A 69,905-nucleotide genomic window follows, 5' to 3' on the forward strand; every position below is an offset into this window, starting at 1 on the left:
GGAGAAGTGAGATGATTTTTTTTCAGATTTTCAGTGGGAAGGTAAGAACAGATCTTGGTAGCTTGTTTTCCTATGGAATGCAGGTTTTCTGAGATGTGTGAGATTCATTTAAAATACACCAAAAAAAAAATCTCACCTTTGGTTCAACTTTATCCCCTGAGTGGCCACTTCAGGCGTTGAGATTGCATTGATCCCATTACAGAATTCCTGGATTTCAGAGCTCTTGTTCTGAGTTTCAGATGGGTTGCTTTGCTGTCCTTTGCTTTCAGACAAGGTGCAGCAGCTCTGGCAGTAGCAGTGTTTTAATCTGGGTTAGTCTTGTTCCAGGACTGCCAGGAGCTGTGACTGAGCACGCTGGGGTCGTGATGGCAACGCTTGAAAGTAATCCCAGCCGTGGAGGTGAGTTAGTCAGCAGGTAATTAATGCAAACCTTAATTTCAGGGGGATCCAGAGCCTGGCTGTGCCTGGTGAGCAGGGGGGATGAGCTCTCCAGGCTGGTGCTGGATTCTTTCCAGAGCTGGGAAAAGGGAGCTCATGATTGTTTGACTCAAGAGAAGAACTGCTGTGTTCTTACCACTGGACAGGGAGATGAAAACAGTTGCTAAACAAAGATCAAACATGTGAACTTTATAAATAAACAAACAAAATTGATGCTAAGGGACGTCTCAGCTCCTTTGCCTACGGCAAAGGGCTTGGCAGGACCTAGGGAATGACTTTGTCAGTTTGCACACAGAATTGTTATTTTAAAGAGGCTGATTAAAGTGATACTGCTCCTCTTAATGAGTCTGAAAACATCCCTGTCCACACAGGGGGAATGTGGGGGAGAGGAGAAATCATTTCTGGGGCTGAGCTCTGGGCGCAGAGCACAGCAATGTTCTAAATCTAAATGATCCTCAGTGATTAAAAATGCTGACTGGGGCAGCCAGACAGCGAGGGCAGCGGGGCTGAGAGGCTGCCAGGGAGGAGCTGGGGCTGCTTTGATGGGCTGGGCCCTGCCAGGCTGCCCAGGGCCAGGGGACTGCACCATGCAGGGCACTGGGCACTGCTCAGGGCCCTGCAGAAAGCTGTGCTGGGGGAGGGAGCAGACAGACAGACAGACAGATGTTATTTATGGTTTTATTCCGTCTGTGCAGGGTGCAGACAGCCATGACCTGCTGTGGGTCAGTCCTGGCCCCCATTCCAGCATCAAGGCCCCTCCATCCTCTGCAGCTCCTCCTGTTTTTCTCCCTGACTTTGCTGCTGCCTCCATCAGGATGTCTCCAGTGCAGAGCACTGTCGTGAAAATGTAGGGTAATTAAAATGTAGGGTGAACTGCTCCCATTTCCTTGATTGGGTGTTTTTTCCATTTCAGTTAATTTAATTTCAGAAATTCAAGGTAATCATTTCCTTTGGAAGATTTTGGTGCTATTTCCCACCTGTAGCCACAATCATCTTCCTCTGAGAGCTGAGTGGGGACCCTGTGGAAGGCAGAGCTTGGTTGCTGAGCCTGCCCTGGCCCAAACCTCACGTGTGGCTCCAGGTGAGTCCCAGCACTGCTGCTCCTCCTGTCAGGAGGCTCCTGGGGTGAAGAGGGGACGTGAGGTCGCTGCCCTGGAGGCTGCTTGAGGACAGGGACACGTGCTCTGGGGAAAGTGGCTTTTCTTAGCAGTGCTGCTCACAGGGACTCCAGTTTATCAGCTCCTCTGGCTGCTGAGAGTGAAGCTCCAGCAGGGTCCCAGAGCTGTGTGGGCACCCAGCCCTGCTCTGTGCCTTGGAGCTCAGCTTTGCCATCCAGCCTGGTCTGGATCTGTGGGTGAGTTTGGAGCTGGAGAATGGAGCCTGTGCTGTTCTTTCTGTCACTCAGGGCACCTGGGCAACCTCAGCTGCTGTTTGGCATCACCTGTGGCACAGGAGTCGGGATGCCCAGGCAAGGACAGAGGGCAGGAAAGTGCTGGGAGCTCTTGGGGATTTAAAGTGTGGGCAGGCATGTGCTGCTTCAGCTACTTCTGAGTTTTAATTTCCTCAGGCAATAGCTCTATAGGGACTGGGAGTTCCTGCAGTCTGTGTTTGGGTGTTTTCAGGGCAGTGGTTGGCTCTTCATCTTGCTGCACCCACTCACTCAGGAATCAGATCCACAACAGCACAGGAGCATTTACTGCAGGCTCCATGCATGGGCTTGGTGGGTTTGAAGTGTTCAGGGTGAGATTTCTTCATGGGGCTTTAATTTCCCAGCTTTTTGTGGCCTTGGAGCTGGAGTCAGCAGCCAAGGAGGAGTGTGAAATAATGCTGCCCTGACCTTTGGGTGAATTCTTCTCTGTGAGGTTTCTTGAGGAGAGATTCTGCACTTTCAGGCAGCTCAGGATGGAGATTGTCCCTGGCCCCCTCCAGAGTGTGGCAGCCCAGCTCAGGCACTCTGAGATCCTTTTGGCAGTGAAAGATGCAGGTGAGCAAAGCTGCTCACAGCGCGACTTGCCCGGAGGCATCAGTGGCCAAAATCCCTTCTCAGGCTCCTTCTGGCCTTCCCCTCCAGCCCAGACTTCCCTTAGGAGCAAAACCTGCTCCTCTTTCCTGTGAAAGCCCTGGGTTTGCCGTGGCTGCTGCCCTGCCTGAGCCAGGTGCCATTTCAGTGTCTGGGGGTGCAGAGAAACCTGAGGGCAGCTCCTGCTCCAGAGCTCAGCTGCAGGTGCCTGACTCTGGCTCCAGATGCTTTTAGGGCTGTGCTTGAGGAGGGAGAGGCTGCTGGAAGTTCTGGAGGGCTGCAAGAGGAGGATCCCGAGTATCCTAACGCGACTCTGGGAGCCTTTGAAGTGCTCTCCTGCCATCCCTCCCCGAGCTGCACCTTTCATCCCTCGCCAGCGCTTCCCCAGCTGGAGCCATGAAAGGGAAACTACAGAAGCCATAAATCCTGGCTGCCAACATCTCCACTGGGGAGATTTCACAACGAGCCCGAGCTGCTGCAGAAGATAAGAGAGGGCCTTGAATCCCAGGCAAGTCAGGGCTGGTTCCTGGGAAGAGCTGAGCTCCACGGCATCGTTGGGGGTCCCTCTGGCTTCCCTGGGCACAGGAGCTGCCTCTGGGTGCCCTGGGGTGAGCCCCAGCCTGGGGCAGAGCTCCCCAAGCCCAGGGCAAAGCTGTGGTTTGGATGGAACAGCCCCTCTGCAGAGTCCTGCTGTGGTTTCACTGCTCCCAAGGGTTGATTTTATCACACCTGCAGGAGCTGGGCTGACAAACCCCTGCTGCAGCAGAACCCCTGTGCAGAGAGGCCAGGAGGGGCTCCAGCAGTGCTGACCCCCAGGATCCCTGCTCTGGCCACGCTGGCTGCTGGAACAGGGCATGAAGGGTGAGGGATCTTTGGCTCTTCACACTCAGAGAGCAGCCAGAAGGCTCCTGGCTCCATCAGGAGTGTTGGTTCAACAGAGGGGAAACAGCCTGAGGTGCCAGACAGCTCTGAAGCCCCCAGCAGCAGCTCCAGCTGCCCCTCCTTGGGGACCTTGCCAGGCTTCCCTTCCCGTCACAGGTGAGGGCAGAGAGGATCTGCTCTGGAATTTGGTGCTGACACCCAGACAGAGCCCGGGCTCTGAGGAGGCAGAGGCTGTGTCTAGGAATTCACAGCAGCAGCTGCTGCTGCAAACCTCAGCCAGGCAGGAGCTGCCCTTGCCCTCCAGGGATGCCTTGGCAGGGCTGTGCTCGCTCAGACTTTCTTGGAACAGGAGCCTCAGTATCAGCTCCACCCATGGGAGCTTTTCCTCTTCTTCAGCTGAAAATCCAATCCTCACATTGCTGCCTTATTGATTATTGGGATATAGGAAAAGCCTTCCCAGGAATGCAAAGGTGTAAACAGTCCTTGCCTGCTGTCACCTGTTGGAGCCAGTGATGTGGATTTGGGGCAATTGGGATTCCTGGATCTGCTCCTGGGGGCTCCATCTCCTGCAGATCCTGTCAGACCCACAGCTCCGTGCACTGCAGACCTTCCCTGCCTGCAGCATCCTCATCTTCTGCTCCCTCTTAATTTCCAGAGCAGTGGAAATGGTGGGGGAGATGCCCAGGGCGAGTCCTGGATGCAGCAGAGATGGAGAGCACGAACCAGCCCAGGGTCTCCTGTGTCTCCCTGCAGAGCCCTCCTGGGACACGGGGCAGGAATTCCCGGCCCCAGAGGTGTCCCCAGCTTTGGTGGCACTGGGACAGCCTGGTGGGGAAAGGCCTGGGCTGTGGGCAGGGTTTGGGAAGAACATTTCCAGGTGGGGCTGGTGCCAGGAGCAGCTGGGGCTGTGAGGATGGTCCCGGGTTTGTGAGGATGGTCCCGGGCTGTGATGATGGTCCCGGGCTGTGATGATGATTCCAGGCCTGTGATGATGATTCCAGGCCTGTGATGATGGTCCCGGGCTGTGATGATGATTCCAGGCCTGTGATGATGGTCCCGGGTTTGTGATGATGGTCCCGGGTTTGTGATGATGATTCCAGGGCTGTGATGATGATTCCAGGGCTGTGATGATGATTCCAGGGCTGTGATGATGGTCCCGGGTTTGTGATGATGGTCCCGGGCTGTGATGATGGTCCCGGGTTTGTGAGGATGGTCCCGGGCTGTGATGATGATTCCAGGGCTGTGATGATGATTCCAGGCCTGTGATGATCCCGCCGGCCTGTGGAGGTCAGCCTTGGCTCGGGAACCTCCCGGGGCTCCTCTGAGGCTGCGCCTCCCACCCTGCCGGGGTTCGCTGCCCTCCTGCAGCCTCCTCCGCGATTTTCTTACGATTCCTGAGGGGAGAGCACAGCGGCGTCTGGGCTCGGCTTGGAGAAATGTTTGTGTCCCCATCCCAGGGTCTGCCGATGTGCTGAGCTGTGCCTTGCACTCTGAGGATGCAGAAGTGACCACAGATGGACCCTGGGACTCCTTTTGGTGCTTTGCTGTGCTTTGGGGTGGTTTTTTGGGGGAGTTCTCTGGATCTGAGCCCTTTGGGTGTTATCAGAGCAATAATTCTTTCAATTTCCAGCCAGGAGAGCTGAAACCCCGTGGAGGCTTTGGTGGCTCAGCAGCTGCTGCCAGGCTCTGCTGCTCCCTGGTCCCTGTCCCCACTGGAGCTCCCTGGGTCCCTGTCCCCACTGGAGCTCCTCCCTGTGCTCCAGCACATGTGGAGAAGGTGGATCCCTGTTTCAGAGGAGTTTTAGAGGAGCTCGTGTTCTTTGCCATTCCCAGGTTTCTCTGGATGCCACAGAGAGTGTTATTAAGCAGATGAAAGGCCAAGGAATGAGTTTGCTGTGCTTGTGCTTGCCCAGGGCTGAGCTTTCTGCCCCTCCCCAGGTTTTTAGTGCATCCATCCTGCACAAAGTCACTCCAGGAAGGGTCTGGGATGGTGCTGAAGGAGCTAAACCAGAAGGTGTTTTGCTGCCTGAATGGTGGCTGGGCTGTAGGGCTGGGCAGCCTTGGTGGCACCGTGCTCAGGGCTCTCTGGTCTCTGCTGTGCCCAGGGCTGGTTCTCCCTGCTGGCTTCCACAGGCTCTGGAGCTCTGGAATCACTGCCAGAGCTCCTGGACCCCTCAGATCCTGGAGAGCTCTGGGTCCTGCACCTTCCCTCCAGACCCAAGGCAGCCTCAGAGCCCCCAGGGCTGCTCCTCCAGCTCCATCCCTCAGGAGGCCCAGCCCAGAGGCAGGAATGTGGCTCCTGCTCACCAGGAAGGACATCCTGAGCCCGGGAAGGCGCTGGAGAGGCTGGCCCAGAGCTGCTGGAGCTTCCCCGAGGCTTTTCCTGCCCTGCTGGGGCTGGAGGCTGCCAGGTCAAACCTGAGAGGTTAAAGTGGCTTTTCCTGGAATTCCATGGAGGAGAGGAGGGACTGGGAGGGACAAATGGAGGGAGAGGGAGCAAGAGCTGCAGAAACAAGGGCTGGGAAGAGGCACCAATGCCCATGGAGGGCACTGCTGTCCGAGGGAGAGGAACCAAAGGCACAGATTGAGGTTGGATGCCTGGAAAACTCTGGAGCTGCTGGGGCAGTGCCCCGTGGGGTGAAGGCTGTGCTGGGTGAGCTCTGCCTCGGGGCAGGGAACAGGTTTGGTGACTCCAGCCCTGCCTCTCTGGGCTTTGTGGGCTCCTCCTGGCCTGGGCCTCCCCTGTCCCACCATAAACACGAGCGCTGGGCCTGGGACAGGAGCTCACATCCATATTCCTCAGGCTGGGCTCTGCCCTCTCCTGCTGAGAGCTGCAAACAGCCCCCGGCCCTGAGAGGGATTATACAAATGAAGCTGTTGTAGGGCTGTAATTTCAGAGATTTTTTTTCTTTCTTTTCTTTTCTTTCTCCTTTACTAAAAAAACCTTTTGTGCACTTTGGAGCAAGCCTGTCATATTTCTTGGAGTCTCCAGTGACTCCTTCATCCTACAGACTTTCTGGAGTCCTCCTTGTTAGGCCGAGGACTGCATGATTCATTGTGTGCTGGAGATTTAATACTGCACGGAAAACAGGCCCAGTTCAAATTTGTTTTCTTTCTTTCCCCCTCCCCTCTTTTCTTTTTTTTTTTTTTTTTCCCTTTCTTGGCTTCTCACTTACATCCTGGAATTCCTTTTTTTCACAAGGTATAACATAAATACATTCTCAAATATGTCCAGAAGGAAACAATCCCATTGGATTTTTCAGCTGCTGTTTTAGGGCCGTTAAAACCAATTTGGAGCAGTTCAGCTTCCTCAGGGACTGGCTGTGTGTTGGGAAGAGCCTCTCCCATCTCTCCTGGGTCTCCATGAACAGCTCAGCCTCTGCTGCATCTGGACACGTGTATCCTCAGCCAAAGGCTTTTGGGGTTGCTTTTCCAAGGGTGAGATGTAGATTTTTAATGCCAAAAGGGGCCGTTTTGGTTGTTGTCCCATCCTGGTTGATCAGCAGGTGATTCTCTAGGTCTGATGTCAGCCACGTGCTCCCAGCCGTGGCTGGGATTGGGATTTTCCCAGGACAAAGTGCTCTGAGGGGCAGTGAAGTGATGACCTGACCCTGGGAAGAATTAATTGAACTCTTTAATTAGAGGTTGCCTGCAGTGAGGTGCCTCTGTCCTGCCCAGGCTCCTCTGCATCTGCATTTTCCAAATGTAATGAATTCCCGTCCCTCTCGGCCATGAGCTGAGGATCAATGCTCCAGAGGAGCCCAGGGCTGGCTTTCCTGGGATTTGGTTCTGGGAATGAGCTCCTAGAGCAGCTCCTGCACTCCAGGAGCCGGATTTCCACAAGGGCCTCAGCACTCCCACAGCAGGGAGAGCCTGGAGCCCATTCCTGGGACTCAGGGTCAGCCTGGAGCCCATTCCTGGGACTCAGGGTCAGCCTGGAGCCCATTCCCAGGGTTCAGGATCCCTGCAGGAGGGTGGATGAGCTGCCTGAGCCCGCTGGGTGCTGAGGATGCTCTGCTGTCTCTGCCCCTTCCCAGGGCTGGGGGGCACAGCTGCACCTCGGGATGCCAATCCCAGCCCTCTGCTCATTCCCGTGCTGTCCCCGCACCCCCAGGCAAAACCTTTGCAGCTCCTCAGCCTCAGAGAAACGGCTCCCACCCCTCTCTGAAGGATTTTTGGGCCCTCCGGGAGCCGCTGGTCCCACACAAGGACACCCAGGGCAGGGGTGCTGCCCCCAGTGCCCCCTGAAGCTGCAAACCCCAGGTAGGGAAGGGAGCAGGGGGGCCGTGCCTTGTCCCAGTTCTGTGCTGGGGCAGAACCTGCAGTTCCAGCTCGGGTTTTGTCCCTTTTTGCGGGGTTTGGGGTTCCCGGCCGAGCAAGGAGCGTTCCCCACCCGCACGGAGCGGGGGTCTCGGCCCCGCAGGTGCCCCCCATCCCCTCCATGCCCCCCATCCCCTCCATGTCCCCATCCCCTCCATGCCCTCCATGTCCCCATCCCCTCCATGTCCCCATCCCCTCCATCCCCTCCATGTCCCCATCCCCTCCATCCCCTCCATCCCCTCCATGCCCCCATCCCCGCCGCTGCTCCGGGGCCGCCGCCGCCTCCTCCTCGCAATCTGCCGCCATCGCGGCGGGGCTGCCGCGGCCCCGGAGCGCCCCGGGCTCCCCCAGCTCCGCGCCCAGCCCCGAACCGCGGCGGGCCGGGGCCGCTTCCATGTGGTTCCGCCACCGGGGGCTGCAGCTTCCCAGCCGGGGTGGGGCCGGAGCCGGGGGCCGGGATTGCTTCAGCCACCAGCCTTTAATCCCGTCTGAGGTGACTCAGCGCCCCCGGGGGCCCGAGTTAAGCTGGCTCTCGCCGCACCGTACATTATCTTTATATATTTATTTATTTATTCGTGGGCAGTGCGGCTGCGGGAGCAGCGCACGGGGAGATAGCCCGAGATGGGGAGTTAAGCGAACCTGTTGGACCTAAACCCGGCCCAGACACGGAGCCCAGCTGCGGTCTCGGTGCAGCTCAGCCGCGGCTGAGGCAACTCCTCGAGCCCGGGCTTTGCTCCTCAGGGCTCTGCCCCCGCTCCCGGGTCACACCTGCCCCGATCCGGGGCTGAGGAGGGGTCCTGCTGTCCCTGTCACCCCTTGCACTCTCCTGTCACCCCACAGCATCTCCCCAGCTGCTTTTCGTCTGGTTTTCCCCGTTTGCAGAGGGTGAATATTTGGGCTGCTGTGGTGGCCATGCCCCTGCGGAGCCACCGGCCACAGGTACCTCTCAGGGCCGCAGATCCTGAGCACGGAGCGAGAGGTCCCAAAGCTCCCTGGCTTTAAATCTGGGCTCCCTCTGTGCCTGCTGAGCACACTTGGCTGCTGGCAGGGATGTAGCAACTCCCCAGCACACATGTTGGTGGTTTTGAGGGCTAAATTGGACCTTGGGAATTAGCAGCCTTGTAAGTCAATAACAACATGTCCTAATGAATGCAAGATGTCCCCAGGAAATGAAAGCTCCTCTGCTGGACTGGGATCCTGTGACTGGGGGAGAGGACCGGTAAACAAGCAGGAATGCTTCAGCTGGAGATGAGCAGGAGATACAAACTCAACATCATTTCGGCATTGCAAACACGCCCCGGTGTGGGTGGTGGTGGCGGGGGGAGCCCGAGCCATCGGCAGTTGTGAAACGCGGCCGGGTCTGACTCCTGAGTGTCCCCCCGGGGCTGGGGTGTCCCTGCTGCCCCTCAGCAGCACCCTCAGGCTGGGGTGACTCCAGAGCCTGCCCTCGGGGAGCCCTGTGCCAGTCCCTGTCCCCACGGGGCAGCCTGGACGTGGCTGGGCCATCGGGGAGGGCTGGGAGCAGCTCCAGAGAGGAGGTTTGGGCTTGGGATTGGCTTTGGGGCTCTGGCTGTGCTGGGAGGAGGGAGAGGGGCTGCATAACACGGGCTGTGGTGTTCCCTGGGCTGTGGGTGAGCCCAGGGGGGATCTGGGGCTGCTCCTGGGGCAGAGCAATCCCCGGCCTGGCTCCAGGGCATCACCGGTGCCACGTCCTCAGGGACAGGGGACTTTGTCCTCAGGGGACAGGAGAGCAAACGGCCTCATGGATCCCTCTGGGAGATGGGGCCTTGTGGGTCTTTTCCCTCCAACCAAAACCTTTTCCCCAAACCTGCAGGAGCCCAGCACCTGTGAGACCTCACCGAGCTCCAGCGGGCCTGGGAATGGGCTGAAACTGTCCCAGGGCTGGGATTCCCACCGAGCTGGGCACGGGGGAGGAACCGGGAGCCCCGAGAGTGGTGCTGGGTCAGGATGTGCTCGGCGGGAGCAGGGAAGGGGCCGGGGATGGCGGCGTTGCCCAATCCACGCGCATGGAAATGAAGCTTTGTGCGCAGAAAAAGCCTCGCTCTGCAGAGGCGCTGGGTGTGTGCGCGTGTGGGAGTTCAGACTCCGCAGGAGCAACCTTGGATGCCTGGAAAAATCTCCTTTGTGCATTTAATTAGCGGTGAAGCCCATTTGCATGCGAGATGCCTCTCGGTCTGAAGCTGCTCGTTGATCAGCGACTGCAGCCCGTTTGTATCGGGAGCTTTGTTGGCCCCAGACCGCAGCGGCGCTGCCGGAGCGGAGCCGAGCGCTTTGCATTTCAAAGCCGGGCAGGTACCGGGGCTGATTTCACAACCGGGACTCGGGCCCGGCCTCCTCTGCGTCTCCTCCTCCTCTCCGCTCCTTTCCCTGCGAGCCGGGGACGCCGCAGCCCCGGTGAGGGATCCGCTCCCTGCTCTGACAGGGCCCGGCCGAGGGAATCGGGGTCTGGGATCTCCCACACACCCGGGCTCGCTGTCGAACGGCGGCGCTGGGAGTGGGAAGGGCTTGTCCAAGAGGGAAAAGCCCTGCTGGACCTTGGAGGGTGCAGAGAGGATGGAAGGGACGCTCCCGCAGCCCCGCACGGCGCAGCCGGGCCGGGTTCCTGTCCGCTCTCCCTCTCTCCGTGTCTTGTCCATGCCCCCCGGCCCGGGCCGGCCTCTCCCGGCTCCGTGAAGCTCCTTTGGCTTTTCCGCCCCCGCCAAATCAGCGTCAGGGCATTAAAGCGGGCGGCCGAGCTCCCTTGGCTGAGCTGGGCACGGACGGGGCTCTCTCCGGTGCTTCAGCGAGGTCCCAGCTGGCCCCAGAGAGGACAAAATCCGTCCCTGGCGCGAGGGGAGGATGGGGAACATCCCTTCCTCCCCCGGGAGCCACAGTCCCCGTGGGGATGAGTAATCCCCTCCCTCCCAGCTGTCCCGGCTCCCTGCGGGCTGGGAAAGGGATTTTCTGCACGCTGGTGGCCCTGGAGCCAAAGGGACCAGCAAGGTCCAGGCAGGATCCCTGCCCTGACCCTGTGTCCCTGCCAGCTCATCCAGGCTCCCCTGGGAGGTCTGGAGCTCCAGGACACGTCTGTCCCTCAGCAATGTCCTGCCTGCCACACGGCCCTGTGCTCCAGCCAGGCCAAGGCTGATGGCTGGGACTGGAGAGGGAAAAAAGGGTCAGATCCAGCCCCTCCATCCCGGTGTGGATGTGTTCCAGCCCCTGCATTCCTCACCAGCCACTTTCTGGGCACCTTCCTGTGGTGGCAGCTGGCATGGAGGGGCTGGAATTTCCTCCTCCTGCTTGGTCCAGGCCCAAAAGGCCCGGCTGACATTTTTAATTTGTTATTTTATTTAATTATTATTACTTTATTTGCATTGATTTGGCCTTTCCAGCCAAGCTGTGGCCAGCAGGGCCACTGGCATTTGTAGGGAATTAAACTGGACTTGCTGTGCTTGGGTTTTCCTCGATGAACCTCAGCCAGTCCAGACCTCCCTGAGCCTAACCTGAGGCTTGGGGCTGTGGTTCCTCACACAAAAATTACCATTATTACCCTGGTTTTGTTTTAAAAACCCAGAATAAAAATCGCTGTGCAGCTGTGAAGCCTTGCAGGCTGATGCCAGCCAGAGGCCATTCCATGGATGTGGAAATCCTCCTGTCCCAGGTTTTCTCCAGCACAGGAGTGGGAAGCTGGGTTGGAGCCTGATTCCAGCCTTTTCCTTTAGTCCCAACTCCTGTTTTTCCTGGGCCCATCCTGAGCATCTCCCTGTGCTGCTGAGGCAGGGATTTGTTCCCCATCTGAGAACGTTGGTCCCTTCTGGAGCAGCCCTGAGCTCCTCCTCCTGACTCGGGGCTGAGACTGGGCAGCAAAGAGTTAAATTTGCTCCCTGCACCTGTGTATTTTCCCAATCGGGAATGCAGGAAACTGCACTGAAGGGCTCTGGATTTGCCAAAACTGTGCCACGAGTCAGAGGCATAGAGCAAAGTTTATTTGTGAGGTTCGAGCAGGCTGAAGCATCTCCTGTGAAAGGCTGAGTTCTTTAAACCTATCCCAGCTTTTTTTTTCTCCATCTCTGCCTTTTCAAGTGACCAGGCTTGGGAAAAGGGAGAGGATTCATGCAGAGGGGCTTGGTTTTAATCTAATAAGGGTTTTTTTCCCCCCGTAGGCAAACGCTGGAGCTCTTCAAGGCACAGATCAAGCCCGGGCTGGGTTACAGAGGGGCCTTTGATTGGGATAATTTCAGAGCGTTTGGAGCTCTGGGAGGGACCTGGGGGGGCTCAGCCATGGCCCAGCTGTGGCTGCCCAGCTCCGGAGGGGCTCAGCAGCCCCAGTCTGTGGGATGCTGCTTTGGGATTTTGGGATGCTCTGATGGGATGCTGTTTGGGATGCTGTTTTGGGATGCTGTTTTGGGATGCTGTTTTGGGATGCTGTGCTGGTCCATGGCCACACAAGGACCACAAGGTCCTTGGTCATTAACCCAGCCCAGCTCCACAGGCTAATTAACAATTAACAAAGATCCTCAAATCCACAGAGGCTCCGTGGGAGTGTTTTACAGCCTCTCCACTCCAGTGGCAGCTGCCATGCCCCTCGTGCCGGGGGAGCACATTAAAACTTCTTAATTAGATATTAAAAAATTAATAATGTTTGCATTTCTTGTGGCGGGGGAGAGCCAGGGGCTGGGTTTGGCTCCTTGCTCGGGGGCTCTGGGCGTTCCCAGCTCAGACCCAGCCCCATCTGCTGCTGCTGCTGCTGCCTGCCCAGAGCCAGAGTGAGAGGGGAGCGTGTCCCGTCCTCATCCCATCCTCATCCTGCCCTCATCCCATCCTCATCCCATCCTCATCCCGTCCTCATCCCATCCTCATCCCATCCTCATCCCATCCTCATCCCATCCTCATCCCATCCTCATCCCATCCTCATCCCATCCTCATCCTGTCCTCATCCCATCCTCATCCCATCCTCATCCCATCCTCATCCTGCCCTGGAGAGGCAGCAGCTCCTCCTGCCTACGTGAGCTCTGGCACACTCCTGCTCTCCTCAGCTCCCAGAGCCCTGGGGCAGGAGCTGGGATGGGCAGAGCCGTCACCCCCTGCCCTGGCAGCCCAGGAGCTCCAGAGGGGACAAGGAGAACGTGGGACCCCACATTGTTCCCACCTTGGATGGGCTCATCCCTGCCTGGGGAAGCGCAGCCCCATGGCCAGGCTCCCATGGAAACACATCCCATGGACTCACATCCCATGGAAACAAATCCCATGGAAACACACCCCATGGAATCACATCCCATGGAATCACATCCCATGGACTCACATCCCATGGAACATCCCAGCCCAGCTCAAGCCCAGCTCCAAGCCCAGCTCCAAGCCCAGCTCAAGCCCAGCTCAAGCCCAGCTCAAGCCCAGCTCCCAGCCCAGCTCAAACTCTTCCCAAGGCGCTGGGTCAGCAGGGCAGGGCTGGAGCCAGGGTTTGGCACTCCATACTCAGCTCCCTGGGGTTGATTCAAATCCCTCTGATCCCCCTGGGAGGAACTGGGATGAGGCCAGGCCGGGAGTGCTGCAGGTGCTCCCCGGGCACGGGGCAGCAGGGCTGGGCACCCGTGGTGGCACCGAGCCACCCCAGCCTGGGTGGCCCTTCCAGGGCGGTGCTAATGAGCGGTGATGGAGCTGAGGCTGCGCTGCCACCTGGGCTGGGGCAGGGACAGCGATAGGGGCGAGCACGGCGTGTCTGGGTGCCAGGGGCAGGGCCCAGCCGGCCCGACCGGTCCGACCAGCTCGGCTCGGTGCCCAATTGCAGCAGCAGCAGCGCCCAGGGCTCGGCTCGCTCCTCCTCCTCCTCCTCCCCCTGCCCAGAGCCCCACCGAGGCGCAGGATGGGGCTTTGGTTTGGGGTTTCCTGCAGGAAAAAGCACAAAGCCACCCCAAAATGCCAGCGAGGGTGGGGTTTGTGTGAGGAGGGGAGCGCTGGCCCCTGGTGGGGTCTGGGGGTGGCACTGGGTGCTGACTCGGGCACAGCAGCAGGAAAAAGCTGGAACAAAGGCCTGTGCAGAGAGCCCTGGGGATGGCCGGGCCTTGGGGACATTCCCTGGAGTGGGAAGGAACCGGGGCTCTGGAGGGGACACGGGGCTGTCCCAGCCTGGCATTTGAGCACGTGCAGCACCCTGGGGCTCCTCGGGCATCGCTGGCACCGGGTGAGGCTGGGGGTGATGGGAAGGGGCACCTCAGCCCTCTCCAGCCCTTTAAACTTCACCCTCAAAACTGCCAAGGCCAGGAACCTACTTTACACTCACTAAAAAAAACGGAATTAAATTACATTAAAAGGCTGATCTCCTATAAAAGGGGATTTAGAAAAGCCAGCAGCTGGCGCACCCAGGAGCAGGGATGGAACACGGCAATAAAATCATCTCCTTAGGCAATCTCCACAAAACTGGAGATGATTTAGAGGGTTGGAAATGCCTCTCAGCTTCGCCCATAAAGGGCTCAGAGAGGTACGTGGGTGCCTGCATGTGCTGAGTGACCCCGCTTCCTCTCCATGGAAAAAAAAAAATAAATTAATAATTAAAAACCCCCTTGAAAAAAAAAATTCCTGCAGTGTTTTCCACCCATTTCTTTTCCCCCCACGTGGATTATCTCCTCTGGTTCCAAAGCCACAAGAAAATATCATCACATTTTTAAACCGAAACCCCAAGGTAAATAAAGGAAAGGGTTTGGATCTGCCTCCAGCCCTCGCCACTTCTATCAGGGAGAAAAACGCCGGCGCAGTTCCCGCCGATATAAGATAGAAAGGTGGAGAACATTTTTTAAATGTTCTGAAAACATTCCATCATCTATAGGAATCAAAGCCCCATTGAAAGCTACAGAACCCCTCACATTTGAGGGTTTTAATGAAAGCCAAATTTTTTTCAGGCCCTGTGTTTTTCTTTGCGAGGATTTCCAGGGGAATACAACTGGAGCAGGGGGCGGACGTGGGGAACTTGGCTGGAGTTTCTCCTGCCCCAATAGGGCTTTCACTGTGGGGCTCTTAAAAAATGGTTTAAAGATAATATGGCCTCGTATTTTTTGACTTGTCAAAGTGCTCCGGATCAGCGCTGGGTTATTTTCCACTGGAAAATAAATGATGGAGCAAGGGCAGGAGGGGAGCTGGGGGTCTTGGGTGTTTGCCATGAGAGGAGGGCTCCCGAGGTCGGGCTGCCAGGCTGTGGGCAGGAAAGCAAAGACCAAATTCTGGGCTTAATCTTTAATGGTGTGGAGCTGGGCAAACCTCCCGCCTTCCGTGGCAGGGAAAAACATCCCCTGAGCTGTGAACTGCCCGGCCCTGGACAGGAAAGCTCTGCCCACCCTCCTTGGAAAGCAGCAGGGGTTGTGTCCCCGTGAAAACACCCAGCATAAAACCCCAGCTGCTTTGGGTCAGCTGAAAGGCTGCTGGTAACAAACATCTCCTTGGTTTGGGTTTCCCATTCCTTTCAGCCCATCCCCATGTGGAAATGTGGCCATGGGAAACAGATGAGGATGAGGATGAGGATGAGGAGATGAGGGGCTAGCAGAGCTCCCCTCCAGGCCCATCCCACAAGGACTTCCCTCTGCTCTTTCCCTTAGCCACCAGTGCCCCAAGCCCCCTGCAGTAACTCCATGCCCAGAGGGGTCCCTGGTGGGACTCAGTGAAGTTCTGTGTCCCCCCCAGGCAGGGCAAGGTGCTGGACCACCCAGGTCAGAGGCAGCACAAGGCAGGGGTGCAGGGACCCCTGAAACCACCCAGTGACAGTTGGGGTGGGCTGGGGACCCCCAAGATTCGCAGGAACATTTAATCCCCTCGTTAACATCCCCTATTAGAACAATTCATTCTTTCACTCCGGCCTAAACACCCAACTTTGCTTTACAGCTCATTTCATTTATGACTGAGAAATGAAATTACTGTATCAATTTCATGGCAGACAGCAAAAAAGCCCTGGGTGTTCCCTGCCATAATAAACCCACTGGCTGCAAAGACAAACAGCAAAACCTGCCAAGGGGGGGGTCTGGGTTCCAGCCACCCTGGGGACACACCGGGAGCAGCACCGGGAGCGGCACCTCCGGGACCGCCCTCCGCAGCCAAACCCCGCTCTGCGTGGTTATTTTCCTGCCCGAATTAAAACCCTCCCTTTGTGTGTTTGCAGGGACCCGGGGGCTTTGCAAATCACTCCGATGGAAAGGAAATGCTGGGCCTGGTAGCTCTGGTGTGAAATATCCCTCCTGGAGCGCCGCCAGAGCCCGGCCGGGGCTGGGGAAGGGGCTCCCGGCACCTCCACAGGGGAAACGCTGAGTCTCAGTGGTGGAGACCCCGAGCTGATCCTTGGCCACCCACCCCACTGGCATCGGGATTTGGGTGCTCACAGGGCCGGGTTTTGGGTGCTCACAGGGCCGGGTTTTGGGTGCTCACAGGGCTGGGATTTGGGTGCTCACAGTGCCGGGATTTGGGTGCTCACAGGGCCGGGATTTGGGTGCTCACAGGGCTGGGATTTGGGTGCTCACAGAGCTGGGGTTTGGGTGCTCACAGGGCCGGGATTTGGGTGCTCACAGAGCTGGGATTTGGGTGCTCACAGAGCTGGGGTTTGGGTGCTCACAGAGCTGGGGTTTGGGTGCTCACAGAGCTGGGGTTTGGGTGCTCACAGGGCCGGGATTTGGGTGCTCACAGGGCCGGGATTTGGGTGCTCACAGGGCCAGGATTTGGGTGCTCACAGGGCCAGGATTTGGGTGCTCACAGGGCCAGGATTTGGGTGCTCAAAGGGCCAGGATTTGGGTGCTCACAGGGCCGGGATTTGGGTGCTCACAGAGCTGGGGTTTGGGTGCTCACAGGGCCGGGATTTGGGTGCTCACAGGGCCAGGATTTGGGTGCTCCAGCCCCAAAATGTGCCCGGGCTTTCCTTCCTCCCCTGCTCTGCTGCACAGCGGTGCTTTGGGCAGGATCTCTGGGCAGCACCCACGGCTCCCAGTGCTCTCCTGATGCCCCGCTGCCATCCCAGGGATGGTTTGGTTGCCCAGCCAAGACACCCGTGGCTTTTCCAGCCCCATCGGGCTCGAGGCACACGGCGCTGCCTTGCCGGGAGCGCAGGGAACATCACCAACAGCCCCAGCAGCCCTGCCTGACCCTCGGGGGCTGCAGCAGCAGCAGCAGCGGGGAGATCCCGGGGGGAGCGGAGCATCCCGGGGGGAGCCGCCGGCCGGGGGTGCCCGGGCGGGGCCGGCGGGAGCTGCCGGGAGCCGTGGGTGCTGCGGGTGCCTCCGGGAGGCTCCGGGCGCCGCCGGGCGCGCGTCCCCCGCCACGCGGACCTGCCCCGTCACGCGTGAGCCCGGCCCACGCAGCAGGTGCCCGCCCGGGGCGCTCACCTGGGGGATGCTCCGGGACGGCCCCGCGCACTCACACACGGGACGCGGCCCCGGCTCCCCTGCCCGCCCCTGCTGCCCTAATTAGAGCCCGCTATCGGCCCATCTAACGCGATCCCCGGGTTAATGAGGCCTCGCTGCGCTCCGTGCCCTGCCCCGGCGCTTTGAAGTGGAGCTGCGCTCAGGGCCGGCTGTCTGACAGCGGCGGGATCCCGGCCCTGCGTCGCTTAACAGCGTTTTTAGCCTCTGTGGGCTAAGCCAAGAATAAAGACTCACATGAGCCTGTTCTAATTTAAACTCTTCAGATCTCCCGGCCCGGCCCAGCCTCTGCACAAGAAAACAGCCTCCCTGCATCCCAGGCTGCTGCTGGCAGGAATTAACAGTTACACGGAGGCCTTGCTTTGCATGGACTAAATAAAAATGAAATGTGTGATTAAATCACAGAACAGCACACGAGGTGCCTATTGAGGCTTTCAAGGTGTGGTTTTTGGGGCTGCCAGTACCGGGATGCAGGTTCAGGTGCCATCAGGAGGTGACATGGCCCTGCTGGGTGGCATCTCTGATATGGTTCAGGGTTGGAAGGTGGTGTCAGGACAGGTTGAAGGTGGGGAGAAAGAGCTTCCTGAAAAATGAAACATCTTGAGCAGCTGCTATGACCTTGGAACAATGTTTTCATTGGGTTGGTTTTGTATTGCAGCAAACTGGAGAAATTCTGAGTTATCAGGAATGAAGAATTGGGGGCTTTTTTAGGGATTTATACTTTGGGCCCTGGACCAGCCCTCCGCCCCCTGCTCCTCTGCCAGCTCTCATTGTCCCCCAGCCAGCACTGAATGAACAGCAGTTGGGGATCTCAGCCTGCAGATCCAGCCCTGGCCATGGATTTGCCCTTTGTGGATCCTGGGCCAGCAGCTCCTGCCTTTTCCAAGCCCTGGGAATGGCACTGGTCACCTCCCAGGAGTGGGAAGGGGACAGAGCCCAGACCGAGGGGGACAGCGAGATTTAAAGAGAGGCAAAAAGTCTCATTTTTGTGCCAGTCTGGAAATTAAATGGAGGGGAAAAAACCCTCCCCAACCGCTCCTCTATATAAAACCCATGTATATAAATGTATATAAATATATCTCTCCCCCAAGGCGCGAGGTCCCGCTGAGTAAGTGGATGTGAATGACGTGTAACCCAACACTTGCCCAGACACCCTAATGAATTTTCCATGTTTTCCATCATTTAGCTTCTAAATAGGCAGCATTCACAAAAACACCCACCCCAGCCCCACAAAGGCCCCATCCTTTCCAGCAGGAAGGCCCTGCAGGAGGATTAACCCCCATGGATGCCCACGGAGATGATGCCAGAGCGGGAACCTCGCTCTGTTCCAGCTTGGTGCCCTCAGGGTGATTTTTTGCAGGTGCAGGGGGTCCCTGGGGGTGCTGGATGGGTGCTCTGCACCTCTCAGGGCCATCTGGCTCTATTTCAGAGGAAAAGGATTTCATTGCTATTTCAGAGGAGCAGAATTGGGCCTTAATGATGCTGATTGCTCGTTTGGGCACGGTTCATTGAGGGCTTGATGTGGGCAAGGCAAAGGCCAGGATCCTTCCCCTACATCCTGTGTAGTCTCAGAATCTGTGCAAGTTAAAAGATTATTTGCCAAGGTAGTTTGGACACAACAGGGTCATTAAAACAGAGGCTAGGCTTTGGAGTTTGGGCTGCAATGAGAATAAAACAAGCTTTTTGCTGAGACTTTTGTTAGCTCTGATGTCAAAGGAAATAGTCTTCATTTCTCCTAGGAGATTTTTTAGCCCAAACTCCACGCAATTTAATATCTGAATGCTCAAAAAACAGCTTTTCAAGCTCCAGCTATTTTTTCCCTTTTTCTGTTTTCTGTCGCAAAAGAAAATCCAAACATTCCTGCTCTGACTGTCCCTGTGCTGTTACCTCCAGCCCTGTTTTTTCAGCTTCCCCCTGGAACAGAGGGAGCCCTCAGGTATTTGGGACCCTTTGGGAGGGGCTGATGTACCCCACAACCCCACACTGCTGTGCTGGGGTTCAGCTCTCCCATTTAAATGAAACTGGGGCAAAACCTGTGTGGAAGCACAGAGCAGCAGCAGCACGTTGGATGCCGTGCAGGGTAGGTGGCCTGGGTTAAAAATACCCCCAATACAAAAACGTCAACCTTATAAAAATATCACCCATGGAATAACGCAAATAATTATAATGCCCATATAAAAATAATGCCCATATAAAAATCACAGCCCTCTGGCCCTCAGGTGCTGGGCACATTTAACACCATCAGCTCTCTGGGCCTCCAATCAGGATTTTAGGTGCTGCTTTTGGCCTGACACATCCTCATCCCCTCCAGGGGCACCCCCACCAAACCCACTTGAACCCCATGGATTTCATGGATGATCCAGTGCATGTCAGAACAATAAAACCCTTTTTATTTGTCCTCTTTTTTCCCCCCTCCCTTTCCTTCTCCTTCTCTCTTCCCACTGCAGCTCTGACCGAGGCTGCAAGAAAAGCACGAATCCGTTTGGAACAGAAAGTTCCTGTAAATAACAGCTACACCTCGGGGTGTTTCCTCTCCCAGTAGCTGTGAAGAAAAGGCAGCTAACTCTCGGGTTTTCCTTGGAACATATTCCCACTGGCCAGGGCTGTGGAGCTGAGTACGAGCATTTATTGTGGTTTGGTTTGGGCTTTTCCTAAATTTTTTTTTCTTTTTTTTTTTTTTTTCCTCTTTCCTCACGGAGATGCTGTAGAGGGAAGGCAGAGCTTTGGGGATGGCCCCGGCGCTCCTGCCCCGGGCTCATGAATAATTCTGGCGCTGAGTTCCCCGGCTCCTCGGGAGCCCCGGCCCGCAGCGCCTTGGCATCGGATCCTATTGTGGGCTGGGATTTTTTTTTCATTTCTGCCTTTCAGCTGTCATTTGGGTTCTGGAGGCGAGCGCTGAGTGCTGAGGAGTCCGGGCTCGCACCGCCCGGGAGTTTGGGTCCCGCAGCGTTTGTGCGGGGTTTTTGCGGCTGGGACGGCGCTGACAGGAGGAGGGCAGGAGGCGATGCTGGGCTGGCACACAGCGATCACCCTGTGCTCCACACCCCTCCGGAGAGCTTTAAATGGGTTTTCAGCGAGCTCAGGTCCTCCCGCCCCATCCCGCCCCATCCCATCCCTGCCTGCCCACCCTTGTGGTGCCAAACTGTGGCCAAGAGCACCGGGGCTGGTAGCGGGATGCTCTGAATGAGCCGAAAACCAGAGCCTGCAGAAAGAAGTGACAGGCGGGAGGCGGCGGGGCCATTGTAACCATCGTTTATTGATCCACACGGCATTGACAGGATTACACGGCGGCCGAGGCCACGGCCACGGCCTGCGGAGCAGAAACGACCCCATACCAGAAAAGCAGAACTGTCCCCGAGCCGGGGCTCTGTCCCCACGCCAGCCCCGCCGGGCCCGGCTGCTCTCAGGGAAGCCGGAGCCGGGAGGCTCCTCCAGCCGCAGCTTCCCCGATGGCTTCTCCAGGAGCAGACCCTCCTCTTCGTCTTCCTCCTCCTCTGCCCTCCCCACCTCCCCCCTCCCCAGTGACAAGTGCTAAAAATCGGGCTACATATTAAATATAGGGCATTACCTTCAAGTAGGGCTGGGGTATTACACAAATAACCACATTTTTTTGGTATCACTAGCATTTTTTTTAATGTCCATCGTAAGACACCATTAAAAAACCCAACAACTTTAGCCTTCTTTATCTACAAAGATCTCTGATCTCATCTCCTTGGTCTGGTGATCTTTTACCCTGCACATACAAGTATTAGAAGCATTATTAAGAATCGTATCCTTCAACACATTTAAGAATTATATTATTATAACAAATAAGACCAAAAATTAGATTTTATAGTTAAATATTCTGTGAGCCAGACAAAGGGGCTTTACTGTACAAGCGATTGTGCATTCTTTTTTTTTTAAAAAAAGCAAATGATAGTGCAAAGCAAAAAACATTGGCCTGTCTCGTGACCATTTGCATACAACAGAGGTGCATCTATTTACACCTTCACATGACAATATGTCATAAAAACAAATTGTTGCCATTCTTTTTATTATTTTCTCTTTTAAAACTCATTACAAACAGTCTTAAATTAACCTACAACTACGAATGCCTTGTTTCCTTTGTGCTTTCAACCAGTGGGACAGGATGACAAATGCAAAAAGGCATCAAAACACAGGCTGCCCTGTCCAGCTCCAGAGCCGGCGAGTGCCGGCGCTAAGGCAAGTGGAGGTTGCAGTTATGCTGGGGTAAGGCTTTTTTAAAAAAAATTATTATTATTATTATTGTTATTATTATCATTCTTATTATTGAAAAGAGTTGTTCTTCGTTGCTTGTGGAACTCTGAGTGGTCATGGCAGCTCTCCAGGGCAGCCAGGATGTGCTGCTCCAGCCTCGCCGTGGTAGTGCAATTGCAGCGCTCTGTGCTGAGGGTGACCGGCTGCCAGCTGGGAGCTGGGACAGGTGACAAGGCTGGGACGCTGTGACTGAGGCACAGGGGCCGGGAGGGCAGCTCTGGGCCTTCGCTTTGCTTGTGTTTGTGGGAGAAGTGGAAGCAGAAAGCCGTGGTTACTGGTGGCACTGGGGCTGGCGCTGTCCTCTGGCTGCGGGCAGGGCTCTGCAGGGCACTGGGTACTGCGGTTATGGATCCCCAGGAATCTGTCTGTGCCCAGCCCTGCCAGCACCAGGAATCCTGAATCCAGCCCCTATTCTCATGGCAGCAGAGGGCACAGGCCTGCAGGAGGTGACAAACCCAGTGTTGTGATCAGAGCTGGCCTTGGAGGAGCCCACAGCTGCGCCCACCATGGCCCTGTTTGGTTGCAATCTCTGTGGTGCCAGCTGTGAGGGGTGTGTGGTTCCTGCAAATGCCACCTGATGCCACCGACACCAGTGGCACCTTGAGTGCCCCCTCTTCAGCTTATTCCTCTACAGCAAGATCCCTGTGCTCGGGGTCACCTGGGGAAGGACAGGAGGGTGAGGGGATGGAAAAGGCTGCACAGCATCAATTCACAACATTCCCACCACCAGGAGTAGAAACTGCTCCTTTCTCCAGATCTCAGAGCTTTCAGGATGAACTGACACATGTGAGGCAAAATAAAAAAAATTGTGTTAATCCTCTCTGGGTGAGAGCATGGGAAAGGACCAGAACAGAATTATGATGCTTTGCCACCAGCTGTGAGTGTTGCCACTCAGAGGGGACGGAAGGAACATCTGGAAAATGGTGGCAAGGCTGTGCCAAAGGTTCCTGAGCCCCTTGGAAGTGCATCTCAAACGTCTCAGATTGTCCTGAACGCCGCCTTCACTTCAGCCACCATCACTGAGGTTTGCTAAGGGGAGCAAAGAGCTGAACGGTGAGGTCAGGACAAGAGAGCAAACAAACAAAACAAAACATCTCCATAAAAAGTACATCTTGTGTGTAAACATGGAGGAGGGGTCAGCCAGGCCGGGGGTCAGCCACATTACTGATTGACAAGTGACGACAGTGACACCAAAATGAACAATACAACTTGTGTCGTCAACAAATAATAACAATAATCACATCACAGCTCTTGTTCACGTGGCTGACTGAGCCCCAGTGCCCCTGGCTGTGCTGCAAACCCCACTGCTCTTTGGTGCTCAGGGACCCTTCACCAGTGGGGAGGGAAGGACAGGAGACAATGGGGATTTTTCTTTTTTTCTCCTTTTTTTTTAAAGTTAAGTTCGGTCCTCCTGCACTGGCAGAGAGATGGCTCGGATGACTCCCTGGTGTCTTCTCTTCTCTGAACCATTTTGCAGAGGAAGGGTGAGATTCTCCTCACTTCTGAATGCTTTGTGTGGGGAAGAGGTGCGAGTGAGATGAACGAGAAGTGTTCTGCAAGTACCAAACATCTGATTCCACACGTCCTTGGGGTTTTTTCCCTATGTACAATCCACATACCTAAAACATATGAAGGAACCACATCAAGCGACACATTCAAGCCTCGTGGGTGTTCACCTTGAAATGTAACGAAGGTCTTGGTTGATCTTTGCTTGATGTTTGCATGCAGAGGATCCTTAACTTTTGGTTTGGAAGACTTTGGTTTAACTTTTCCCTTGGCATCACTTTGGTCGCTCCCAAAAGGAGCCACGGCGGCTGATTCAGTTAAAGACACGGGTGCCCAGCCGAGCTCCTCCTCAGTAGGGTCTCCAGACGGACTCATCCATCCTGCCCGTGGTGCTCATGGTGGTGGGGGAGTTGCTGTGGCTGCCGTCGGCGTCCACGCCGTCGCTCTGCGCGCCCAGGCTGGCGTTCATCAGGTTGCTGCCCGCCGAGGCGCTGGTGCAGGACGAGAGCATGCGGGTGGGCGAGCGCTCGCCTCCCGCCACCATGGAGAACTGGTAGGAGCCCGAGGACGTCCCGTAGTACAAGTGGTAGGGAGAGGGGTTGGCCTGGAAGGGCCCGCTCTGGTTCTGCGTGGAGCTGGGGTACGGGGGCGGCAGGTAGGTGTGGTGGAAGCGGGTGGTGGCGGGCATGCTGGTCATGCTGATGCCCCCGATGCCCGTGGCCGAGGGCGTGGCGGTGTAGGGGAAGGCGGCGGACATGGCGCCGGGGTAATGCATCCGCGGGTCGGAGAAACGCGTCTCCGTCAGCGCCGGCAGCGTGGGGAAGGAGCGCTCGAACTGCCGCGGGTCCGAGAAGGGGCTCAGCTCTGACGTGCCTGCCGGGGTGCAGGAGGAGAGGGGGTGGTTAGAGTGTGGATGCCACGGGACAGAGAGAGAGGGAAATGGCAAGCGTTTCTCACAGCGGCCTGTGAGACATTTTAGGGAGTTGGAAAGATGTGATAACCCGTTGAGTATAAACAATTTGCAGGTGGTGTTTTTCTACTTCGTTTTTCTGTTCCTCTGAAGGACAGCGTGTGAGGAAGGTGTTTTTGTTAGTTAGCCAATAGATTAGAACCTATTGTACCACTCTATAAAACCCACGCACTTCTTTTGAATAAAGCCTTCTTGCCTTTTCTACCATCCTGCCTCTCGCCTGTTCCTGCCTCAATCTCAGCACAAGAGCGACATTAGAGCATTCCCAAGGAATCAGAAGGGAAAGCACCTCTTGGGTCTGCCAGGGAAAAGAGCTGAGGGACTTAAATAAAAACCCTAAACCCATTTGTTTAAGTTGCTCCCATTTCCTGTCCTAAAATTTGTTGTTTCCTATCCAAGAAGGGACATGGCTAAGCTGACTTCTCTTAGGGGTCTATTCATTTCGGGCAGATTAAAGCAGCACGCCCCATAAACACAGAAAAAAGATGTTTAGCCATGACATCAGCTGTGTAGTAAATAAATGGAGGCAGGCCCCAGACGGCCGGGCCCTGGGATCATCCATCCCTGCTGTATACACACACACACACACACACACACACGGAGACAGGCAGGAAAAGCTGGAGCCCAGACCAGCCTGCTAAGCCTTCTTGTGGGTGGCCTGTTTGTGCTGATACCATCAGGGGATGGAGCTGATAAACACACAGCTGAAAACTCCCAAGCCAGGAGCCACTCTATCCCTCTGCTCGAGTTCTCTGTGTATTTTTCTCCTTCCAAGAGGATAAAGAGAGTGAGAAATTCAGGCTCTCTGCTGGGGGAAGGGAGACTCAGGGCGGTGGGAATGTTCCCCAGCTCCATTGGATGATGGAGCCCCCCACGCCTTTTCCTGGATGTCTAAACCCGAAGGAGGTCACAGCCAGCTTGGAACTGGAAAGGGACCTTGGCTTGGGATCCCGTCCTCCTGCAGGAAGGTCAGGTTAGAGGTGGGAACCCACAGCAGAAGCTCCTTTGAGGAGCTGGAGCCATTCCTGTGGCTCTCTCAGTTGTCCCAAGGCTGAGACAGAGCCCAGGAACCTCTGGCCTTGGTGCATTAAAGCAGAGAGAAATGAGGTTTGCTCTCCAAGGAAAGCGTCCTTCAGACCACTTCTATTTTCCTCTTGTTAAAAGCAGGGCCTTTTTCCTTTGCTAGTGGGACACCATCCAGCCTCAAAGTGACTTTTTTTGGTCGCCATCAGCTGGAATTTGTATCCCTCAGAGCAAGAGAATGTGAGGTGAGTATGCTAAACACGCCTGTTGGTTTTGGAAATGCATATACATACAAACACACATCCAGAGGATTGTGTGGCTGCTCTGCATGCACAAGGACGTGTGTTTTAGATCTATTTATTACAATGAAGCATTTTTAACTTCTCAGGGCTGGCGTTCCAGGCCCCAAAGCGTTTCCCCAGGAGAAAACTCTTGATTTAATCCCTTCCAGCTACCTAGTGACACGGGCACGCTCTGGAGGAGCAGGTATGGAGGGGGTTTGATGTGAACCTCCCTTCTGATCCCAGGTGAGTCCTTCAGCCGTGGAAGGAGAAGGGGAGGATCCTCCCTCCCTCGCCTGCAGTCCTTTTGCGGGCGCCCAGCAGCGCCTGCCTTCCCACGCAGGCTCCACGGAGGGGAAAGGCGGGGGAGCACCTGGTTTGTGAACGTGGCTGTGGCTTTGGGGCGAGATAAGAGAGGAGCAGAGCTCAAAGCTGTCCCGAACCGCACTGCTCTGCACACGCCCGGCGTTGGAAAGCGCCCGTGGAAGCGGCTGCCCAGCCACAGGGCCGACCCTGCTCCGTGCTGGGCTGGCTGGAAAAGCACAGCAGTGGGAAAAGCGCTCCCAGCCTGATTTCACAGCCCAGCAGGGACCCATCCCAAAGCCGTGCTGCAGCCACAGCTGCTGCCAGGCACTGAGGTTTGAGGGAGCTGAGGTTTGGAGACCAGCTCTGCAAGAAGCAGCCTGACCACAGCCCCGTGGCAGTAGCAATCCAGCAGTATCACGGCTTGAGACGGGACCACGGGGCAGAAATCCTGCCTGCACCTGGACTGCAAAGAAAAAGTGCTCTCTTCTGAATGCCTCCTCTTAAACTTGGCAGCCCTGTACTGCGAAAAAGCAGCCTCCAAATCCCCCTCAGCCCCCAAAACACCCAGATTGTCGCTCGCTGCCTTCCCAGATGACAATCGCTCAGACCGCGCTCCTTCATTACTTTTCACGGCTCCATAAATAATATTCCATAAAATGCAAATCGAAATCAAACCTGAGCACTCAGGGCATATTTCCTTTTTCCTCTATAACTCACTCAAAGAGGTTTTTTTTTAGAGGCTACATTTTATTGGCCTGAACGTGCACCGTTTGGCAGTGGGTCCCTGCTTCTAATTTGGACAGAAGCGCGTAAGAGTGTTAATTACGGGCTCTGTCTGTGATGGGCAAGGCACAGCGAGGCTGTGGGGAGCTCTGCCAGGCTCTGAACCCCCAGAGCACTCTGCAGGGCTGTGATCTGCGAATTTTGATCCTTCAAAAAGCGAATCCCTCAACGCGAACCCCTCAAATGGAATCCATGCCCAGCAGAGCCATGAGGCATCTTGAGTGGCCGTGACCAGCTCGCTTTGATCACCGCCAGCCTTGGCCTCTAAGTCTGGTCCAGAATAAAGCTCCAGCTTTCCCTGACCGGAAAAGCTCTCAGCTTTTCCCCGAGGCTACAAATAAACTCCCAAACTCTAAAAACAAAACCGCGGCGGCCCCGGCCCTCGCAGGGCCCGCCTGAGGGGGCTGCGGCCCCGCCGCCAGCAGGGGGCGCCCGCCGGGCCGCGGGAGGAGGCGGGAAAGAGGCGGGAAGGAGGCGGCCGCCAGAGGGGGCCGGGGCCTCGCCATCGCCTCAGGGCCGGCGCCTCAGGGCTGCTGCTGTGTCCTGTGAGCTTCACCTCGGGGCAGCCCCTCTGTCCTGTGTCCTTCGCCTCAGGGCTCCCCTCCATCCCATGTCCTTCGCCTCAGGATTTCCCCTCCATCCCATCTCCTTCACCTCAGGATTTCCCCTCCATCTTGGTCCTGGCCTCAGGGCTTCCCCCCCATCCCATCTCTTTCACTTCACAACTGTCCCTCCACCTCAGCACTGCCCCTTCTATCTTGGTCCTTGCCTCAAGGTTTCCTCTCCATCCCATCTCCTCCACTTCAGGGCTGCCCCTCCATCCTGGCTGCCGCAGATCGGAGCCACACAGCCCCAGCGCCTGCCCTGCACGCGAGGAAATCTCCACTGAAACAACCCCAGCGAGATCCAATTAAAACACGGCCATTAACACCCTCCATAACCACCTAACTCAGCAGCAAGGACCCTCTGCCACAGCCAGGTTCAAACAGCAGCCTGGAGCAAGCAGCTGCTGAGCAAAGCCAGGGAACAAGGAGTGGGTGAAGCTGCACCCTAGGACCTCACATTCCCTTTGGAATCACAGCTCAAAATGGGCTTAAAAAGCCCCTTCTTGCTGTCCCCTTCCCCGGCACACATCACACACATCTGCTCCGTAGTGCTGCCTCCAAGGATTTACTATGGTTTTCCCTCGCTTACTCGCCGTCCAGCCCCCATTTGCTTTTTTGGACCCTGGCAATCCGAGCTTGAGTACTTCAGTTGTCCAGTTGCCAATCAAAATATTTGAAGGAAATGTTTATTTTCTTCTCGAAATCACACCAGCTGCTGCACTAACTGAATAAGCCCATTTAGCTGTAAGAATTTAACCATTGTAAGAGTGAATTGAGTCCCCCAACTACTCCAAAATCTGACCCAATCTATCAGCGGAAATGTCAATGTTTTGGATGGGAGTTTGGGGAAGTGTGGAATGTGTATTAAATAAAAGCCATGTAAAGGTCAAAGCCCTGATTAGTAATGCCACTGTCTCCTCCTTAGGGCTGAGCTGCCCCGGGGACCGCAGAGGCCGGGACACACCCCATGATTTAATTGTGCAGCTGCAATTTGCACCTTTTGAGGACCCCCAAGTCCCCTCTGCATGAGGGGCCAGATAGAAACATGCTTTGAAAGCTGCTCAGGCCCTTTCCAGATAAAACAACAGCGCTGCAGTGACACAGCAGCTCTCTCTCTGTCTTTCCTTGGGTGGGTGGCCAGGACATAAATGCAAAGAGATGTCCCTGATGGGAGCCAAACCTCAGCTGGGTCATGGTGGCAAGGGCTGGCCATGAGGTGGGAAGGGCTGGTTTGTGAGGCTGCCAACCACAGAGGTTTCTCTGGGTGTGTTCAGCCTCCTCCCTTCAGACCATGTTGGGTTTAGGAGCTGCTTTGGATGGAGTGGAACTGGTCCTTGCACCCTGGCAGGGTCAGGGCTGGTGGATCTGCTCTGAGGTCCCTGGAAGCCTTTGAGATGAGGCAATGAACCCTGCAGATGGCTTTAGGGATTGATGTGCATCCATCCCAGAGGAGCAGTGGGTGCTGCCACTACCTCCTAACCCAGGAACACATCTGCTCTGCCTGGAGGGAAGAAAGGGCAGCAAAAGCAACACCAGGACCTCCTCAGTGCTGCAATGGTACCCAGAAAACCAGCTCACCCCGGGCACGTGGCAGAGCACAGCACTGATGTACAGCAGGATCATCACTATCAGATCATCTGGGGCCAGGCAGGGACGTGTGGAACCTGAGCAGCTCCTCAGCACCCCAGATACCACCTGGTCCCCACCTTAGAGATGTGGGGAGCACGCGGTGGCTGGTGAACCCAGTCAGCAATAAACCTGAGCTCGTGTGGATATGTTACACAACAAATACTCACAGTGTGTGAGACACACAGAGAATAAAGGGAATTTAAAGGGAATGTGATAGCCTGGCACTCTCCAAGTGTATAGAATATAAAATATCATCAGCCTGGCCATAGATCACTGTTCTAATTCTAGGCATATGTGTGCCTTGTGAAATTGTCATGAAAATCTACCCCAGGGGAAAAAGCCCTGCTTTCCTGTCTCACTGCACAATGATTGACGACAATGTAAACACTAATGATACTTTATGCTTCTGTATATAACACACCAGCATGTGTGTGACAGTGGGAACAGACATTCCTGCTCAGGATATACCTTTGGCTGTTTTTTCTCTGCTCACTTCTGTCGTGCTTGGCTTGCCAAGCCACCTTTGAGCATTTTTCTGATCTTTGTCCCTCTCTGCTTCTGACAATAACTCCATGTGGGAGCAGGGAGAGGCAGGTGGCCAAGAGAAGGAGAGAATCTCCATGGAAAGGTGCACGAGATGCATCTGATCTGTGAAGGCCCAGCTCATCTCTAGAGAAGGCGCCGCTCTCCTCCCCACCCACGCATGCAGGCACGCTCTCACGCCTCTGTCGCGTATGTTAACAAGTTCATTTGTTTCCAAGTGAGGGCCAACTAAAAAAGAAAACGGCCCCTTCCTCTCAGCCCACGTAAAACAGAGCAAAATATATTTTGGGGGAGGAGGGGAGGTGTTGAAAAAAAAAGGAGGGTGTGAACAGCATCCGTTGTTACACGCCCATGGAGCAGGGCTCTGTATCTGATAGAACCAGCTCACAAACTGGGTGCACGGACTTCCTCTGCAGTCTGAAAAAAAATGCAAACCCCAAACCAAAACACAACAACACACAGGTCCTTATCACAGCATCGCCAGGCACCACCTCAACACTGCCAAGCACGTTTGCTGCTCAGTTTTGTGATTCTCCCTGAACACCGTGTGCTGCCGTGCACTCACACACGCAGGCCCAAACCCACCGTGCTGAGCAGCACAAACCCAGCCAGCTCCTGGGTCCTCTCCCACCCCAAACACACCGGGGAGCAGCAGAGCAGGGAAAATCCCAGGTGTTCTAAGCTCAGTGAATCACGCATCTCAACCTCCTCTGCAAACCCTGCCAGATCCATCGGGATGCTCCAATTCTCTGGACCCATCCTTCTGGGGATGACCCAGCTCCTAATTCCAGTGTGCATTCATGCAGGACCAGTTCAGCCCCATGTCCTGTGCCTGCAGTGTCCTCCAGAGCTCACATGAGCTCCTCTGCCTCGCCGTGTTTACCCCCTCGATGTATTTACACGGAGCAACCGGCTCCGCTCCCCGCCTGCCCTTTGCTAGACTAAACAAGCCCAGCTCTCCCAGCTTCCGGCACAGCCTCGCTCATCCCAGAGCCCTCTGCCCGCATCCCCCTGCCCGGCACATCCCGCCGAGCTAATGAATAACGGTGCTAATTGGAGCGGGTGGGTGGGCTGAGCGGGGACCGCGGGCACTCCCCTCCGCCCTGCCCGCGCCTTGCTCTTTACCTGTATTCAAAGGGTATTAAAACAAATTAACAAGCCCTGACTACATAAAAGGAAGCTGCTGGATTTACAACCCAGCCTGCAGCTAGACCACCTTGCCTGCCGAGCAGGTTTGGGCCAGGCCACGTCTGCCATGGGAATCCCACTGCGGAGGGGTGATGGCACAGGGGCTCCAGCGGCCAGGAGCCCGGCTGGGGGCTGCCCACCCCGCCCTGAGAATGGCACTGCAGACCCCAGCACTCTGGAAAACCCAGGATGGCACCCCTGAGGCAAATTCCGAGGGACTCCTTGCTGCTCTGTAAGGATGCAGCACCCGGAGCTGTGGCCGGGGTTGGCCACATGTCCATGGCACAGAGGCAGCGGTCGCAGGTGCCTGGACTCTGTCCTGGGGGAATCTCCTGCTCAGCACTGCTCTGTGGTTCATCTGTGACAGTTCCATGCCAAATTCGCTGGAGGGACATCACAAATGTAAAGGAGAGGAGCAGAAAAGCAGTTTAAAGATAGACACAGAAGCCTGAAAGCAGGCAGGAAACCCATCTCGAGCGTGTTCCTTCCTTTGAGGCTGAAGCTGAATCCCACAATATGTTTTCTTCCCACTAATGCTTGCCTAGCTTCCTTTGGAAACAATTTAGTCTCTGCCCGTGGTAGAATGTTTTTATCCATTAAGAAACGGATATTTTAAAGAAACCATAAGTCAATCTGGACAGGGATTAGGAAGCAGCAATTCAGTGTATTTGCTGGGCCCATAATTCAGGACTTAACCTCAGAGCAGCCACGTTGCATTTCGGAAACAATAGGGGCACTTGCTGCCTATGCCAAGAGGCTTCTTAAAAGTAATGTAATACTTTAAAAATGTATATTTAAAAAGAAAAAGAGAGAGAAAGACTTTACTTTAAAGGCATATGATGGAGCATTCTGCTGATGATAAAAATGTTGTGCTGGCCTGAAGTAATGGATTGGGAATGAAGCTGAGCAAATTCCAGATCAGGAGATCTGAAGCTCTTCAGTGAACACAGAGTCTCCCAAAAACCATTCTGCAGGCACTAAGAGAGGCTTGCAAAAGGGTCTGACATTTACTGTCCTCCCTGTGAAATCAAGGGAGTTTGGCTTCTCTGGAGCAAAAACAAGAGTGTGCAGGGGGACATGAAGTGCCTCAATCAAAACAGCTCGCTCTGGTACCGAGGAGATCCAATCTAAAATCCCTTTGCAATTGTCCTGGTGAGCACAAGGTCCCTCCACGCTGCTGGACAAGGCACACAATTGCTTTTGAGTGGTTGAAGATGTTTCCACCACAGAACTCGGGCATGGGCGGTCCTGCTCTGCCGTGCTGGGAACAAAATGGTTCAGCCTGAGCCCCTGCTGAAACACAGGCAAGGGAGGACACAGAGAACTGGGGAGGACGTGTGTCTGTCACCAGCCCACCTTCCCTGAGCCAGGGGCCCCGAGAAGCAGCTGAAGGCAGACAGCAGAAGTCCCTTTAACATCTTGCTTCGCTTCTGAGAGCTACTTGATTTTTTTTAAGCTAAAAGGCAAAACTGGACTGAAGCAGGCACGCAAGGCTCTGGCTTTGCATGCCCCATAATAAGGAACCATTTCAAGCCATCCTAATGACAGCTTGGTGTCTCGCTGTGGGGATGGCAGAGCTGGGATTCCTAACACTCACATTTTCCAGACCTCTCTGGAGAAGCATGGGGCCAAATCCTCAAAAGAGGCTCTGCTTGGTTGAAGCCTGGGAAGCAGAGCTGGATGATGATGGGGGTCTGCCTGTCTGACCTACCCAGCACTGGGCCAGATTCTCATCACAGCTACAGGGGTGATGCCAGAGTTACCCTATTTACTCCCAGAACAGCACAAGTGGGAATGAGATCTGGTGTGTGCAGGGTTGCCAGTGTCCATCCCATTTGGGGACAGGCATGGGAAGGGATCAAGTCTCTGCCCATCTGAGTGGGGCAAGGCAAGGCCAGAGCCACTGAAATACCCTGGCACTGGAGAGAGCAGGATCCGACCCGCTCGCTATCAGAGCCGCGCTCTCTCCTCCCATATTTCCTGGCATGCCCTTCAGAAACCACCAGCTTTCTCCTACCAGGAGGGTTTTGGTTTGAGACCATCTAACCTCAGCATGATCATTTTACATGGGGGCTATTTATAACCTCCAGGGGCTGCTTTACTGAAAGCCTCTGCGAGTGGCTGAGGGCCAGACCCTTCTCCCACTCCCCGCGGCGCCCTTGCCGTGATCTCCACCACAGCCACAGCTTTCCCTCCTCAGGAGGAGAGATTGGACTGGGCCAGAGCACACACATCTCCCAAGAACCCCAAATAAACACTGATAAGCACTGTCTCCTGCCTGCCTAAAAACCCAAACTCCACGTGCCATGTGCAGGGATTTGAGGTGCTGGGATCCCCCCACAGTGGCTGATGCTGTTCCTGAGCATCCCAGCTCCAGCCTGCTTTTGCCAGGAGCGGATTAGGAAGCTTGTGCAAACTGCTTGGTCAGCAGGACAGGGAAGCCAAGCACCCCTGGCACACAAGCAGGGGGAGCTGGGCGCTGCTGGAGGGAAAAACCTCCCTGTCCCCCTCTTAATCCCTGCACAGACAGGGATGCTAAAAACATTAACCTTGGGAAGCACCCCGTGGAAGATAGCGGGGGCCGGATGAACCCCAGCCTGCCCCATGGCCCCTCCCTGCTGGTATCTCGTTCTGCTTCCCACTAATCGGCCTCTCCTGTGTGTTACCCAAGAACGTGCCAAGTCGTGAGAATTACAGGCCTGTTAACTCCTGTGTTGTTCTTGGCACGGGCCGGGCTCCACTTGCTCGGGTAAAAATTATGATCTTTGTGAATAAGCCGTGTGTGTGTGTGTGTGTGTGTGTGTGCAAGAGAAAGAGGGGTTTTAAAAATGATGATTATGATTGGTCATAGCCAGAGCTGTGTCAAAAGGACAGGGCTGAGATGAAAATGACTGAGCTGCTGCTGCTCCGAGTTACGCTGGTAGGAACCCGCAGTCATTTTAAGACGGTTCCTCTGACTCGGGAACGAGGGAGCCAAGAGCCGAGCGTGCACAAACCGCCTTTTGCAGCATTCCTGGGACTTCGGATTCACTCCGCAGGAATGATTTCAGAGGCTAATTTTGTGTGTCTCCACTCCTGCTGTCACTTGACATTTGGGAATTTGGCAGGGGCGGTAGCTTGTGGCCAACTCCATTTTTTTTCTCGTTGAATTTGTGTCATCACCTGATTCTTTGCTCCAAACGGCGCTCTTTGGGTTTCTGGCACTGCAGGGGGCTGTGCTAATTTAAAATACAAATCTTTTTTTCTTCCCCCAAGAATCTCTTTCTTTATGATGCAGGCCAACGGGACAAGCCTAGAAAACTCTTTCTCTCTCTCCTGCTTTTTTTTTTTTTAAAACCCAAACGATAGTCCTACACAAAATGCCCGTGTTCTTCTCATAAACCTTGCTAATATCAATGAAAATTCCAAGCATGGAGATTTGCATTTCAATGAGAAAGAAATTAAATTTTCTCTGTAATTTTGGGTTGGGAGGAGCAGCGCAGCTTTTACAGTTCGGGTAACATTTTCAAACATGTTTTTACACCCAAAACTCCCTCTTTGCTAATGACACTGAGGCTTTCAAACAACCATTTCCCTTCTGAAAACACAGCACGAGGGTTTTGGGAGCTTTTTCTATTAAACTTTCCCAGAAGGGCCTATTCTCACCAAAATTCCAAATACAGATAGCTTAAGTACTGTTCCTTGAAGGCCTGTTAGTATCTCTGCTGATTTCTGAAGGAAAAGAACCGGTGAGACAAAAAGTGCATGGAAAAGCAGCACAGAAAAGGACAGGAGAATGGTCTCTAATTCATCCTGGTGGCATCTGCCTATGCAGAAAGACAGGAGCAGCACAGCAGCTGAGGTATTTTAAAGCCTTGCTTAGTTTGGGACTGAAATTCCAGGATTAGCAGCCTGGTCTCTGTCAGGTAACTCCAGTGGCAATTCCTGCCCCTGTCCTGGCAGCAAGCTGCGGATTCCTGGGGAACGCCCAGGGACGCGGGCGCTCTTTGCCGCTGGCAGATCTGGGAAGAGCAAAGCTCTGTGTGTGTGTGTGTGCCCGTGCAGGTGTGCATCCGTGTGGGGAATTATGCTGGAGCTGGGCGAGGGATAACCACACTTGGCACCCACACAATGATAAGAAACCGTTGGGATTAGCATGTAAAGCACGGAACACCCTCTCTGGCTGATGCATAACCATAGCGCGGCTGCCTTCATGTCAGAGGAGCTGCTGGGTTCAAAGGGTGCTGCTCTCACCTCCCTCACGCTCCTGCTGCTCATTTGTTCCTCAAAACCCGGCTCTAATGGTGCAAAAAGTGACTTAATGGGGGCAAAAAGGCTTCCAAGGTCAAGAAATCCACACAAGCCCCTCCCTGGCACCTTAACCAGGGGAGAGCCACGCTCCAACTCTAAAATCCCATCCAGGGGTTTGTTCCCACTCAGCCATGCCTGGAAGACGAGGGTTTGGGGGTGACACTGGGACCCCCAGGTGGTTACCTTGGATTGGAGTCTGAGCCTGGGAGCCGAAGTGGCTCGGGGTGCTGAGGGATCCACGGGGGTTGGGTGTTGTCGGGGTGACTCTCATGGACTGGCGCAGCCGCTCCAACTCTCCGTAGCGGTCGGTGAAGGGTTTGGCTTGGTCTTCCAGCTTTTGTCTGTGCCCTGGAACATGATAAAAGAGTCTGGTATCTGATCAGCTCCCCTTTGGCTGCAGCAGCCTGGTTACACAGGGAGCCAGCCTCTGTCTCTGTGGTTTGCTGTTACTCACACAGAATAATGGGTGCCAGCCCTGGCAGAGAGCAGCTCCCGGGGCAGGTGGACACAGAGTGACCCACATGGGAGGCTCCAGATCATCCAGAAAGTTTCCAGGCAAGGAGCTGGATCAGGATGCCCCTGCCTGAGTGACCAACCTCCCCCAGCCCTCGCTGACTCTGAACACGGAGGGGAGACATGTGCAAGGCAGGAGAGACCATGTCCTTGCAAAGTGGGGACTGGGGAACCGGCAAAAATTGAATTTTAAGTATTTTCTGCAGCATTTGCTCATTGCTTAAAGAACAAACTCCCATCTTTCTCCAGCCCCCTCCCGGCTGTGCCCACCCAGCTTGGTCAGAGCCAAGCGGGGCTGGAGGAGGCGCAGGAGGGATGGGATCAGCCCTCGCTGGTACCACACCTTGGCCACCTCGCTTTGCTTCTCTCCGTTCCTCTTTCCTCCCCATAAAACGGGCAGACTAATCACCCACCTCCCCCAGGCAGGGCAGCAGCTAATGAGCGTTCATAAAGCACTCCCAGCTCCTTAGGTAGCAGCTGCTGGCACAGGGCAATAATTATTAAATTTATGCTAATTGTCCCGAGGCGAGAGGCGCATGAAACGCACTTGATACATAACTTTCACATTTTACTGGATTAATCATCGCCAAACAGCTTCGCTCTCTCTGGACCGGATTCCAGTCTCAGTTACACCCGCACAAAGCTGGAGGGGCTCCAGAGGAGCCCCAGCTTCACATCAGTGCGGGGTTCAGACCCTGGCTTCTCCTTGCTCTTCCCCTGCCGCAGCCAGACTGCCCCCAACACCCCCAGCTCTCTGCACCTGCCACGGAGGGACCTTGCCCGGGTGGCACCGCCTCATCCCGGCTCCATCCCAGCGCTCGGGGCACTGGAGGTGTGCAGGCACGCCGGGAGAGAGGCTGGCAAGAAACCCTTCTGCAGCACTTCAGAGAGCTGGTCCTTATCAGATCCTACAGCCCGACATCCACCAAGCCAAGCTCAGCCCTTGGTGGCTTCTAAAGAAGAAAAGGAAAGCAAAGCAGTGCATTTAGAAGGCAATGAACGCAGGCACCTCTCACCCCCCTGCCCTTCCCCCTCACATCTGCACAGCTCTGTGAGCTGTGTCAGTTTATAGCAAAGTCACAGAAAGTCCCCACACTTCCCCCTCCTTAAATCCAGCGTCTGGTATCTCCTGATCTCCCACTTGCCTGGCTGAGGCTGTGCTTGCCAGGCTGGCTGTGAGGATGCTGGATGGGAGGGGAGCTCCAAGGGGAGCTCACACTCCCAGCTGAGCTCCATGGGTGTCCCAGCAGCAAACCCATCGCAGCCACAGATTCTGAGGGGCTTTGACCCCTCTCTGCTCTCTCCACAACCAGGTGAGCCCCACCATCCCCTGCAAGCTCCATAATCCCCAGATTTCCAGGGATGTGGGAGTCCAAACTGAGGGAAAACATGCTGGCACCAGAGAGGAAAACTTGGGGAGGACAAACCCAGCAGAAAGCAAAACCCCAGTGGTATTTTGAAAATGTATTTTCCCTGCTGTGTGAAGTAAACCAAGGAAACCTCAAAGCAAGACCATAAACGATCTATTCTCATCTCTGTGTGTCCCCAGACCTCAGGCACCTCTGCATTATCCAGGGCCTTCGGAGCTGTGAGCAGCATCTGTCACGTAGTGCTTTCTCCAGGGGTAAAGTGTGTGCACTGAGATCTCTTGTTTTAGCCCACATTTTATTATTTCACTGTACATTTAAGCGCAGAAGAAGAAAAGTAGTGTTATATTTCACCTTTACCCAGTTTCTTTGGGCAGAGCTTCGCAGGAAAGCCAAAAAGGACTTCAAAGACCAAGTTCCTCAGAAATCTAATGAAAATTAAATTCCCTTCCTCTATCTCAGCACAAACCCTATCCTGTGGTGGTATCTGGCATGTGACAGGGAAAATCCTGAAAAAATATATCAAGTGATCTCTATGCTGATAAAGTTTAGAAAGATTATTCAGCCATGCAGCCCCACCAAGGGCTTCATGTGCCTGTATCATGCTGCACTGTGGTTGCTCTGGTGCCCACGCTATTTGAACGTGGGCACAGTCCCGTGAGCTTTGCCAGCCTGGAGCAAACACATCCAGAAGGGGCTGGTTTGTGGGGAGACCCAGCAAAACCTCCCAAACCCCTGAAACCATCCTGCTGAAAAGAAAGAGGAAAACTTGACGCAAATGTAAGGGAAGACAAACACAGGGGTGGTGGGATCAGGGCTCTTCCCAGCCCCTCTCCCGTCTGTGTCTCACCTTGTCCCCATGTGTGGGATCTGGCAGCCCCAAACCCTGTGAAACAAGGCAGAGAATGAGTTAAAAACCACCAGCTTGGCCTGCCAGCCCTCTTTAGCTCAGGCTGTCTCCCCAGGACTTCCTGCCGCTTGTCACTTAGGGCTGGGGACGTCAGACTTTGTCACGCAAGAGAGAATCGCTGTTAATGGGTTTCTTTCATCAGAACAACCTGAGCTTTTGAATTTCTGCAGCGGTTGGCTTCATTAAAAGCCCTTCCCCATCTGCCCACAGCTGTCACGGAGAGGAAACCAGTGAACAATAGCTCATACCTTAGAGAACAGGAAGGTGGTTTCTACCTTCACCCAAGCACTGACTCAAAGCCTCCCGAAGCCAGTGGGTGGATTTTCACTCAACTTCAAACAGCCCCAGCCCTCATCCCAAAAGAATCTGTCTGAGAAGCCTTAATCACCCCAACCTGTGAGTTTTCGGGCACAAAAGGCACTGCTGAGGTTGGAGATTCTGCGCTGCATTTCCAGCTGGGCCACCACTGGCTTGTAGGTCAATGTTTATGGAAACAGCAGAGCCCAGCATGGTCAAATGGTGGCAGCTCCTGACCTTGGGCACTCCTTGTCAGCAGCGCCAGGGTTTTAACGCTGGATCGGGTTTCAGAATCGGTTAACTCCGGTATTGAACGTGACATGATGTAAACATTGACAGATCACCTAGGATCTTGATGTAATAACAAGATCTGTATCAGCATATCAAACAAACTATCCCATTGAACACTTCCCAGCTGGAAGAGCAGACGTGAATTTGACACTTTAGGCCAGTAATAAGAAGCATACTGGAAGCTTTGGATGTTTCCTTGGAATGCAGACAGCGAAGCAGTGTGTGCCACACGAGCTCAGGCCCTCAGAGCTATGATTTAAAGACATATTTTCTACATTAAAATATTTCAAAAACCAAACAGAGTCTGCTCTTCCTTCTAGGAGTGTGCAACCTGATGTGGCTTCCCAAGCCAGGACCAGGACGGGGTTTCCAGGCTGTGGAGGGGGAGTTCCAAAAGCAGCTGATTTCCTCAGATTACTGAGATGCAGAATATTAAGTTGAGCACAGGCAGAAAGGGGCTCCAGGAACTTCATGGCTTGAGTGACACCAAAATCCCAGGGCTGAGAGATTTGATTAAAGCAAACTCTCAGTGGGGTGAATGGGAGCCCCAGTTCCCTGATTTCTCTGCAGATGGAGTGAGATGAGAGCTGAGGAGCTGCAGGGCCTCCTCCCAGCCCTGCTGGGCTCAGAGCTGGGTGTCACGCTCACCCCCAGCCCCCGGCTCAGCCCCGTGCTGCCGGGAGAGCAGATGGTGGGAAGTGGCTTGGCCCTCCCTGGGAGCCTGGCTGCGGAATGCTGGCGGCAAGCTGGAGCGGAGGAAACGCCGAGGGACGTTCAGGAGCACACACACACACACACTGCAGATCATTGCCTCAGCCCAGACAGGAGGAGACAGAGCCAGGAGAGGGTGGCATGGGCTGGCACAGCAGCGTGAGCCACACTCAGCCTCCTTCAAAGCATCGGAGCATCCCCCTGGCATTCCAGCATCCTCCCACCGAGGCTGTGCTCAAATATTCCCAGCCTCACTCCAGGGCTGAGCCGGGCTCACCAGGAGCAGTCCCTGCACATAAAGCCATGGCTTAGTCTCTACACGTCCGTGAGAAGGGACCACAAGAAAGGAATCAGCAGTGGATAAAACTCTGTCTCAATGTGCAAAACACCTTTCAAATCCCTCCTCCCGTGGCCCTCAAAATAGGTACTTCAGAGAGACACGCCAGTCCTCTGCAGAGGCTGGAATTTTTTCCCAGTCTGAGTCTCGGCTAGACTATCAAGTCCCAGCATGTGCTCCAGAAAGAAGCCACATGTGAAACTCCCGTGTTATGGGAACAGCAGGCCTGTCCCTTGCAGCTGATGCTGGGCTGGTTTCACCTTTGCACACCTCTAGCACAGGGCAAGAACGTGGCTCAGGCTCTCCCTGGAGTCCCACCTCCAGCTCTAGAGCTGCCATGGGAAATGCCCAGCCAAGAAGAATTCAGAGCAACCCCACTGGCAGGGAAGGAGGCAGGGAGGACAGTGAAGAGGAAGGAGGGAGGACAGTGCAGAGCTGGGAGCTGGAAGGGACTCAAACGTGACGCAGGATGACGGAGGTGCCCTCCGAGCCCCAGCGAGAGCCAACCCCGCTGCTAAAATCAGAGCCCAGGAGTTCACAGGAGGGAGCAGGAGGGAAATGTTGGGAGGCACCATCCCTTGTGCTGCTGAACAAAGTCAGGCACAGATAACTCATTATTCACATGTTTGAAGTGGGCCTGCTTACGCCATTTGGAAGGAGAATCAGTCACGGCCGGGCTTTGCTTTGGTTTCCTCTGGCTTTCGTGAGACACTGCTGCTACTGTCTTTCTGCAGCTCGGGGAGAAAGGGGAGTGTGGCGCAATGCGCCCCGGCTCGCTTGTCCTGGCACAGCCTTCACACCAACAACCAAAGGAAAATAATATTTAAAGGGGTGGGGGAGAGAATTAGGAAGGAAAAAAAAAAAAAAAAGAAAAGAAAAAAAGGCTGCTAATTTATAAAGCTTTTTTAGCTGGTGGTGGTCTGAGATGAATTGGCTGCCTCTAAAAGGATGAAAATAAATATCCCTCTTTTTGAAGGAAATAGGCTGGCTCCGGGCCAGCTGGCAGGAAGCACAGAGATATGTTGCATTTACAGTAGGTTTTTAGTGTCTGAAGCTCCAGCAGCGGGAGAGATGTTCGTTCTGGGCAGGCTGGGATTGATTAGGAGGCTTTGGGAGCCCCTGATCTCCTCTCACTCCTGGGTTAGTGCTGAGACCTCACCTCTGCCTCTCTCCCTGCCCGCCCTGTGCCCACCCTGGCAAGTCTCTGACAAACCCTGTTGGGGCCTTAGATTGTGCTGGGAGACCCCAAAACTGAGCCCTCTAGAAGGAAAACAAAGCAGGGCATTAATTTAAACAGAAATCCACGGTAGTGCTTCCAAAAGCTCCAGGGACCCAGGAGCTGTGGCCTATTCCCAAATCAAAGGGAAAATCACGCCCAAATTTCCACACAACTGCAGCTCAAATGTCTGAAAGACACAGGATCCCTATTTCCAGGGTTTCAAGAGTCTTTCTGGATTTACAAAAATATTTGAAGCCCTTCAGAACATAGGGAAAGCTGAGGGTATTCTCAGCAGTGGGTAAAATTCATCAGGTTTAAGCATTCAGGCCACTTGTGCCTTGCTGAAAATCCCCACCAGAGCTTTCCTGCCTTTTTCCATCCAGAGTAAGAAGTCTGAAAATCTGCCCCTGAGACTGCAGAGTGAACTGGGTGGGGGTTAAAAGTTGTGATTTACAGATATGAAAGCTGCAGCCCGGGTGTCACAGCGCAGCAGGTGGGCGCACATCTGCGGGAAATCGGGCAGCTTTCAGAACAGGGTGCAAAAACCACCAGCCCCGACGGCCTCTCTGCAGTCACTCCCCGTTCCAGGAAAGCAAAATTCACTTATGGGCTGTGATCTGGTTCTCATGGAATCAGGAAAACTCCTGATTCCAAGAGTTCTGAGCTGGGTGCTGGGAGGAAGCAGACAGGTCTCAAGGACATCCAGCTGGTATTGCCTCAGCCCCGGCTGAGATCAGATTTTCAGATTCCATAGATCCATGGAGAGATGCCAGTCCCAGTGAGCTCCTGCTGCTATCTAACAACCTGGACTGGGACCTACCAGTAGAGCTGGTTTCTCCCAGATCACAACCTGTTCCATTAGGGCAAGCACATCAAATTCCTTGGGGTGACACTGGTTAAGGACACGGTGCCCAGGATGGGGAGGACCAGCTGCTGGGCTCAGCCCTGTGCAAGGAATGTGCCGTGGTTCAGCTGATGGAGCTGAGATGTCCCTGCACTGTGGGGAGGGAGCAGCAATTTGCCAGCCTGGCCTGTGCTGTTGGGAGCAGACCTGAGTTTTCTCAAGGTTTGAGGATGCTGAGCGCTGCTTTTCCCCTCAGAGAGCTGGAGCTGAGCCCTGCATTTGAATACTGATCCCCTGCATCCCAGGACTGAGCTCCAAGCTCCATCCCCAGAGCCTGGCTGGTGTTGTCCTGCTGGATATTTACTTTGGATAATAGCTGGATAATAGCTTTGCACTGCAGGAGGAGCCCCAGAGTGATGCACAGCACCCTCATCCTCACCCTCATCCTCCCTGCAACGCTGCTCCCCAAAGCCAAGGGAGCAGAGCTGACCATGGGGAAAGGGGTTCCCTGCTCCCACATCTGATTTGGAAAGGGGAACCTCCCGGCACAGAGGTTCCCATCCCACTGCCACCATCCCTGGAGGCTGGGAAGGCACCAGGGGCACTCCCTGCTCGCTGTGTCCCTCTTCTTCCTCACCTCTCTGCCCTGCTCCCACTACAGCAGAGACACTGGAAAGAGTAAGAGAAAATAATGCAAACTCATGTCTGAGCCCCTTCCGCTGCAGGAGGTGATTTCTGATTTATCTCTGCCTGCAGGACAGGTGACTGCGCTCCGGCAGCGGAACAGAAGGGTCGTAGGAACTCCATTTCATTTCACTCTGAGTCAAATCCTCTTCCTCCCTCTGCCACATCATTAAAGTGATTGGTTGCACTGATAAGCCCTTTCGGGAGGGAGAAACAAGATGTGTCCTGCCTGACATCTGATGTGATCTTGCGGTTTTGGTTGATAGTTCTGGTCCTCTAGCTGTTGTCTTCCCTGAAACGAAACTTGCCTTTTAGCGCTGGCAATTTTTTTCCCCCTCTCTCCTTTCCAATCTGTGACTCTTTGAATCCTGCCCAAGGGAGCTGGGGCCACGCTGCATCAATGACCCTGCAAATCCTCCCTGCCAGCCTCCTGCACATCCCCTGCTCCCCCCAGGAATTACAGACAGGTAAACTGAGGCACGGGGCAAAATGCTGCTCCTTTGGGAAGGAGTGAAGCTCACCAATGGCCTTGCTGCAATGCTCAGAAAAATTCCTTTTTGGTGCCATCTGCATCCCATCCCAGCCCACTCATCCTCCTGCACGGCTCCCTTTGGATCACGCCGCTGGATCCAGCAGGAATTTCTTTTGTTGTGTGTTTGAATTTGAGTTTCTTGTTTGTATTTGAATTTCTTTTGCTGTGTCTTTGAACGGCCCCTGACACAACCCGACATCGAGCACCACCAACATCCTCCTGGAAAAAGCCTTCAATGCAACTTAACCCCCCCAACATCCCTCAGTGACCACCAGATCCCACCAGAAAACCTTTTTGATCGGTTTAGTCTCTCCCAAATTCGGGATCAATGCCCATTTCTCCGTTCTGAGTTATTTCCAAAGCCACCCCAGGGCCAGGTTTGCCTCTTCCACCCCAGCCGAGAACCATGCCCTGGGGTTTTCCCAAAGCTTTCAAAAGCAGGAGGTGTTGCAACCAATCCCAACAAAGATTCCTTTGTAGGACGCAAGCAAAAATAATTTCCCTGTTCTGACTCCCAGTATTGCTGCACTTAGAAAATATTGGAGGTTTTCAAGTGAAAAGATTTTGGAGTTGTTACGCAGCAGGCGATTGGAAAGGAGAGGTGGAATTTACTGCATGTGGTGAATAAAATAATTAGAGGAGTGCATTTACTGGAGCCCAGATAATTCCAGCTGCTCTGTAATTCCTTTTGAGGCTGGATTACAGCCTTGAGCGGCAGCACCAAAGGCCCTGGTGATGCAGACCCAGTGCTTGGAGCACTCTCAGGCAACTTTCATCCCTGCTCTGCTCTGCCCAGGGAATTCTCTGCTCCCTGGTGGCCCCTGGGACATCCCCAAGTCCCACTGAGATCCCCACTGGGGCTGGGAGTCTTGCACAGCCCCACCACAGAACCCAGGGCCAGGCTGGGTCTGTCCCTGAGGGGTTGTTGTCCACCCCGCTGCCAACACGGGGCATCCCAGAGGGGGGAAATTTCCCCTGGGATCAAAACATGTTAGAGATGGGAAAACAGGCAGGGAAATGTCCTGGGAGCCAGCACTGGTATCTGCAGAGGCTCCTGCAGGAACTGGGGAGCCCCAAGGCTCCCCCAAGGGCTCCTGGATGAACCAAAGCAGACACCCAGGAGCTGCTCAGGTTCCATCCCACAAAAGCAGAGGCTGGAGCAGGGCTGGGATCACCCCAGTCTCTGAGCAGCACGCTGCAAGGGCACCCAGGGGATATGTGAGGATATCTGGGATCACCCCAATCTCTGAGCAGCGCGCTGCAAGGGCACCCAGGGGATGTGTGAGGATATCCCAGGGCAGGCACCCAGCAGGGCCCCCAGCAATGCCACAGCTCCAGGAGGGGCACACGGAGCTTCCTCCGACGGCCTCAGCCCTGCCAGAGCTCAGGCAATAGGGAAGCCATAAAGGCCACTCAGGATTTCCTCCTCTTCCTCACCAGGGAAGGGGACAGGGCTCCACAAGTGGGAAATCAGCTTGTTTTAAGTACTGAGTATTAAATTAGAACATATTACAGCAATATGACATAGACAAATCACTGTCCAGGAAGAGCTGAGGTCATTTATTTATTGAAATTATCTTTTTTTTTTCTCCTATTTATTCCTTCTTTTTGCCATTTCCCTTTTTTCTTTTTTTTTTTTTCCTTATTCCCAGACAATCTGGGAACTGTCTGTGTATTTATTTCTAGCTAAGGACAAGCAGGGGAATAAAACAAAGACCTCAATAATACCCAAAACTATCACCCCACGGGAGCACTTCAGCACCGAGTCTGCTTTTAATTACAGAAAACATCTCCAGCTCAAGTTTTACGCAGCCCCACGAGGGAGCCTTTTGGCCAAGATAAAGATCTGGAATTGGACAATACTGGCACAACCCACCCCTGTCCTGGGTCTCCACTCCAGCTTCTGAGAGGCACAAGACTCTCCAATAATTTATTCTCCAAGCACTTCCCCAGTCTCTGAGGATGAATGTGCAGAAAGCACAGGATCTCTGGATCTCTGCCTCGAGTCCCCAAATTGCCCATAGGAATACGGGAACAGGGGCTCATTTTTGCCCCTGCTCCTCTTTGGCTCCCATGCCATGACCCCACTCCATCTTCCTCATCCTCAGCTATTTTAGGCTGACCCACACTCGTCTGCCACCCAGTACATCCCAATTTCCCTGTGTCCCTGGACTGGGAGTATTTTATTTCACCATCTCCAGGTTCCTGGAGCTGCCATCCCAGAGAACACCATCCCAACCTTCCCACAGCGCTCCCAAACCAAGATTTCCCCTTCTCAGTCCATCTTTCTCACAGGCTTTTGCTTTTTTTACCTCATCTTCAGGCCAAGAGTTCAAAATGCATGGGGTGAGGGCAACCAGCACCGTGGGGACAGCAATGCCACAAACATCTCCACAGGAGGGACAAGAGGGTGCCACCCCCTGCACACCCCAATTCTGCACACCCCAAACCTCCCATTCCTGCACACCCCAAACCCCCCCTGTCTGCACACCCCAAAATCCTCATTTAATTTCTGCACACCCCAAACTGCTCAATTCTGCACACCCCAAACCCCCCCTGTCTGCACACCCCAAAATCCTAATTTAATTTCTGCACACCCCAAATTGCTCAATTCTGCACACCCCAAACCCCCCCTGTCTGCACACCCCAAACTCCCCATTTAATTTCTGCACACCCCAAATGCCTCAGATCTGCACACCCCAAAATCCTCATTTAATTTCTGCGCACCCCAAACTGCTCAATTCTGCACACCCCAAACTCTTTGTGTCCACACACCCCAAACTCCTCATTTAATGTCCACACACCCCAAACCCCCCATTCCTGCACACCCCAAAATCCCCATTTAATTCCTGCACACCCCAAACTCCTCATTTAATTTCTGCACATCCCAAACTCCTCATTTAATTTCTGCACACCTCAAACCCCCCATTCCTGCACACTCCACAATCCCCATTTAATTTCTGCACACCCCAACCCCCCCATTTCAGCACACCCCAAACCCCCCATTTCCCAGCTCAGAGCACGGGGCTCTGAGCTCCCGTGGGAGGGAAACCCTCTCTCAGCTGAGCTCTCAGAAGTCTGAAAGCCAAAGAGCAGCGGCGGTTCCTGGAAACGCCTCGCTCGGGGGAGGTGAGAAGCTTTCCCACCCGCTGGCTACGTGACAGGGACAGGGGGACAGCCACAGCCCGGGGACAGCCACAGCCGGGGGGCAAGGAGCCTTTCCGGGGGAGGGAAAAGCCACAGAGGGAACTTGGGGCTGGGCAGGATGGGCCCAGCAAGAAAAAACTGCGGGGACAAGGTGGGAGAGGGGATGTGAAGTGCTGTGGCCAGGAGTCCCCTTTGTCCTGTCCCCCCTTGTCCTGGGGACACGTTTCTGTCACTTGCTGTGGTCACACCAAGCAGGGACACGACCAACAGAACCAAATCTCTGATGCACACCCCAAAAATGAACAGGGCACCGACAGCCAGCACGTCCACAGGGCTGAGCAGGGAACAGGGGGGACACAGGGACCCACAAATCCTCCTGGTCCCCCTTCCCTCCCCAGCAAGGACAGCAGCAACGGGGTGGGAGCCGGAAAGAAGGGATTAAATCCAAAAGGGATTTAGAAAGTGGGGAGAGAGGTTAAAAAGTGAATGGTAGCAAAATAAAAAAAAGCAGTCCAAGAGGGACAAAAAGGAATTTAAAAGGGGAAAAAAGACTTTGCCCAAGAGTTCTGGGCAGAAAGGGGCTGGAGCTGTGAGAGCTGGGAGGGAGAAAGGAAAAGTGAGAGCAGAGAAGGTGAGAGCCTTGGGAAGGAAAGGAAGGAAAAGGGAGGGGAAGGGGAAGGGAAGCAGGCAGCAGGTGGGTCTGAGGGGGGCCCTGGGGATGCTCCCTTTTCCCCAGGAATGGACTGAACAGCCCTGTGCAGCTCCCAGCCCCTCAGCTCCCCACGTTCTGCCTGCTGGGGATTATTTTGCAGCAGCTGTGGATGCGAGAGGGCTCTGCAGCCTGAACACAGGCCTGCAGAAAGAGGGGGGAAAGGAGGAAATTCCACAGGAAGTTCAAATATTTTATTACTTCCTGTTTGTACAAAGTATGTCAACACTTGGCACCCGCTGTGCTATTTGTTTAGAGCTAAGGTGCCAACTTGACAGAATGTCCTTTTTTTTTCCTGTCCAGATCTAAGCCAGAAAGAGCTGGAGCAGGAGGAAAAGGAGCTCAGAGCGAGCCGGGCCTGAGGAGGAGATGCTGCAGGGAAGGCACCGGCGGTGTCACCTCGGGCCCCCCTGCCCTGGCAGGGCTCTGCCCCTCACCCTGCGCTCCCCAGCCGTCCCCCCCTGCTCTCGGGCACAGCCTGAGTTGAAAGCCTGGCCCAAGGGCTCAGATAAAGCCAGGGGTGGAAGATGAATGGGATGCCCAGAGGTGGAGCCCAGCCACAGCCCTGGCCCCAGAGCCCACAGGGATGTTGGCTGGAGGGATCCTGCTGCAGCTGAGAAGGCGCTGCCCGGGCCTTTCCCAGGGTACCAAGACAAATGGCCAATTCTTCCCACATTAAGGATGGGTTTTGTCCTCTCCACCAGCCCCACATCAGCCTCCAGCCCTGGCCAGTGCTGATCCCCACACCAGGAGCCAGCACACACCGTGGCCCATCTTTTGAAGCCAAGAAGGGGAAAAAAATTCCATCTATTTTTATGTCCACGCACATATACACACACACACATGAACATATATATGTTAAAAAGTGTATATAGTATGTATAATATAAATAAAAATTGCAATTCCTGCTGGCAGCTCTCACCTCCCTCAGCCAAACAAGGCAGAGCAGCCCCAGCCTCAGTGTTTGGCCCAAGGTGGGGATCACCAGGGCTGTGCCAGCCCCAAATGCCAAAGCTGGCACTGCCAGGGTGCTGTGCCCGGGAGCCACCCAGTGGCAGGTGAACCAGGAAAAGCACCTCGGCTTTCCAGGATCATTTCACAGCTGCTGTTTCCACACCCAGGGTTTCTGCAGAGCAGGAAGGGGAGAAAGGTGATTTTTCATTATTTTTTAGCAATTGTTGTCTTCATTCAAAAGTGTGGCAAGAAAGGAATTCTTTGAAAAATGTTTTTGTTTTTTTTTTCCCCATTGGAAATTTGTGAACCATGAGTTCATGCACCAGGGTCAAACTGGGAGCCAAAACATGACCAATAAATCTATGATTCCCTGAAAAAAAATTCCAAAATAGCCACAATTTGGGTCTAAACCTTTTCTATCAGCAATTTATGGGTTGAGGGTGCAGGGATGGGGGAGAAATCAACCTCTGGGGCCCACACCAGGCAAGGGCACAAGCAAATAAACCCCACACAGATCTCCTCGAGGAGCCAACACTTCCAGCACAATTTGAGGCCTAGAAATCATCACAAAAATAAAAAGAAAAACCAAGAAAATGCTTGCAGCAGGGAGGGCACCCCTCACCAGAGCCAGGACGAGCTGCTCCATCCCCTGATTGCCACGGCCTCCGTATCAGAAAACTGAAATGAGGGATGGGGAGCTCTGGGGTGAAATGCTGAAATTCAGGAGGAACGGGTGTGATTCACCTGGGTTTGGCTGTCAGGGAGGCCAAACCGAGCTCCAAGAGTAGCAACTATCTCACCTTGTATTATTATTTATGTATTCCTGATGGTGAGGATGATGATGATGATGATTATTATTATTAGAAAGGCGATCTGATGCAGCTGATAAGGGGCTGAGCCAGCAGTCAGGAGGGCTGGTTTCTATTCCTGACACTCCTGGCAGAGTTGTGAAATTCCCTGCCCAGCCCTGGGGCTGAGCCCCTGCACCCACCACAACCCACAGGTGTCCCACACCAGGGACCTGCCTGATGTTTCTGGCTTAAAAAAAAAAAAAAAACCCACAACAGCAGCGTTGGATTTCCTGCATTCCAGCTTCTAAATCCATCCTCGACAGGCTCCAAAAGAAAATCAAGAAAGGGGGAAAATCCTCCAAAGCCCGATGCAAATAAAACGCCCCGGCCGAGGTAACGGCCTCCACCTGGCCTGACATCAAGGGGCACCGATGGCCCAGCGACAGCATCAACAGAAAATGTTTTTGGAGGCGTTTCTGAAGGATCAAACTGCTTCCCCCCACTGCGGGCACCACAGCCTGACACGCAAAGGGAACAAACTCGGCTTTATAGTCCCGGGGTGGTGCTGAGCGGGCAGGAAGGCAAAGCCGGGGATGGAGCCCCCAGGGACAGGATCCCAGCACACAGGGGGGGTCCCACTGGGCAAATCATCCTCGTGGCAGAGGAAACTCTGCGGGCAGCGGCTCCTGAGAGGGTCCCTGGGCTGCTGGAAGGCCGAGGGCAGCTCTGAGCAGCCCCACACCGAAAGGCAGCCCGGGCAGGGCAGCTCCCGGAGCCTCCCCGAACCACGAGGCACCATCCAGCCCCCGGGAGAGCCTCCCCAGCACAACAGAGACGCTTCTGCGGTCGCAGAGTCTCTCTGGTTTCTCCAGGCTCAGCCCCCGGCCGCGGGCGCTGCCAGCCCCAGCCTTTGACAGCCCGAAAGCGAAACCGCCGCGAAGCCGAGGGGAAGGAGCTCTGTGCCAGGGCAGACACCGCCTCGGCACCCAGGGAACCTGCACCGTTTCTACTTTAATCAGCCAGCAATCAGCCGCCGAGGCCGAGCACAGATCTCTGGTTTCATAACCGCCCCAGTCCCCCTGTGCAGAGCCAGGCTGGGCCCTTCGTGCTTCTGCCAGCGAAGCCCAAGGAGTTTTCCCAACATCCCAACCTGGAGCTGTGAAATTATCCCTCCAAGATGGGTTAGGGAGCCATAAACCATCCCTCCGTGATGGGATGTGGAGCAGGAGGCCGGCAGGGAGGGACACACGGGAACACCTGAGCAGCCAACGGTGCCACCCCAACGCCGTCCCCGAGCTCCGTGTGCCAGCTCCGCACCCTGCGTCCCTCAGGCACGGAGAGGCCGGGCCCTGCACCCCCTCCCCACAGTTATCAGCGCTGCCAGACCCCAAACCAGCCCCTCACTTACTGCGGGGCTCCCGGGGTCCGTCCACGGTCACTTTGATGGCTCGGTGGTAGGTGGCCACTTGGGTGGGGTTGGTGAACACGGTGATGGTCAGGGTGAAGCTTTTCCCTAAGGACGGTGGGGAGGGAGGGGAAAAAAAAATAAACAGAAGTGAGGATCCCACATGGGTTCAGCTCCTGCGGGAGAGAGAGGCTGGGACAGGAATCCCGCACACATCATTGCATTTAACGAGCCGTGATTGCCCAGACACAGCGCCCGGCGGGGGCTGCGGCAGACGCAGCCCTGGAGCCGCACGGAGAAGTCACTCGTCCCCTGCCCTGGGCTCGGATCGGCCCCTCCATCCAGGGCAGCCCCCGGGGGTTTTCCCTCTCGGACGCTTCCCCTTTTCCGCGGTGACCCAGCCCTGGACCGGCGCTGGGTGCGGGATCCCCTCCGGGACGCGCCCTTGGGATGGAGCTGGGATCACCCGCAGGGATCCAGGGCCCGGTCCCTGTGCTTGTTCCCACTCGGAGGGAGCCGTGCTCGGCCACGAGGGAACCCGCGGGAGGGCCAAAAACCGAGAACTGCAAAATGGGAACTGAACCCGGCCAGCAGACAGAGAGCTCTGCAGGGACTGTCCCCTCTCGCAGCCCTGCCCAGAGAGCAGGAACCCGGGAAAGGGTTTGGGTACCCTCGAGGAGGGTTGCAGAGGTGCTTTTGAAGCACCAACCTGTCACCTTTTTGCAAACAAAAATAAAAAAAGAAAGAAAAAAAAAAGGGATGAAGCACTGAAAATCTCTTGGGAGCCAAATTTTGCAAGGAGAGCCCCCCTTGCCCCAGCAGAACAAGTTTCTATCTACAGCCTGAAATTGCCTTTACCATCACAGAAGGTGTCACCACCCTGACCCCAACCCCTCGCCCTGTGCTGGGCTCAGTGTCTGGCCCAGAGGAGGCTGTGGGAGAACAGAAACCCCCCAGGAAGAGCCTCAGCTCTGCCCCAGGCTCCCCAAACTCAGGAAACCCTCGGCTGGAGGAAGGAGGCTGCACAAACCACTCGGACCGAGCCCCAGCAGCAATCGCTGCGGGACTGCCGAGGTACCAGAGGTGTGAACCCCGGCAGGGTGTCAGGTACAAACCTCGCTGGGATGGGTTTCTGCTCCTCCAGCCTCTATTGCACAGATAAAAGCAGTAAGGAACCACCTCCTCTCCCTTTTCCCCTGAAGCAATCAGGGGCTTTCAGATCCCGACCATCGGCTCTCTACGGGGTCGGACCTGAGAATATCCACAGCAAAACTAAACAGGATTTATCCAGCTAGGAGGGAAAAAATGAATAATAAACCGGAAAAAAAATGAAATTCTCTCTCCCAGAGAGCATCGTGGAATTATCCCAGGTGGGAGAGCTCCTCCAGGGAGCACGGCAAGGAGGGAATGCGGGTTCTACAGCCGGCAGCGAGCACCAATCCCCGCCTCACCTCGGCTTTCAAACCAGGAATGAGCAGCGCACAAACCTTCAGCTCATTTTCTGCACAGAGAGGAGCGTTTGGGAGGGCAAAAGAAACAGAATTATTGCATTCTGAATCCCCGAGGATGCAGCCCCTGCTGCCAACCTGCAGCGACGGGGATGAGCCAGGATCCCAGAGGATCACGGCAAAAACAACCAGCACCGAGGGGTTGGGGGGAAAACCTTCGCAGAGCCAGAGCACGGGGCGAGGAGGATGAGGAGCAATTATTGAGGGAATTTGAAGGAGCAAATATTCAGGGAATTTGAAGCCCTTCAAATTCCCTAAATAAATGCAGGCAGCATGTGGCAAAACCCGGCCGTGAGGCACAGAACCCCAGAGCTGAGCCCGACACCTCCGTGCCCCTGTTTATACCGCATTAATAGTGATTGATTTGTTATTATTATTATTATAATCTTGAATGTTTTATTCTCCACGTGAAACAACCTCCCTGCCCGGGAGTCCCTCGCTGCAGACACAAACCCGGCCCGGTTCTGCCTCTCTCAGGAACCTGCCCTGAACCGAAAATGATGATTCTGCCCCAGCATCACTTTTAGTCATTTCCCGCCTTCTCAGGAAGCCGGGCTGGGGTTTCTCATCCCCACCGTGCCCCGGCAGAGCGGACCCGGGGCCGGATCGCGGCTTTGGGAGCCCCGGCCGCTCCAGGGGATGCTCCGGGGGGAGATTCCAGCTGGGAGAACAGGCGGGGATGCAGCGGGGATAATTTTCATTTTGTACAGCTCAACCTGAGTAAAAAATGTCTGATTTTTTGTTCCTATCTTTGTCTTGCACTTGGAGATTTGGATTTATTTTTGAGGGGGATTTAGGAGCGGCTCTTCCCAGCTCACAGCGCCGGGGAATAATCCCTGACACTTTTTTACTAAAAATACCCAAATCGGCCCGGTTCAAGTTGGTGTTTTCCCAAGGGGAGCCTGGCTGCCGGGCTTCTGCAGGCTCCTGCAGCTCGGGCACACGGCAGGGCTGGAGCAGGATCCGTGTTTACGGATCCACACGTCCTCGCTTCGGATTTACACAAACATTTGTACACACGCAGCGAAATATTCCACAGCGACTCCAAATTTCTGCCAGGATAAATGAAAGCAGCACCGGGCTTGTCTGGGATGGAGCCAAACGAGGCAGAGCGAGTGTGACACCCGGAATAAAAATTCAATAGGGGCGATTTTTCACAGCAAATTGCTCCGAAAGAAAAGAGCCCCGTGCCGGCAAAGCAGCGCCAGACACGGGGAGTGAAATCCACCCTCGACACGGCGAGAAAACCCCACGGAGCCGCCCTCAGGGAGCCCCGGTGGGGCTGTTCCTCTCTGAATATGACAAAGCCTCACCCCACACGAATATGTAAAAAAAAAAAAAAATTAAAATAATTAACGCCCGAGTCCCGCCCGTTAGAGGCAGCGGAGGTGCCGCCACCGCTCTGCCCGGGGAAGGAGTTTATTCACCGAGGGCGTTATGAGACCCAACTCCTGCTAATTCCGAGCTTGAGAGTGCGGAGGAAGCAAGTTAATAATGAATTCAAGAGTCACGCTGAGATTGGGTTGCGTTCAGTTTGGAAATTTGTGCGAGGATGAAGAAAAAAAAAAAAAAAAAAAAGGAAAAAAGCCCAACCAGAAAGAAAAGAGCCTAAGAGAATAATTGATTACAGAAATGAAAGCTTAATTCATAAAAGAAAAACATTTTCCATCCATCAACCTGCAACCAGTTAAGTGGAGAGTTTTAAAGAAACTGCAACATGGAGAAGGAGCCAACAGGAAAAAGGAAATGTATGAAAGAATGTAAACTATTCAAGTTTCATAAAGAGGAACAAGTAAACAGTTATTACATGCAAATAATTCCTAACATCACTGCTTTTAATTAATGCGGAGAAGTCAAAATATATCTGACACTGTGTGTATACATTTGAAGCCTTTGAGAAAGCGCTGCCATATGGCCATTAAAATATCGAGTTCTGATTCGGGCTCAAACGCAGGACTGAGGGCTTCGATCTGCAGCGCCCATTGGTGATGGAATGCTGAAATTCTGTTTATACCCTCGGAAACGCAGGTACCGGGAGGGCGGGCAGGACTCCGTGTTCAGCATTTCCAGGGGATTCATTTCGCTCTGCTCGGGTGGCACGGACGGATTTGTTTGGAAAAGCCAAATTGCCCTCCTGCTTTTCCCTGCCACGGGCGGGGGGAAATTGAGCAAAATCCCCCCCGAGCAGCCGCAGCTCCCTCCCGTGCCAGCCCCGCAGGCCGAGCTCTGCGCTGTTATTTCACTTTAAACTCTCGATTTTCGCTATTTAAGCTCGAGCTGCCAGGTGGGGTTTGCTCACCCGCCTCTGCCTCCTGCGTGACGGGGGAAATTGGGGAAGGTTCGGGACGGGGCCGCCTTATTTGTGTTTAGAAAGATTTACAGATATTTGGATATATTTATGTCTGTATTTTAAATTGTTTTTCATCTGCAGCGCCCATTCCCGACACCTGGACAGAGAAGAAGCCCTGAGAGGAGCGAGGCAGAGCGGCCGGCGGGGCCGGGGCTGCTCCCGCATCCTTCCTGCATCCCTTTCATCCTCGGGAACCTCTCTGGGGCCGGGGGGCTTCTCCCGGCAACAAAGCCACGGTTGGAATAAAATATAATATAAAATAATAATAATAATAATTTTAAAATAAACCAACAAAATAAAATTTAAAAATAAAATAAAAATGCAAAACATAGTAATAAAATAATAAGAAAAGAGAGAAACATTCTTCTTTCCTTTTTCTTTTTGCCCCCCCCCTAAAAAACAACAAATAAAAAGGCCAACCATTTCCTGGCCGGTACCTACCCCTGCCGCTTCTCCCAACAAATCTGAGGTCGTTAAATCTCGCTACTTGGTTTTTCATCACGGCAGAGGCGTTGCGCAGCTCCGCCGAGTAATTCTCGTCGTTCCCCGCCATCACCGTGACCACGGTCCCATCGGGGACATCTCCGAGCGCTACGACCTAGGGCAGGGCCAGAGCATTTCAGGCTCCGATCGACCTTCACCGGAGCCAACCTGCGCCACGGTTCCCCCCCTAAACCCGCGCAAAAAAAAAACCCAAAGCAAAACCAAAAGCAGCCCGAGCCCCCGAGGGAGGCTGAGAAAATCGGAGGGGGAAGTGGAAAATGAGCTCGAAAAGCCTTAAAAGCAGACGGGGGGTCCGCGGGGAGGGGGTGAAGGGGGTCGGGCCACCCTCGGCCCCGTCGGAGGAGTCTGTGCGTTTATTTTATTGGATTCGGGACCAAAATCAAGCGGTGCCGAGCGCGGGGCGGCCGCGGGAAGCGGCGGCACCGGGGAAGGGCCCCAGCCCCTCCCGGGGAGCAGCTCCCGGGGCCGGGGGAACCCGGTTTGCAGCCGCCCTCACCCCTGCGGGCTGCCGGGACCGCGCGGCCGCCCTGCCCCGCTCCCCGCGCTGCTCCCGGCTCGGGTTCGGCTTCCCCCGGCCGGCCCGGGGCTAACGGGGATGCCCAGGCCGGGGGTGCCCCGGGGAGCCCGGGCAGCGCAGCAGGCACCGGGGTTCAGCTCTTCGCTCGACTTTTCGCAGATTAGATCTCCCTTCCCTGCCTCGCTCTCCCTCTCCCAGGAAGGTAATTAACCTCCATCTCATTAAACTTCAAAGTTGCCTGAAAGCTCCTAACTGTACGGAATATCTAAGATGCCGTGACCGCGGGGCAATGCGGAGACTTGATTAAAATAATAAACTGGGCTATTTGATTAAAAATAATAACCCGGGCTCCCTCGGCGGTGATGTCAGGAGCGATTTAAAGGGGAAAGGGCGAGCGGGTCGCAGCTCGGTCCCGTCGGGGCTCGGGACTCACCTTGAAGGCGACGGGCAGCGTCTTGTTGCACCTCCAGTGCGACGGCAGCACGGAGCACAAGAAGTTGGGGCTGTCGGTGCGCACCAGCTCGCCGGCGTGGTCGGCCAGGACATCCACGACGGAGCGCACCTCGGGCCGAGCGCGGGCGCCCGGCGCGGGGGCCCCCAGCGCCCCGCTGTTCTCGCCCATCTTACCGCAGGGGAAGGCCGTGGACGGGGGAGTGAAGCGCCTGCTGGTGCTCGGGTCTACGGGAATACGCATCACAACGGCGGGCGGCGGGGAGCCGGGCGGGACGGGCGGGCACCCGGCGGGGCTCGGTGGGCGGCGGCGGCGGCGGCCGAGCCCCGCGCTGCCTCGCTCCGTGCCGGCGGAGCGCCGTCCTCGGCGGGGCGGCGCTGGGGGAACGGCGGCGCGGGGGATCGGGGCCCGCGCGGCTCCGGGGCTCGCCGCCGGCGGGTGCGCTGCGCTCCGTGCCGAGTGCCGGTACCGAGCCCCGCTGCCCGCTCCCTGTGCCGGCTCCCCGTGCCGAGCCCGAGCCCCGCTGCCGGCCCCGCCGCGCCGCCCGGTACCGTATTTACTGCCGGCCCCGGCGGGGCGGGGCGGCCGTGACGGACGGGCCGCTCCGCCAATGGGAGCCCCGCGGCGGGCTCTGGCCCCGCCCATCGGCGCGCTCCCGCGGGGCGGGGGGCGTGGTTATGTGCAAAGAGGCGTGGTTAGTCAATGAGCGGGTGTGGTTATGGCCAAAGGGGCGTGGTCTCTGCTGGACACGCCCCGGCGGGCGCACGTCGGGGCTCCGGTGGTTTCTGGCCGCCGCCGCCGCCGGGGAGGTTTTGGGGTGCGGTGGGGCCGGTTTGGGGCCGGAGCCGCGGCTGCGGACACAGCGCGGCCCCGCCGCCCCGAGCTCCCGCGGCCGCCGCCGCCCGCGCCCTCCCCGCGGTGGCGGGAGCGTGGCGGGGAGGAGGCGGCGGGGACCACCGGCACCACCGGCACTCGCGAACCTGGAGGGGGATTCGCCTCTCGGCTTGCGCTGAAAACCCCGACTCCCAAACCTCCTCCTCCCGCCCTCCCCAAAATTGTGACCCGCCCCATCGCCGGCGGTCTCGGGGCGCCCGCAGCCCCCGCGGCCCCGGCAGCTCCCCCGGCCTGCGGCTGCGGGCAGCGCCGGCGGCTCCGGCCGGAATCCGTTGGCGAGAAAATTCGTGGCGAAGCCACCGGTTCTGCGGCAACAAACACAACGAAGGCGGCGGCTCCCCGCGCCCCGCGGGTGCCCCGAACCGCGGAGCGGGCGGGGGCAGAACCGGGGGAGAGGAGGAGAAGGTTGCTGCCCCCGGGTGTTTCCCGGTGCCCGGTCGGTCCTACGGTGTTTGCAGACCCGCACTGTCCATCCGAGAGGAGCCGGCCGGGCCGCGGCGTTCCCGGCTCCGCGCTGCCCGATGTGGAACGCAAATTTCCTTAAAACAAGTCAAAATAAAGCCCAACACCAGAAAATCCTTCTTTCACTCTGTACTGAACCATTTTCCTCCGCGAGCCGCCGTGCCTCGAGGGGCGAGCCCGGGCCGGGCTCTGCAAGTCCCAGAATCCCCGGTGCTCCTCCAGAAATAAGCAACAACAACAATAAATACACATTATTTTTAACCGAGGAGCGGCGGCTCCCGTTACACCGCGGCAGCCACCGGGATCCGCCCCGGGACCGTCGAGCCCGCCAGCCCCGCGGCTCGGGCCGGCCCCCGCCGCTACCGGCGCTCAAATTCTGCCCTTTTTAGGTGAAAGCGGCCGCCGGTTCAGTTCTACTTTTCGCCCCCCGTTCGCCAGCGGGGGGAACCCGCACAACCCCGGGGCGGGGCAGGGCTGCGGGCGGGGCCGGGGTTTGCCGGGGGTCGGGCACGGCCCGTCCCGGTCCCCCCGGTACCCCCGGCGGGGCACGGAGCGGTGACCGCGGGGCGCTTGCGGGGCCGGGCTGCAGTTCCGCCGTGCGGCCGCTGGTTGGCACCGGGGCTCCGCCGGGGCGGGACGGGACGGGACGGGATGGGATGGGACGGGACGGGATGGGATGGGATGGGATGGGACGGGATGGACGGGATGATGCTGACACCCCCGGGATGATGCTGACACCCCCGCACCATCCCGCCACCTCCCGCCCTGCCCGCCCTGCTGCTTCTCTTGCCCCTTCCCGCTGCTTCTCTTGCCCCTTCCCGCTGCTTCTTTTGCCCCTTCCCGACCCCCGGGGCTGCCCCGCCTCTGCCCCCGCCCCGCCCGGCCCTGGCGGTGTCACCTGTCCCTCCCCGAGGCCGCGGAGGGCACGGGGAGCCCCGCTGGGGCTCTTTGGGGTGATGTGGGGCTGGGTCCCTGCAGGAGCGGGGCGCTCCCTGCAGCAGGACCGGTGGTTCCCTGCCTTCGCCGCTTTATCCGTGGCTGTGTCACAGCCCCGCCGCGCACACATTTCTCTGATCCCCGTTTTTCCTGTTTATTCCGGGCGCCACCTGTTGGCGCGGGCTCCGAAGGCATCACCCGGATTCCTCCGAGCACCTCCCGAGCCGCTCCAGCTGCAGCCCCAGGTGTGCTGGGTACCGCGTCCTGCTGCCCTCCCAAACCCCCCCTCTCCCCGCTCTCTGCCCTCCCTCCCCGCCCCGTTCTCCCCTCGGGGTGACGGGGCGCAGCCTCACCCCAAACCCACAGCAGGGCCCTGCACGTAGCTGCTGACTCGCAGCACTGCGAAGATGAGACCCAAACCGCAGAGCTGCGACAAACCAGGCTGCCCGCAACCCCAAAAGTGTCTGGGGACCTCCCGAGGTGCAGAGCCCAGCGAATCAACCCCGTGGCTGCTTCTGTGAGGGGTGTCCAGCCAAGCACAGCCACCCCCGAGCTCGGGGACCCGAGGAGGAAGGAGCTTTCGTTTGAATTCTGCTTTTCCGACACAGCAGGATCCAGCTGCTCTGGTCCTCCGCAAACCAGGAGATGTCGACACGTGGGGATTATCCCAACGCCGCCCTCCCCGCGCTCCCGAGGAGGTTAATAGAGTATCAGACCCAGGATTTGCATGGGCCTCTTTACAAACACTCAAGAGCTACTGTTCGCATCGCGGGGAGGTCAGCAGCTCTTTAAATCATTCCTCGCTGGGATTACTTCCCTTACAGGCTCCTCTGTAGTTTTTAATTCGTTTGAGCTGCTCTTTTAGCAGCAGAGCCGCTCGTTTCGGCAGCAGAGCAGCGAGAGCAGAGGCTCAGAGGAAGCTTTCTATTAAAAATTCATCGCAAACTCTCAGGAGCTCGGCACTCAGTAGGGCCAGGCGGGTGTCTGGATCTATTTTGTAGCTCAGGGAAGGGGATCTGAGAGCAGCACGCAGGGAGGGAGCGTGCAATTCATTCATAAATCAAACAGCAGATGCCGGGGCCGATGGGGTGCACGGTGGTGGCAGTTTTTAACCCCTGAGTGTCACTGCCCGAACGGGCTCCCATGGGGCAGCCCCGGGCTGGGGGCAGAGGCTCCTGCGGGAGGAAACTGCGGGGCTCAGGGGGAGGAATGAGGGGAAACCGGCGGAGGAAAGGGCAGCGGCTGCCCTGACATAAATCAGGGAAATCTCCTGGGCAGGGAGCAGCTGCCAGAGCGGATCCAGGACGGCTCCGGGGGCTGCCCCAGGCTCTGCTGTGCCCTGGGCTCGGGGATCCCTCAGCCCCAGTCCCAGTGATGCTGCTTGAGGCCGGATCCCGAGCCAGGACATCCCCGGGATCCCACCTCGTGTGCGGGCACAGCGCTGGCGCTGGGAGCCTCGCCCGGGGCAGCAGCAGAGCAGCAGGAGCGAGGCTTCAGCCGGAGTTTCAGCTGCTGTCAGCAGGGAAAATCACTCTGAGGTTCCCACCTGGCTGCCGGGGCCCAGGTGTCATTCGGCAGCACCTGACTACAGAAGCTGGAGAAATCGCCATCAGTGACACCCCTGACAGCTCGGGGCTTGCCTGTGCTCCCACTTGTCCCCATCTGAGTCCCGCAGGTTTCGTGCCAGCCCTCATCTCCAGCAGCACCCCCAGGGGGACACCCCGACCACCCCGCACCCGCTGCAGCTCGGGCGGGAGCTGCGGGAGCCACCCCGCACCCCGGGCTGCGCTGGCCCAGGGCATCCAGGAGCGATCCCCCCGCTGCCCCGAGGGATCCAGGAGCGATCCCGCTGCCCCCGAGGGATCCAGGAGCGATCCCGATGCCCTGGGGGATCCAGGAGCGATCCCGCTGCCCTGGGGGATCCAGGAGCGATCCTGATGCCCTGGGGGATCCAGGAGCGATCCCGCTGCCCCCGAGGGATCCAGGAGCGATCCCGCTGCCCCGGGGGATTTGTCACCTCCCGGGGACACCCGGGAGCGCTGTCCCGGCAGCGGGCGTGGCACGGACCGGCCGGGCGTGCGCAGCGCCCGGGGAGCAGCCGGGGCTTTCAAAAGCTGCGAAGCGAGTCCGGAGCACGAGTGCGATTGACGCGAGCGCTGCGGCTGTGAAGTCACGAAAGCGCCGATTCTTCATTGCTCGGGGCCGGGCCGTGCTCGGGCTCGCATCCTCCGTGCTATTGATAGCGCGGCCGCGCTGCCGGAGCGTGGGTCCCATCTGCCACTTCCACTCCTTCTTAAAAGATCCTAATGACTGTCAGATCCTCTTAGTTCTTAATTAATTTCAGAGTTCGGCTGCGAATAGGAAACAAGGCAGCTTTTGCCCTTACGCATATGAATATTACTGTTCCATTTAATGTGGTTATGGGTGGAATGCTGTTATTCATTCCTGCCTGCAATAAAAGCCACATGTTTTTAAAACTTTGCACTTGAAAAAACTTTTAGGAAAGGAATCAAGTATGTTTTGTATGCATGGCATGAGATAAAAACTGGTCATAAATATTCAAAGAACAGTTAGAGATTTATGCTTGATTTAAACAAGTGAACAGAGGAGTCCGAGGGTTGGGGCAGAGCAGAATGAAAGCCCAACGCTCCTGCAAGAATGTGCTTATGCAGAGAAAAGGAGCCATTCATGCAAAGGTTATGGAGCACCTAAGGACACCCCCTCTCCTCCAAAAATGCCCAAAGGTGCAGAGCACAACTGGAAACACTGGGCTTTGTTCGGAGCTGCTCGAGTTCACGGGAGTTTCTCCCTCTCAGGGCGTTTCGGAGGAGCTTCAGGGAGAGGTGAGGCCGCCTCTGCCGGGTGCTGCAGGGAGTGAGGGCTCTCCCTGCTGGAGACTCCTCCAGCCCGTCCATTCCCCTTGGGAGGCGTTTCACGGGACTCCTGGAACTGCTGGAGAGAAATTCCCTGGAGCCCAGCGCTGCCAGACCCACCTGGGAAGGGACAGAGCCCCAGGCTCTTGTCCCATGGCAGGGACAGAGCCTCCGAACCCAGAACGCGACAGGGGGAGAAATTAAAAAAAATTCCAAAGGAAAGAAAAAGGGGAAACGTCTGGAAGGTGAAAAGAGGAACTGAAAGGCACATGACGGCGAGAGAAGCACAAGGGGCACAGCACAGCAGGGTTTGAGTCCTGATTGCAGGGACAGGAGCTCAGAGCTGTCACGGAAAGGCTCCCGGGCAGGGCTCCAAGGCACAGGGAAATCCTCCTGCATGTGCTGAGCAAAGCTCTGCTGCCACAGGAAAATGCTGCACTGGGCTGTTTCTTGCCTTGGAAAGTTGTGGTGCTTTGGTAAAGCTGGACCCAGCACTCGCTGCAGTCCTGGTGGGGTGGGAAATCCAAAATCCAAAATCCACAATCCACAATCCAAAATCCAGCCCTGTGCATTGGCTGGAGGGGCAGTGGTGCTGCCCAAGGAGCATTCTCAGTGCTGTTCCCACAGCCTGGCCCGAAATGTTGGGGTGATTCAGGCACAGAGCAGGTGGGTGCAGCATCTCTTGATGCTGCTGCAGCATCCCTGGGCAGGGCCAGCACCCACACACCGAGCAGTGGCCAGGGATGTGCTGAGCCCCAGGGGCTGAGGGAGCTGAGCTGGGCTCTGCTGTGGAAAGTTCCCTTTGGGGAAGCTCAAGGTGAGGAGAGAAAGTGACCCCTGGGGAACACAATCCCACAGCTCAGCCCCATCACCACCAAACCTCAGCCAAGGCCTCCCTGCTCCAGGGCCGTGGGTCTGTCCTTGTCTGTCCCTCTCTCTGGGGACAGGACAGCGTGTTCCCCCTCCCAGGAGGGTCTGGCAGCTGCCTGAGACGGGCCTGGCTGCTGCTGTCAGACAGGGAACTCCAGTTTCCCTTTTGGCTCGGGTCTCACAGAGGTCACGTCTCAGCAGAAGCAGCTTCACAGGCTCCCCAGTTCTGCTGAACTCCTCTGTGGGACACCAGAATGGCCACAGGAACCCAGACTGGTCCTCCTGAGGGCACCCCCTGGTCCCAGACAGGCCCTGGGCAGCCCCAGCTGTGCAGGGCCCCATCTGTGCCTTGCTGTGGGGGATAACGGGGCTGTGCTGTCCCCCTGCACTGAGCACAGGGCGCTGGAGAAACCCCTGGGCTCCACTTCCAAAGCCCCTCCTGAAACATCCCCTGGCTGCAGGTGGAGTCTCCCCCTACCCCAAAGCTCAGCCTGTGCCTCTCACACCATTTTTGCCAGGTTAATCAGCTTTTTGCCATTATTCACCACTTTCACTCCTACAATAACCCCGGGGATGTGATTTCTGCTCTGACTGGATGGGCTCTGGGTTGTGCTGCTTTTGCTCCTTCCTCAGATTGCTTTTTCCTGCATAAACACTTATTTCAGATCCACCTTTCCATGAAGGCTCTCATGGATGTGCCTTTGCCCAACAGGGCCCATCAATAAGCCTGGAGGTTGTAGAGTAGCTCCAAAAAAATCCCCCGAGAGGGCTCAGTCTGCAAATCCACCCAACATTTACACCTCCCCTTAGGCCCAGACAAATCCCCAGTTTGGGGGAATTAGTCACAGGCTAAAAACGAGGCAGGAGGTGCTTTTCTGGTTCCTGGCTATGAACTGAGACAGCTCCAGCTCACTGTTATTTAGGACTGCTCTGCAGTCACTGTTTGCTCCTCATCCACCAGCTTGGAAAGGGAACTCGTCCCCAGCATTCATCGTGAGCTCATCTGGGCTTTTGCAGAAGTTTCTTATAAAAGTTCCTACGCAAGCAGGAGGTGCCTGGGTCAGCTGGCTGCCACCACGGGAGCCTCCCCAGCCAGCCCAGACACGGCCTGGGAAGTCACAGAGGCTCTGGAGCACTTTGGGGCTGGGGATGGGAAATGGAGAACTTGCCCAGACAGAGCAGGAGCGGCTCTGGGGCTCCCACGGGCAGAGAGGGGATCTGGGCTGGGAAACCCAAATTCCGAGTGCCCTGAGTCAGCCTGCAGCACCTGCCACCCTGCAAGGCTGGGGGTGGGAAGTGGCTTTGTGGTTTTCCCCAGGCTGGCTCTGGAGCCTTGGCAGGGCAGGGGAGATCAGGAATCCTGGGATGGTTTGGGTTGGAGTCACCTCGGACCCTCCCACCAGCCCAGGGTGCTCTGAGCTCCCTCGCCTCCCCCAGGAGCGGCACTCAGGGCTGGGGCTGCCCCTCCCAGCCTGGCACGTTCTCCAAATTCTATGGACAAAAACCACGGAAAGCTCCCTCATTTTCCAAACTGACCCTGGGCTAATAAAACAAAGCTGTTCAATGACAGGGGTCAGGGTAATTGGGCACAAAAGTGCCCAGTAAAACACGGTGTGGCAAGAGGGAGCTCAGGACCAGGGCTGGGGTTTGGAGCAGCAAACATCTCATTTAACCCTTGGGCTCCCTGGCTGCCGCTTTCTCTGCCCTAACGAGGGTGTGAATCCCTCAAGGACATGAACCCCCCAGGGATGTGAATCCCTCAGAAATGTGAACCCCCGTGGGATATGAACCCCCTAGGGATGTGAATCCCCCAGGGATGTGAACCCCCCAGGGATGTGAATCCCTCAGGGATGTGAATCCCCCAGGGATGTGAAGCCCCCAGGGATGCTCCTCGCTGGGATATTGGGACCATCCAGGGTGGCAGGAGGTCCCTTCCAGCATCACAGGCATCCCTGCACCTCCCCACGTGGAAATTCAAGCCCTGGAGCCTCCTCTCCCTCCAGCCAGGATTCACCAATCCCAGGCTCTCCTGCACTGCAGAGTTTGCTGGATAAAAGCCCAATTTTCAGTGTCTCCCTTCCCAATTCAGGCCTTTTTTTATTTTTTAAATCTCTCCCTTCTCCTCCTATTTTGGTTGTTTTTATATTTTACTTTACAATAGCCCGAGTAATACATTCCTCATGTTCCAAAGGCGCTTGCTGCTTCCAGTGGGAATGGAAAATCATTGTTTCTTGTTTATTTTCCCTTTTCTTTTTTTTTTCCTTCTTTTTTTTTTTTTAATTTTAATTTCTTTTCCTTTTGATACGTTTATGTTGTGGAAAATAACCCTGGATCAGAGAGGTGTTGACTGTCCCATTGTCTTAAAATTAATAATAATAATAGTAAGACTAATAATAGTAACATTAATAACAGTAACATTAATAATAGTAATAGTAATAGTAATAGTAATAGAAATAGAATAATAATAATAATAATAATAATAATAATAATAATAATAATAATAATAATAATAATAATAATAATAATAATAATAATAATTTTAAGCATGTTTAGAGCTGAGGAAGAGAAGGATAAAGGCTGTGCCAGGGGACCAGCATCCTGACTTTTTGGCCTCATCCCAGGCAGGATGCTGATGTCCTGCACGGGAGGAGGATCCCCTCCATCCCCCCTTCCCCTGCCAGGGGTGTCCAGGAGCTGCATCCCTGGGATGCTGCCATGGAAAACCTCTCCATGCCCCTGGGTGTGCCCAGAAAAGCCAAACTGTGGCTGTGGTTGTGTCCCTCAAAGCCACGAGGAGCTGGGCTGAGCATCCCAGGATGGTTTGCAGCAGATCCAAACCCAGCCGGGCAGGAGAAGACACTGAGCTCCTTAAAGAAAACAAGGATTTCTTGTCCTAATCCTAAACAAATGTTTCACCATTTGGCCACGTTCCAGCCTTGGTGCAATCATTTAATTCAACCCCATTTAATAAAAAACGATGTCTGAGACAAAGATGTTTATTGCTTTTATGGGTTCCTATTTGTGTGGAAATTGCAGGCGAGACGTGAGATCTCTGCTGCTCGCTGCCTTTTTATTTTTAAACAAGCAGCTCCAACCCCGACGTTTCTTCATCTGGCCCAGGGAGGGAGAAGGAGAGATTCAAAAGAGCCCTGCAAATGGTTTTCATAAACTTCTCTTCTTTCCTTGCCATGGGACTGCCTTTAATTAACTGCAGGGAGTACAAAGGACACGTCCGTGGTGCCACCAGCTCCGAGTAGAGGGCAGGGACATGGACATGGTGCTCTGGGATGGGTTTGGGAAGGCCAGGCTGGATTTTCCCTTTCCCCCATCTTATCCCATCCCTGTCCCATCCACAAGCCCGTTCCCCACCCCTGGAATGTCCCTGGACAGGGCTTGGAGCAGCCTGGGGTGGTGGGAGGTGTCCCTGCCACGGGAGGCTGGCACTGGATGGGCTTTAAATCCCTTCCAGCCCAAACCACTCCAGGATTCTCTGCTCCCGTCACATCCCTGGCTCCTCCTGCTGCCTCTCCATCACCTCCTGCTTGAAGGAAATGCAAAGGTGGCGTCATGACACCAAAACCCATCTCAGAAGGACACAGAGGCCAGGGCTGAGCCCAGGGCAGGACCCTGTGCCCGAGGCACGAGGCCACAAAGCCACATCCCAGCTCAGCGCCGGCCGGGCTGCCCGGAGCCATGGGAAAGCAGGCATGTGATCCTGGGATCCCTGTGATCCCCGTGCCCGCGCTCACCACCCAGCAACAGCCCCGGGCTCTGTCCCAGCCCCTGCCAGCGCTCCCGGCCGGCGCCAGCCCGCTCTGGGAACGCGGGGCCGGGCACAAAGCCGGCCTTGTGACCCCTGCCCGCCGAGCCCGGAGCGGGGATTGGCCACGGGATTGCGCCATCCATCCTCCATCCATCTTCTGTCCAGCCGTCACCTGTCCATCAACCTGTCCATCCGTCCATCCATCATCTGTCCATCCATCTACCCATGGATCCATCCATCCATCCATCCATCCATCCATCCATCCATGGATCCATCCATCCATCATCCATCCATCCATCCATCCATCCATCATCCATCATCCATCCATCCATCCATCATCCATCCATCCATCCATCCATCCATCATCCATCCATCCATCATCCATCATCCATCCATCCATCATCCATCCATCCATCCATCCATCCATCCATCCATCCATCCATCCATCCATCCATCCATCATCCATCCATCCATCCATCCATCATCCATCCATCCCTCCATCCATCCATCATCCATCCATCCATCATCCATCCATCCATCCATCCATCATCCATCCCTCCATCCATCCATCCATCCATCCATCCATCCATCCATCCATCCATCATCCATCCATCCATCCATCCATCCATCCATCCATCCATCCATCCATCCATCATCCATCCATCCATCCATCATCCATCCATCCATCATCCATCCATCATCCATCCATCCATCCATCTATCATCCATCCATCCATCCATCTATCATCCATCCATCCATCCATCCATCCATCCATCCATCCATCCATCCATCCCAGCTCCCTGTTTTCCCCCCCATCCCAGGGAAAAGGGGGAGCAGCTGGGGTGGGAGCTGTGGGTGCCTCCATGGGCACTGGTGCTGAGGTCCTGGCAGTGATAAAAAAACCTTAAAAACCCCAAATTTAGGAGAGGACAAAGCATCTGAGGCAGCTCGGTGGCACCTTTGGACACCTCCAGAGCCTGGAGGGGTTGTGGGGACAGAGGCGTGGGCAGAGCAGGAGGAAGGTCCAGCCCTGCGGAGGGCAGGATGGCAGCAGAGCAGCTCCTGGGAGCAGCCAGAGCCCTGCAGGGCTGTGAGGGGCCAGGGGTGCCCCAAATCTGCCCCAGGAGGGGAGAGCCGGGCTGGGGGTGAGGGTCAGGGCCAGGCCAGGAGGTTTCAGCCCCAGGCTGGGTCACACTGCAGTCACACGGGCAGGGAGGGCAGGAAGGACAGCACAGGGGTCACTGCCTGCCCTCTGCCTGACCCCACAGCCACGGGCACTGCAGAGTCCCAAGGTGCCATTCCTGCCCCGGTACCCCCCGCGCTTGGGCAGATTTGGGACATTTCCGTCCAAGCAGGGCCAGGAGGTGCCCACGGGGCCGAGGCCACTTCCAGCCCCATGGAGGGAAAGGCTGAAAATCCCCCAAACCTCAATTCAGCCACAGAGCACCAGAAATTCGCTTCCCTTTTTGGGGTTGAAGGCGTCTGAACCACCCCGGGACCGTCCAGCCGTGCCCCCATCCCGGCTCAGCCGCTGCTATCGAGCAAAAACAAACAACAATTTAGGGCAGAAAAGGGAATTTCTGTGTCTGGGCTGAGGTCTGGGAGTGGGCACGGGCCCAGGAGAGCTTCCTGCAGAAGCTGGGATGTCGCTGGTGGTGGCACCGCGAGGGGCACCTGCCAGGCAGGAGGGCAGGGCTGAACTTGGGCATGTCAGGTAGGTCAAAATCCCAATTATTCCCCATAAAGGGGGGAAAAAGTGGGGTAGGAAAAAGAATCCTGCCCATTGCCCTTGGCAGGATGAGTTCAGAGACATCAGAGCTCAGGGGAGCCAAAACCCCTCCCTCACAGCCTGCGCTGCCTGCAGAGAGCAGGATTTGGGTAAAACACGAAAATAATGAGCCTGGATGGCAGAGGAAAGGTGGAGATTGCACCTCCCGACCAGGAATTTCTCACCCCACACTCCTGCTTTAAGGGTCTGATCCATGGGGCTCCTTGTCCTTCTCAATTTTAAAATCCACATCAGAAAGCTGGGAAAATTTTTGGGGTGTGCTCACAAAATAGCAGGGAAAAAAAAATTCTTATTAAAAATATATTAAATACATTAAATAATAATATCATATAAAATTATAATAAAAGAATAATTATAATGATAATAATAATAAGTATTAGAATCTGTATTTTTATTATTATTATTGCCATGGAATTGTGGAAGGGAGACCTTGAGTGACCCAGAGCCTTTCTATTGTGCTTAAATATATAAATACACACATGGATGGGCATATATATATCAATATATTTATTTGAATTGTCTTTAATTTCAATTGAATTCTTACCTGCCCTTCACAGAGCATCTCACACATCTCAAATCGAGAAGATTCACATCTTTTCCCATCAAAAACCTTTAGCTTAAAACTGCCCATTCTTGAAAAAAAAACAACGCTTAAGCTGGAGCTTGGCTGAGATTCAGCTTCTTTTTCCACAAAAACCTCATTTTTCCCACCCATTTCTTTCACTTTTAACTGCAACGTTTCGCCTCCATCCTTCACCTGAAAACTGGGGCTGTTTTTGTCTGCCAGGCACCCAAGGGAAGGGCTGGGGGTCCCCAAAAAGGGCTGGATGTCCCCAAAAAGGGTTGGTGGTCCCTCTGAAGTCCTGGATGTCCCCATGAAGGTCCCTGAGAAGGGCGAGGGGGTCCCCAGAAAGGGCCTGGGGAGCTTTGGAGATGCCCAGAAAGCTCTGAAGGTCCTTGTGGAGGGCTGGGGATGGGGTGGGGGGGGTCCCTGAGAAGTTCTAACACAACACACACAGCATCCGTTTTAATATTTGCGAAAAGCCAATCACAAAACACGCGTTTGTTTCGCAGGGGAGGAAGAGGAGGCCGGGGAGAGGAAGAGGAAGCGCTGCCGGCCGCGGGCTGCGTTGGGAGGCAGAGCGTGGGAACTCCTGCAGACAGCGCGGTTTGTGTCCCCCCCGGGCCGGGCTGAGTCACAGGCACGGCCAGGCGAGGGAGGAAACAGAAAAACCGAAAAAAAAAAAGAAAAAAAGAGAGAGAAACCGGACCCAAAAAAAAAAAAAAATTAAAATTAAAAATTTTTTTTAGAAAAAAAGTGCCCTGCAGGATAAAGCTCCAAAAGTGGCTTTTTTTGGCCTTTTTTTTGCCTTTTTTTTTTTTTTGCTTTTTTGGTTTTTTTGCTTTTTTCTTTTTTTTCTTTTTTAAAATTTTTTTCCCTTTTGCCTTTTTTTTTGCCTTTCTTGCTTTTTAATTTTTTTTTTGCTTTTTTTTGCCTTTTTTTGCCTTTTTTTTTCCTTTTTTGCTTTTTTAAATTTTTTTTTGCTTTTTTTCCTTTTTTTTTTTTTGCTTCTTTTTTGCTTTTTTTTTTTCTCCTCTTCAAACAGAAAAAAAAATGTCCCCCGTCTGTAAAAAAACAAAAAACAAAAAAAACCAAAAACCTCCAAGAAAACCCAAAGCCAAAGCTCTTTTCTGCACCCCCGGAGGCGCTGCAGGGCACCCCTGCCCCCGAGGGGACCCTCGGGGGGATGCGGGGGTCGGGACCCCCCTGCCCACCCCACCCCTGCAGGGCCCAGCCCCTCCCAGGGACCCTGGGGGAGCAAAACTGGCCCTGACCCCATGGGCTGGAGCGGAGCAGAGGGAAATGCACACCCAGGCCTTCCAAAGCCCTTTCCCCTTCAGGATTCACACATTTCCCTGCAGAGGGACCCAGCGCGGAGGGAAACTGAGGCACAGCCCGCAGGGTCCTCCCCGAGGCTGAGGTGGAGACACTGGGGCTCTCGGGGCGGCGTTTTTGGGGTGAAAAATGCCCATTTCTGGCTGCTCACACTTCCCCCCAGGGCTCCCACTGAAACCAAACCGCCGCGAGGTTGAAACGTTGAATTCTCGTCATTTGCTCTGAATCGTTCGAAGGGCCCCGTTTGCAGGGGACTCAGACAGGGGAGGGGAAAGAAAAAAACCCTCAAAATAATTCCCAGGGCCACGTTCCACTCATTTTTGGGGGTACCAGGGCAGGCGGGGGCCACGGGTGACAATGGTGGTGGCAACGGGTGACAGGGCCAGGGCAGAGAGCTCTGGAAGGAAAAATCCGCCCCAAATCCGGCTTCTCCCAGTTCCTGAGCGATTTTGGGAACTGCGAGAGAGCCCATCAAGGATCCAAACCTAAAAAGCAGATCAGAAAGGGAGAAAAAAACGTCAGCGAGGTTTGGGCTGGGGGGAAGGGGACAGCGGGGACAGGGCTGGCGCTGGGAAGGACTCAAAACCCGCGGCCACGGCGCTGCTGAGCTCGGCAGGAACTCGGTGTCACCCCTGCGCTGATAAGGGCGGCCTGTCCCTTATCAGTGACCCAGATAAGAGATGTGAAATCCGCCCGGGGTGTCCCGGCTTGGAGCTGCCTTTGCACCCCCCAAGACCAGCGGGGTTCGCTCCGGGGAGGGCTCAGCTCGGATCGCGAGGTCCGGAGGGGGCCCAAAGGGGCGTTTTTCACCCCAAAACTCGAGCAGACAGAGCCGCAGCACGAAACCATCCCAGGATGGAGTCCATGCCATGGCAGAGTCCATCCCATGGCAGAGTCCATCCCTTGCCAGAGTCCATCCCATGGAGTCCATCCCATGGAGTCCATCCCATGCCAGAGTCCATCCCATGGAATCCATCCCATGGAGTCCATGCCATGCCAGAGTCCATCCCATGGCAGAGTCCATCCCATGGAGTCCATGCCATGGCAGAGTCCATCCCATGGAGTCCATCCCATGCCAGAGTCCATCCCATGGCAGAGTCCATCCCATGGAGTCCATCCCATGGCAGAGTCCATCCCATGGCAGAGTCCATCCCTTGCCAGAGTCCATCCCTTGCTGGAGTCCATCCCATGCCTGAGTCCATCCCATGCCAGAGTCCATCCCATGCTGATGCCGAGCTCGCCGTTTGTCCCCGCGGGGCTCCAGGCACTGCCCCGGTGCTCCCGCAGCCCCAGGCAGGAGCTGGAGCAGCCCTGGGGGAGGGTCCGGAGCCCCCCGAGGGCAGGGAGGGATTCCCAGGGACCCCCACTCCACCTGCAGCACGGACAAAACCCAAAAAACCCGAACAAAACCCGAACAAAACCCAAAGAAAACCCGAACAAAACCCGAACAAAACCCAAACGAAACCCCCTGGCGCTGCCAGCCCCGCCGGGGTTTCCTCTCGGGAGAGGATTTGGGCAGAATTGCCGAGCTCAGAGCAGGCAGGAGGGGTGGCAGCCGCGGCTTTTCCCGCATTTCCCAGCTGGACACGCCCCAGACCCCCAGAGAACTTGGGGACCCCCCCCATGGCAGAGCCTCCGTGTCCCCGAGCCCATTCCACAGCCGGGGAAACTGAGGCACGGGCGGGGAATGGCCCCAGGTCACCTCCCAGAGCGACCTGCACCTGGGAAAGCACAAAAAACAGCGAAAACACAGCAAAAAGGGGGAAAGTGGGGCTGCTCCTGAAGAAAAGCAAACACTGAACAGCCCAAGAGATCCCTCCAAAACACGCGTGAACCAGGAAAAGCCCCTAAGAGCCAGGAAAGAGGGGATGGAACAATTTTGGAAGCCCCAACCCCCGTGAGGGGCTGCAGGGAGCCGTCCCCACGGTGCTG

At 55.5% G+C, this 69,905-nt stretch overlaps 1 protein-coding gene across 1 annotated transcript; it reads right to left on the bottom strand.

The window, feature by feature from the left end:
• Positions 1-23,142: 23,142 nt before the first annotated feature.
• Positions 23,143-54,732, bottom strand: RUNX3 (RUNX family transcription factor 3). The gene is made up of 5 exons (XM_036397028.2): positions 54,472-54,732; positions 53,459-53,615; positions 49,163-49,267; positions 34,632-34,796; positions 23,143-23,703 (listed from the first exon to the last, which is right to left on the bottom strand). The coding sequence occupies exons 1-5, from the start codon at positions 54,730-54,732 to the stop codon at positions 23,180-23,182; spliced, it is 1,212 nt and encodes a 403-aa protein (XP_036252921.1). The 3' UTR covers positions 23,143-23,179.
• Between the last annotated feature and the right edge of the window lie 15,173 nt (positions 54,733-69,905).

The sequence above is a fragment of the Molothrus ater genome, chromosome 24 (assembly GCF_012460135.2).
Source record: "Molothrus ater isolate BHLD 08-10-18 breed brown headed cowbird chromosome 24, BPBGC_Mater_1.1, whole genome shotgun sequence".
Taxonomy (NCBI): Eukaryota; Metazoa; Chordata; class Aves; order Passeriformes; family Icteridae; genus Molothrus; species Molothrus ater.

Bases quoted from the DNA above. Each gene is read 5' to 3' on its own strand.
- RUNX3 (XM_036397028.2), bottom strand. From the start codon at position 54,732: ATGCGTATTCCCGTAGACCCGAGCACCAGCAGGCGCTTCACTCCCCCG. The intron at 34,797-49,162 runs GTAAGTGAGGGG...ATCATGTTCCAG, and splicing joins CGGACCCCGGGAGCCCCGCA to GGCACAGACAAAAGCTGGAA. The intron at 23,704-34,631 runs GTAACCACCTGG...GCACCCCGGCAG, and splicing joins GGCTCAGACTCCAATCCAAG to GCACGTCAGAGCTGAGCCCC.